The sequence below is a fragment of the Piliocolobus tephrosceles genome, chromosome 3 (genome assembly GCF_002776525.5).
Source record: "Piliocolobus tephrosceles isolate RC106 chromosome 3, ASM277652v3, whole genome shotgun sequence".
NCBI classification, from domain to species: Eukaryota; Metazoa; Chordata; class Mammalia; order Primates; family Cercopithecidae; genus Piliocolobus; species Piliocolobus tephrosceles.
Window position 1 is genome coordinate 34405059 of NC_045436.1, and position 72089 is coordinate 34477147.

A 72089-nucleotide genomic window follows, 5' to 3' on the forward strand; every position below is an offset into this window, starting at 1 on the left:
CGAGACGCGCGGATCACGAGGTCAGGAGATCCAGACCATCCTGGCTAACACGGTGAAACCCCGTCTCTACTAAAAAATACAAAAAACTAGCTGGGCGAGGTGGCGGGCGCCTGTAGTCCCAGCTACTCAGAGGCTGAGGCAGGAGAATGGCGTAAACCCGAGAGGCGGAGCTTGCAGTGAGCTGGGTCCTGCCACAGCACTCCAGCCCGGGCGACAGAGCGAGACTCCCTCTCAAAAAAAAAAAAAAAAAAAAAAAAGACCTCCAGTATGGAGCCCCACAATTAGGGGTATGGACAAGTGAAAGTCTTGGAGTATAGAGCAAAGAAGTCTGTTGAATGGAACATGGCCACACCATACCTTGGTGTGATCTCAGGTATTGGATAGGTTGGCTGTAGATACTCAGTGAATGTGGGAAAAGGGCCTAGAGAGAGATCTGTTGATGACAGAAACTGAGAAATAGAACGTAGAATATTGGCTTGTGAGAAGGAAGGGTTTGGAGTAATAGGAGAGCAGTCACTGAGTATGTGAGGACCTAGGACAACTTAGAAATCTTCCTTCTCCTACAGCAGTCTCTATTTGAAAAGCCCTCAGGGAGGTAGTTTATTCAGAAAACAGTTTTGCTTAGCTAAGATAAGGATGTGATTATAGAAGAAAAAGTGAGAGAATGTTTTACAGTGGAAAGGAGGTTCCAGGAGCATAAGAGGGACCTGGAAAAGTTCAACAGTAGTTCCATGGGTTAATAGAAAATAGGGAGCATTTTCTATTTTGGGTATGTATGTGTAGAGGTGGTGTACATTTTCAGCATCATAAATGGATAGAGATGAGTGGATATATATATATATCCTATTATATATTCCTATTAGTTCTGTCCCTCTAGAGAACCCTGACTAATGCAGCATTGTATTTTACTGAATTTCGTATTTCTTGTTATGTACATTTAGTTTTTCAATACATTGATTTATTAAATTTATATCTCAATGTGGTTTGTTTATACAAAATTGAATTAGTTAAATATTAACATATTTTACAGATGTGGAAAAAATACCAGGTATGAGTTTAATTACTAGTCAATTAATTCACTCAGACAATTCAACCAGGATTAAGCTTTTTACAAATTAAAAACAGTAAAAATTCATGTTATTTTAAAGACATCCAATAAATGTTTTTGGTTTTTATTTGCTTTAAGAATTTCCTATGCTAATTAAATGATGTTGATTTTGTTTGCTTTAGTAGCACATGGTCTTTTAGCCTAGTGGATCATTTTGCTTGTCTGGTTTGATTCGAATAAGATTACTCACTAAGTATACAAAGTGGGGGAATTTTATGTTAAAGTAAGATGTCAAATGGGCTTTCATTTGTGTCCACAAGAGTTGACTTCTCTCCAGGCCCTTTGCAGCTTAGTTGCATGAAGAGCAGCATATTTAATACCGAATACAATTTCAGGCACTCTTCCAAGTGTTCCGCTTGCATTATTTCATTCAATATTACAGCAGCCTTCAGTTGTCTATTATTAGTACACTTTTGTTTTTCCCCAGAAGAAGAAACCGGGTCATAAAGACTTTAACTTGGGACAATCACGTGTGTAGGAAAGGGTCACCAGGATTCAAACATGCAGTCAGAAGCAGTGTTCTGCAAATGTCACTACCGTACTATTCTGTCCCACCCACTGACACTGTACTTGGATTCAGAGAACTTCACGTCTTAACTGGCAAAACGACAAATGTGCTTTATCTGCAACATGTGCAGATAAGGGCTCTTACTCTATTGGCAAGAGTAAGGCTATCTGGGTGGGAGTTGGGTGGGTCCTGTCTCCAAGGCAACAACACATGCACACAAGCGGCCAATAACGAACCCCTCTCCCAAGACCCAGGAATGTGATGTCACTTCCTTCTTCTAGGTGGTTGCCCCAGCGACACGTTAGGCCGAAGAGAGGTGTTGGGTACCCGAGAGACCCGGCGTTAGGGAAGTCACTTCCTCCCGGAGACGCTGTTTCCTAGCAACCGCCCTCCGTCTCTGTTATTAGCCCCTCCTCCTCGCTCGGTCCAGGACCGGCTCTGCTGGCGCAGCCAGGCCCAGGCTAAGGTGAGGAGGTCCTACCCGAGGTTGGCTTTTGGTTCTCAGGGTCGCGGGGAACTGGCCACGGGCGTCCGGGGCTGGGAACAGAAAGCGGGACCTGGGGGCCATGGGGGATCTGAACAGAGACCGTGCTTGGGCGTGCACGGGCCTGGTATTCGCTGGTGCTCAGCGTACGGCGCGGTGAGGAGCGGCAAGCACCCGGACGTCACCTGGCTTGTTAGGGAACGGAACCCGGGGCGCGCACCGCTATGGGCGGCCTTGCCAGGCCTCTGCTCCGAGCCCGGAAACCGCGATTTTAATGCGACTCATTGCGAAAGCTTCGTCGTTGTGTTTACCTGGCTGTCTTTAACACTTTTGTGAGAGGAAAAAGTGGCTTGCAATCCATATCACTGGCTGTTTGCGGGTTAGCATTAAGATCTTTTTCTTTGAATAGCGCCATATGCAAATATATAGATACTTTTTTTTATGGTGGTGCTCATAATTTTTACGCCGACGATCCTTTTGATGGCCTTTTAAATAACACATGAGTTATTTTGAAGGCAATATTATACTTTAGAAGAGAGGTGAAAAAGAAGGTGTTCTATTTTAATTGGCATCATTTTGTCTTATTGTAATCATTTATTTGCAGTTTTTAAGTAGTTGCAAAACTATTTTGGGATATCTTCCATTTGAATTTTTATTTTAGGATATCTTCCATTTGAATTTTTTAAAATAAGCTTGTGATAATTTGCTATTTCTTTACAAGAACTCCTTTTACATTTTTAAGTGAAGATGTAGCCCAATGTTCATATGAGATACTTTTCTTTGACCTTTGCGGGGAGAATAGAATCAAATGTAGTAAAATAAATTCTCAAATATGCAAAGTCTGATTTGTTTTTTGTATATTTCAGCCACCATCAGAAGTTGAATTATTTTAATAATTAGCTATTTTATAAAGGTAACGAGAAAAAAATTCGCTATGTCTGATGAAGTTTTTAGCACCACTTTGGCATATACAAAGAGTCCAAAAGTTACCAAAAGAACTACTTTCCAGGTAAAGTATTTTTATTTGGAATAATTTCACAGTGTAAGCACTATATTAGATGGGTTGAAATTGGTGATTCTAGGAACAGTCCTATATAAAGCAGGGGTAAATCTTATATTTCTTTTAAGGTTTTGCACATGATCATGTTTGGACTCCATTCAGTATTACAAACTCCCCTATATGGTTTTAAGACTGCCGAAGTAGCCTCAATACTAGTTTCCTACTAAGTTAAAAGTGGAATTGCAACCTTAAATTGCCATTTTTATATAAAACCTTTTTTGTCTGTTGTAACATAATGTTTACGTTTTTTTCTGTTTAGTCACTACAATCTTGAACTCAGCCTCTAAGTTTGCAATATTGATTGCATCCATCTCTGAAATATGCCGAGACAAGAGCTCTTAAAAATACCAACTTCTTTCAAAATACCAGTTTTTAATAAATTATAATCTAAATTGAGCCCCTTCTTGTTTGTTAATCTCCAGCTCTAATTATAACCCGCAATTAATTTATTTGATAATGTGTGTCTCCTCTAGTTTAACTGCAAGCTGCATGAGGAAGGGCTCTTGTCTGTGATGCTCTGCATTGAGTATGAGGCATAAAGTGGGTACCTCACATAAAGTGAGCTTGCAGGAAATATTTGTTAGATGAATGAAACCTAAGTCTGAAAGCAGTTGTTAATCAAGCATTGTTTGTTTAAAGAATTGCTTGTAAATATGATACCTCCATGTTTGGATGGAAATTGATTTCAGTATCTCATTTCAGGATGAGCTAATAAGAGCAATTACAGCTCGCTCAGCCCGACAAAGGAGTTCTGAATACTCAGATGACTTTGACAGTGATGAGATTGGTATGTGACAGTATGGAAAAGTGAACCACTTTTCTTCTTTTTGCTTCCTTAGTTTTGTATTTAGCCAGCCCCCCAACCACCCATCCCCTAAATCACGTATGTTAAAATAATACCTATGCATTCACTAGTTTTAGACTTTCAACTTTTTAATTGGTAGAAAGCCACTGTTAATTTTCAAGAAGTTGTATGAGTTTTGTTTTTTTGTTGTTGTTGTTGCTTTATTTGTTTTGTTTTCTGAATGTGTATATGAAAATATAAATTAATTGATGGCAGATTTGCAGTAAAAGGATGGCTGCCAGTGGTAAACCACATTGGAGAAAACAGGTTCATCTTTAAGATCAATCCTAGGAGATGCTACAGCTAGGTAGTAACTAGGTCCCACAGAACTAAACTTTGGTGCACATTAGAAGTACTTTTATAATGCTTGCTATAAATCAGATTTTGGGGGGGCTGTGATAAGGAGTAAATTTAAAAACTACAGACTCTTCATGTTTCATATATCAGTACTATTATAATTTGGTTTCTCTTAGCTATGCAAAAATATTAATATTTTAGTTTCAGGTGTAAGCATTAAGCATACAGAATTCTAAACTTGGTGTTTTATTCTTTTTTTTTTTTTTTTTTTTTGAGATGGAGTCTCACTCAGTCGCCCAAGCTGGAGTGCAGTGGCACAATCTCGGCTCACTGCAACCTCCACCTCCCAGGTTCAAGCAATTCTCCTCCCTCAGCCTCCTGAGTAGCTGGGACTCCAGGCGCCCGCTACCACACCTAGCTCATTTTTGTATTTTTATATTTTTAGTAGAGATGGGGTTTCACCACATTGGCCAGGCTGGTCTTGAACTCCTGACCTTGTGATCCGCCCGCCTAGACCTCCCAAAGTGCTGGGATTATAGGCATGAGCCACTGCGCCCAGCCTGGTGTTTTATTCTTTAAAATTTGGTGAATAGTTGTTAATGATTTCTGTAAAACCAATAATAACCACAGTTAAATCACTGCTGTATAGTTAACTTAGCATTCCCTATGATTCTTAGTAAATCCAGTATTCTGGTGTGGATGGAATTGTAGTTCCAAAATTTTTATGGAAAAAAAATATAATTAGTAATTACTAATTAAATTCTTCCATGCTTAATTTTATATGAGGAGGTAATTTTCAAATAAAAGTTTTATAGTCCATAACCTAATTTAAATGTTACATGGCTGATTGTTAGGGACCTTTGGATGGCTTTTTCCAGAGCAAACAGTATTTGGTTGTTTGGTACCCTAAAGACACACACAAAATACGTTTTGAATAAATTAATGTAATTGGAATTTTTATTCCATAAATGTTAATGAAACATGACTGAGTTAGCTGTCTTTTTAGAGCTGTAAGTCTATTCATAAAATACATTTGTGCATATTCATTGTTAGAATTTTGTTTGTAGCTTTTAAGGTAAACTTTTTGATTAAGTTAACGTAACCTTGACAATTTTTAAAAATACTGTGGAAAACATTTTTTCTCTTCCATTTTTCAGTTTCCTTAGGTGATTTTTCTGACACTTCAGCAGATGAAAATTCAGTTAATAAAAAAATGAATGACTTTCATATATCAGATGATGAAGAAAAGAATCCTTCAAAACTATCTTTTTTGAAAACCAAGAAATCAAATGGTAACATAACCAAAGATGAGCCAGTGTGTGCCATCAAAAATGATGACGAAATGGCACCTGATGGGTGTGAAGACGTCGTTGTAAAATCCTTCTCTGAATCTCAAAATAAGGACAAGGAATTTGAAAAAGACAAAATAAAAATGAAACCTAAACCCAGAATTCTTTCAATTAAAAGCACATCTTCAGGTAATTTGTTAGGATTATTGTAATTGCATTTCTTGGAAGTTTATTTTAAGATAATCAGTCCCAAATTTTTTTATATAGTAGCTAGTATATATTTAAGAAAAACAGACTTTACAGACCTGTCGTATTTTGTCTTGCATCTAGGCTGTTGCCTGATAAAAGGCCAAAGCACCTTTAGTCATCCATAGCATCCATAGCTGTGGATCTCCAGACACCTAGACCTGTGAGCTTCAGTTTTGTTTGTAGGCATGGAACTGGAATGGAATGCTGTCTAATCCCTCTCACACTCCAAAGATTAGAGTTACAACAATAGTGGGACTAATCCTTAAAACAATCTTTGCCATACCAACATTGTGCCAGAAAATTTTCTTGACATTTGTGTATTTGAAGGATGAGTTATGTTATTGCTGCTGTTGTTTTTTGAAGCTTCTAGGCGCTCATTAAGAGAATCTCCATTTGGTCCCTGTATTGCCTATGAAAATCTACTAAGATTCAGTTTTCCAAAGGAAAGTTCCCAGTGTGATGTGGGGTTACAGTAGTTCTCCCCACAATTATACTGAGCTTTAAGCATAAAGGAACAAAGATAGAATGAAACAAGCCCTCTCACATACTCTGGTACGTTAAAATGAATAAGGAGATACTGTATTTTAACCACAAGGTGGCATCCTAAATGCTCTACTTACATATGCAATGTTACATTCAGTATGTGTAATATAAAAATTACCTAAATAGGCAATTGTATACATTGATTACCAAAAAAAGCACTTTTCTTAAAGTATAGGCATTTTTTTTCTTTTTGGGAACTGGACAGTACTTCTGGAAGTGATATTTTTGTAGAAAATATATTAATTAAAGTTGTCATTCTCAGGTTCTTGTAAAAATTGAGGCTAGTGTTCCTAAAATAATATCTGGCATATAGAATATATTAAGTATTTAAATGAATAAATTAATATATGAATGATTTATCTTTGAAAGAGGGAATGTGGTTCATGAGTTTATGCTCTAAATTCTTTGACTTTTTTTTTTTTAATACAGGTGTGGAACTCAATATTTTTAATGTGGTGAGATATTGCTGAGGAGCAAGTATGCTTTATGAAACTATTAGAGCTTGAAGGCTTTCTCTGTCCTTGCTTGTCTTTTGTAAAAAGTATAATAACCAGTCTTCATAATCACTACGGAAGTGACAGTTGCTCTATAAAATGAAAGTATTTTTTGCAGGATATGTTTTTAACACTAACATGACTGAAATCATGAACTTTGGAGTCAGGATGCTTCTCCTTTAATCTGAGACCTAAAGCCTGCCAGAGTTTGTGACTTTGGGCATGAGACCTCTTTGTTCTCATTTTATTCATCTTTAAAAATGGGACAATAGTTGCCTACCTCTAGGAGTTTGAGGCAATTAAATGAGTTCACATATTTGAAGTGCTTAGAACAGTATTGGCATAAATTTAGCACTCTATAAATGTTCTGATTATTCACTTTATTATTTAGCATTTGTTTATAAACATACTCAGCAGGTATAAAGTATCAGTCACGTGGGATGCGTAAGTCCTAGAGATCTGCTGTACAACATTGTGCCTATAGTTAACAGTACTGTCTTTTGCACTTAATATATTAAGAAAGTAGACCTCATGTTGTGTTCTTACCACAATAATACAAAAAATTGGCTCATTACCTTCTTTTGGGCATTTTATAATACTCTGCTTAAACTGAGGTTCAAAAGACATGGAAGCATTTGTCAGGAGAAGCAAGAAGTGGATATTCTAGGCAGGGGCATCAGCTTAGGTAAAGGTATGGTAGTAGGAGGGATTGTGGCATGTGTTCATGACAACTGTTAGCCCGGCATTTCAGAAACACAGATGACAAAATGGCTGTAGATTAGGCAGTGAAGGACAAAACCATAAAATCCCTTTCATGTTGTTCAAAGGCAGTTAAGCTTTTATTGTGTAGGATTGGATCATGGGGAGCCATTGAAGAATTTTGTAGAGAGGAGTGATGTGATCTGATTTGCATTTTGTAAATATCATGGAAGCAGTAATCTAGGAAAGAGTGGATAAGGACCCTACAGTAGGGATGTAGAAAGTGGAATAAATGAGATATTTGGCAAGTAGAATTGATAGGGTATATTGATACTTTGGATTTAGGGGATAATAGAAGGAGAAATCTAGGACCCTTGGATTTGGGGTTGAACATTTGGCTGGAGTTTAGGATGTAGCTAAAATTGTCAAGGAAATATTTATAATAATACCAACTTGGTATGGTTGTGGAATCTTCTGGCAGCATTCATAAGCCCGTTTGTAGGTAAATGGGAGGAAGATGTTAATTAGACCAGTTTTGAAGTTTAGAGAAATGCATTTGTAGAACAATAGAAACATAAATATGTATAGCAGGTAAAATTCAGGCAAAAAATATATACATGGAAAGTCTTCCCATTATATTTCAAATGCTAGAGGCATATCAGCATTAGATTCTTGTTTTAAACTTAGAAGTAATGGAAATAGTGAAATTTTAATAACTGCTAAAGAAGTTTTATGGACTCAGAACAATTAACTCATAAAAGATTCCTTCCTCTAGTGAGAGTTAGTGCTCCTATCCCTTCCTTGGGTGCCAACATCATTATCTTGATCCTTATAATAGCACTTACCTTTGTCTTGTAATTTTGTTTAGAAAAATCAACCTGTAAAGTCCCTGGACAGGTCCATTGCTGCTTTGTTGATTATGAGGTTTAGTAATGTGCACAGGGCTTGGTACTTAAAGGTTTGATGGATGAACCTCTTCATTTTATAGTGGTAGAAACTGGGGCAAGATTTTGTTTTGTTTTTTATTTTTAACATTTTTTTTTTGAATACTATAGGAGTTCATAATGTTGAAGAGTTAACTTCTTGTGAAACTAAAGTATAGTGGTTACTTTCAGGATGACAACTATTTTTTTTACTTTGTTTTTTTTTTGTTTGTTTTTGTTTTTTGTTTTTGAGATGGAGTTTTGCTGTTGTTGCCTAGACTGGAGTGCAATGGTGTGATCTAGATCTCGGCTCACTGCAACCTCAGACTCCTGGGTTCAAGCAATTCTCCTGCCTCAGCCTCCTGAGTATCTGGGATTACAGGCATGAGTTACCATGCCCAGCTAATTTTTTGTATTTTTAGTAGAGACAGGGTTTCACCATATTAGCCAGGCTGGTCTCAAACTCCCGACCTCGTGATCCACCCACCTCGGCCTCCCAAAGTGCTGGGATTACAGGCGTGGGCCACTGCATTCAGCCCGATTATTCACTATTATTTATTTGTGCCTTATTAGAGCTCTGTATAGAGAAGAGTTGTGGGCTTCATCTGGACTCTTCAGGACAGAGAGCGAAGGGGCATGGGCATAGGAGGGAAGTATGGTAGCACCCAGAGAGATAGATAAAGCCATGGTCATTTTTTTGTACACACACTTTAAGCATTTTATTTTTCAGCAGAAAACAACAGCGTTGACACAGATGATCACTTTAAACCATCACCTCGGCCAAGGAGTATATTAAAAAAGAATAGTCACAGAGAAGAGAAAAATGGACTAGAAGATAAAGAAACTGCCCTCAGTGAAGAATTGGAGTTACATTCTGCACCTTCTTCCCCTCCAATACCGAATGGCACACAAGTAGAAGCTGAGAAAAAAGCATTCTGTGAAAACCTTGATCCTGAGGTTAGCACTACCACTAAACTGTTGCATTGTGTTCTTGAATGTATGCTTTTTTATCTGATTATGAAAAAGAGAAGGAGGGAATGAATTTGTGTGTATGTGTGTGTGTTTTACATATTTTCTTCTGCAACTGATAAGGAAATAATTTTTAAAAATATACTGTATTCCACCGAATCAAAACTGCACCAATTGTAAAATGTAGCATTATTTTACACACCCCTAAGGAAGAAGGAAATGCATACAATTAAACTATAACACACCACTGATTGTAGAGTTTATCCAGTTTTAGAGAAAGTAAAATGTCAAAAAATGTTGCTTTTCTGAATCTATATAATAGTGTTTATCTTTAATAATTTTTTAAATTTATGTATCTTTGAATTATGGAATTTATGGCTAAGAACAATATAGTCAGTGTCATTTTATTTATTTGATTTTATTCACTCAACAAATGTGTGTTGAATGTTCATGGCACTGTTCCGCGTTCTTTTGGTCATGTTCCAATAGCATTAAATGTGCTTTCAGGTTTCTATCAGGAAGTTTGCTATGCATTGTTATTGAGGGAGAACACTTCGTTTTTCTCTTTGTATTTCATTATGAGAAGCAAATTTTCCCTTCTGAGCATTTCAGAAGGGAAAAGTACAGGAAGAACATTTCTTCCCCATAATTTGCTTGGGCAGATTAGGGAACTGCATGCCACCTGGCCAAGCTTCTTTCTTTTTCTCATCGCTCGTCTGCAGTGTTGGTGTGTAAGGATCTGCTCCCTGGGAGGTGAGGCAGAAGGCGCGTAGAGGAGCTCCTTTGTGCTATGACTAAATGGGGGACCCCCCAATTCAGACTGAAAGTATTAGGAAGCACAATAGGCTATCGATTCAAATCTTGTTCTGCAGTTGAACTTTACCAGTAAAACTGACAATTTGATATATGCCTAACTGACACCACCATGCTGTTTCTTAATTTGTTCTGAAAACCAGAAGAAGAAACCCAAGCAATTACTTTATATTTAAGAAAATTATCTGGTCAGTTGAATATTGTGCTAGTTTCTTGTAGCTGCTGTAACAAATTGCCACAGACTTAAAACAACAGAAATGTATTCTCTCAGTTCTGGAGGCCAGAAGTCCGAAATCAAGGTGTTTGCAGGGCCATATTCCTCTGAAGGCATCATGGAAGAATCCTTCCTTGCCTCTTCCAGCTTCTTTCTGGTGGTTGGCAGCAGTCCATTAGCATTCCTTGGCTTGTAGCTGCATCATTCCCATCCCTGCCTTCATCCCACGTGGCCTTCTTCCCTGTGTTTTCTCTGCGTGTCTGTGACTCTTCTTTCTCTTAAAAAAAGTATACCAGGCATTGGATTTAGGGCCCACCCTAATTGAGTGTGTCCTCATCTTAACTATTTAAAACCTGTAAACACCTTATTTCCTAAGAAAGTCGTATTTTGAGGTTCTAGATGAACATGAATTTTGTTGCATTAATGTTCATATGTTAAACCTAGCATTCCTGGGATAAACTCTGGTTAGTCATGGTGGAATATTTTATTGTGGAATTTGATTTGTTAAAATTGTGTTAAGATGTTTGCATGTATATTTATGAAGGCTATTGGTCGGTAATTTTTTTCTTATAATGTTACCATCAGGCTTGGGTATCAAATGAGTTGGGGAGTGTCTTTTCTTCCTTTATTTTATAAAGGTTTGGTATTTTTTTTTTTTTCTTAATTGTACTGATGAGAGGATTCACCAGTACAATTATCTGGGCCTGGAATTTTCTGTGTGGAGACATCTTTGTCATTACATTTGATTTTTTAAATAGATATTTCAGTACTCAGTTTTCTGTTTTACTAGTTTGTAATTGTGTCTATCAAGAAGTTTGTCCATTTCATCTGATATGTTGAGTTTATAAACATAGTTGTTCATGATAGTCCCTCATTCTTTTGTTGACTATAGGATTATCATGACATTTCATTTTTTATTTCTAACATATATAATTTGTGTTTTCTGTCTTTCCTGCTAAATCTTGATAGGCATTGCTTAGTTTCATTAAACTTTTTTAAGAACCACTTTGGCCTTGTTATATGTTGGTGCAAAAGTAATTGCAGTTTTGGCCATTACTTTCAATGACAAAAACCGCAATCATTTTGCACCAACCTAATAATTTTCTCTATTGTTTGTTTCCAGTTTCATTAATTTTTAGTATTATTTCTTTTGGTTTAATTTGCTTATCTTTAGATTTGAAAATTTTCTCACTCATTTTTAAGATTTTCATGTTTTCTGCTAAACCTGTTGAAAGATGTAAACTTTCTTCTTTGTACTGCTTTAGTGGCCCCGATTTTTTGATGCCTTTTATTTTTATTATCATTTCTTTAAATATATATTCTAACTTCCCTTGTGATATCCTGTTTTAGAAATTCATTTTTTTACTTGAAAAATAATAATTGTACATGGGGTACATAGTGATTTTTCGATACATATAATATATAGTGATCATTGTGATCTCTTTTTTGACCAGTTGGTTGTTTTGTGGTGATTTATTTTATTTTCAAATACTTGGTTCTTCTCTACATATACTTTTGCTGTTAATTATAAGTTAATTTTGTTATGGTCCAGATAATGTATCTTACATGATTTCAAATTTTTAATAATTATTATTATTATTTCTAAATGGCCCAACCTTAGTGTATCTTGTGAAAGTCTCATTTGCATTTGCAAAGTAGATGTGTTCCCCAGGTGCTGAATATAATGTTGTATAATTGAAGTTTGGTCAATATGGTTGGTAGTATCATTCAGATCTTCTTTAGCCTTACTGATTTTTCATCTAATTTGTTTACCAGTTACCAACTTAGGGGTATTAAAATATCCAGTTATGTTTGTGGGTTTGTTTATACTTCTCTTTAGTTCTGTTAGTATTTTATAACTTTGTTATCAGGCGCATACATATTTATTATTATTATGTTTTGAGCATTATGAAATGTCTCTACCTCTGTTAATATTCCTTTCCTTAGCTTGTAGATTGTTTTGTCTAATACTTCAACTTTCTTATGACAAGTGTTTCCATGGTATATTTTTTCTATCTTTTTTCTTTCAAACTAATTCTTTCATTTAAGTGAATCTCTTACAATAAGGGTTTCGTGTCACTTTTTTTTTTATTATTATATTTTAAGTTCTAGGGTACATGTGCACAAGGTGCAGGTTTGTTACTAAACTATCGCAAGAACAGAAAACCAAATACCACATATTCTTACTCATAGGTGGGAACTGAACAATGAGAACACTTGGACACAGGAAGGGGAACATCACACACCTGGTGTCACTTTTTTATTAAGTCTGGCAATCTGTACCTTTTAATGTAGTGTTTAGTCCATTTATGAATGTTTTGTCAATTTACTTTTCATGTAAATACTGATATGGTTGGATTTAGGAGCAATTTGTTTCTCTTTATTTTCTATTTATCTTTTTTAAAAATTATTATTTTTATTGTTGTTTCTCTGTTACTCTTTTCTTACCTTTTTTTGAGGAGATAATCATGAGTTTTTTAGTTTTTTAGTTTTATTATTATTGACCTTTTATCTATATCTGTTTGCATTATATTTTTCAGAGTTGATCAGTGGATTAAAGAATACATCTAAACATTATCACAGTCTATTTAGAATTGATACGGTATTGTTTCACATTTGATATAAAAATATAGTTCCATATACTCCTGCATCCATTGTGCTATTGTCATATATATCTACATATCATATAATCCCCACAATAAAGTTATAACTTTTCTTTAAAGAGCCTTTTAAGTTTTTTCTATTAGACTTTTAAATAAAGAAGGCTAGAATATATATTATGTATCTATGGTATTATATATTGTATATATTATAGATAACATTCTATTGCTAAATATATTATAGATAATACATATTTGTAGATAATATCTATATATAGGTAATATATTCTCATATATTATGTAGATATATATCTACATAATATATTTATAGATAACATATATCTATAAATATAGATAATGTATATCTATAAATATATACAATTTCTAGGGATCTTCATTTCTTCCTGTAGATTCAGATTACCGTTTTGTGCCCTGTTAGTCTTACAAACTTATTTTACATTTCTTGTAATACAGGTTTACTAGTGATGGATTTTTCTCAGTCTTTGCTTTTCTAAAAGTATTTGTCTCATCTTCGTTTTCGAAGGGTGGGTGATGTGATTATATCCTTCTTGTCTAATAGTTGCCTCCTTCTACCTCCAGCTCTTTATAGGTTTCCATTTTTATTGGCCTCTCTTGTGAGCATTTATTTCATTGTCCTCTCTATATAATGTGTTGATTTCATCTGAATTCTTTCAGAAATTTTACTCAAGATCGTGGTTTTCATCTTTTAATTACAGCAATTTGATTATATGGTGCCTAGGTCTAGCTTTCTTTATGTTTATTCTGCCTGACGTTTGTTGAGCTTTCCAAACCTATAAGTTGATACTGTCTGTGAAATGGGAAGATTATTTTTTCCCACCCTATTTTTCTCCCTCTCCTTTTGGTACTGTAGTTACACATGCATTGAAATTTTTACTACATCTCACTGATCTCTGAGATTCTGTTTATATTTCTTAATTTTTTTTCCTCTTTGTTTTTCAGATTTAATAACTTGTATTACTCAGTCTTCAGGTTTACTGATTGCGGTCCAGAGAATGTATCTTTTATGATTTCAAATTGTATTAAATTGTTTTGTTTTGTTTTAATGGCCCAGCATGAGTGTATGTTGTGAAAGTTCCATTTGTAGTTGCAAAGTATAAGTGTTCTCCAGATGAATGTTTTGTTTCACTTACTGTGGTGGTCAACTTTAGATTTTCCATTGGTATTTTTTCTATTTTTTATATCTCTGAAAAAATCCCCCATCTTTTCAGCCATCATGCACATATTTTCCCCGAAGTGCTTGAACATATTTATAATAGCTATTTTAAAGTCCTGTCCGCTAACTGTAAAATGTGAGTCATCTCTGGGTTGCTTCCTATTGACCATTCTCTTTTTTTTTGTTTGTTTGTTGTTTTAAATAAGTGCCACCCTTTTCTGTTTCTTTATCTAGTGACTTTTGATTGAATACTGGGTGTTGTGAATGATATTTTGTAGAGATTCTTGATTCTTTTATGTCCCTCCAAACACATTTTCTAACAAGCAGATATCATGACTGGACACAAATTCCCAATCCTGTTTCTCCTGCAATGGATATCAGCTGAAATTTCTGCTTAATTCTTTTCAGTTTCTAGCTTCTATGCTTTTACAGGATCCTCTGAGGTCTCCCTTATGCCACAAATAGAGGTGGTAAAGGTTTTTGGTGAATTTCATATGCAGATTTTGTGGTCACTGTCCTCTACTATTTTCCACATTCTTATTGGCTGATCTCGTGGTCCTAGACTCTATCCTCTGTCCCCTCAAGTCATTCCACCAAGGCTGTAGCCTTCTATTACTTGAGCTGCATAGATTAGAGAATGCCTTCTGGCAAAAAGCTACTAATTTGCAGATCTCCTCAGGTGAAACTTTGTCTTTCAGGGTAGACTCCAGTGTCTCGGCACTTCTTTCTCAAATGTTTTCTCTTCATTGCTTTTGACATATAATTTCCTTTGTACCCATAAAATATTGCTGGGAAAGAAAATTAAAGGATTTGTACAACAAAGTGGAACTTCTTACATTATAGTATCATCACCGTTAGGCTAGATGATTCTATGAAGAAATGTTTACCTTAGATACACAAATAGAATCATTGCATTTCAAATATAATTTTCAGAATTTTGAGGAAAACTCAAGTGCATGCAGTCTATGTGCTTTTCCTATCTAAAATATTTGGAAGTAGCTGCTTACTTGATTTTATTAAATGTTTTCATTTGGATAACTAGTAATATTTGCTTGGAACTAAAGTATTTACCTGTCTTTATGCTTTCCTTCAAAGGATAATTATAGGAAGAGCTATCAAAATCAAATCTTGGCCTTAAATATTTATAAGAAATGTGATTTTAAAGTAATAGGAGTTTTGAAAATTGGTAAAAACAAATAGAGAGGTGGTGGTAGTTAGATAAAGAACTTGAATAACTCTTTCAGTGACCCCTTTTATTGACCAAGACATCAAGGCTTGAAAGTAAAGCATACTCACCTCCACTGGCTTGTCACACTTTGTGTTTCAGCACAAATGACTAATCAGATGTCAGAGTTACGCACTATTTTAATTTGTAGTTTTAATAATGCTATTGTTCCCAAAAATGTTAATTACTAAACTTACATGGGAAATGTATTTTTTGCAGAAACAGGATTCATGCTTAACAAGTCTATCATCATCACCACTTAAACAAATTCTTGGAGATTGTTTTTCACCAGAATCTGAGGGAAACACATCAGTAAAAGGTGGTTATATATTAATAATTATATCTTATTTGTGAACTCTGTACTACTTAGACTCCTGTTTGTAAGAGAAATAATACTTCCTATAATTACAAGAGAAATGCATGTTTTTATGAGTTTGAGTTTTAATCTTGATCATGTAGTTAACTAACTGTGATTTTGGATGCAGAATTTAATCTCTCAGTGCCTCAATTTCCCTAGGTTATATTATCTGTCTCATAAGGGTCATTGTGAAAATTAAGTGATATAGTGCATTTTAGCCATTAGCCTAGTTCACAGCCCAAGTGGAGTGAGCACCTGAGATAAGCTATCGTTATGTATGTGTTGCTTTGATATTCCGCAGGACAACATAATAGCTAGGTGGAATTTTAAAGTGAGACTAAGCTAGATTTGAATACAGGCACAATTACATAAACAAAGTAGCTAACCTTTCTGACCTTGTACGTTGATCTTTAAAATGGGTAAAATAAGGGTAATCTGCCTTATAGGGTGGTGTAAGAATTAAACATGTAAAGCATTTACAGCAATACCATAGTAAGCACTTACTGTGATATGTGAGTTGTGAACATAATTTCTTTTCTTAGTGATATGTAGCTTAATGAAAGCTAAAACACCTAGCTATTTCTAGGTCTGAGATGTGTAACGAACATTTATTAAGTGCTTACTATGTAGCATCATTTTTGTTATTTTACATATGAGAAAAGCTGAAGTGCAGTGACTTGGGGAAACACACCCAAGGTCAGTGATGGAGCCATAGTTAAATCTTGAGCTCCAAAGTTCTTGTTCTTTTCACTGAATAGATTAGCAGCTCCAAAGAATCCAATAGGGAATTGAGTGATTTTAAGCCCATCTTACCTCAAAAGAAATTCCAAAAAATGGTCATAGTGAAACCAATAGAATTAAGACTTTTGATAGTGAAGATTCAGGTTTAGCTAGGAGGTGGATCTTGGTAGAACTGAAAGTTGGTGATCCCATTCCAAAATGTGGTAGAATCAGAATAGTAGAAGCAATTCTGTAAGCGCAAAACTAAATCTTCTTATGCCAGAGCTTGAGCCTGTTTCTTGGAGCACAGAGAGGATAAGCAATAGTCTTTATTGCCGCTTATGGCATCAGAGGCAGTACTGCATCTTGGTGAGATGAAACTCATTAGAGTCTGTGTAAAATTGCATTAATTCCTGGTTCTTTCTGCATCTATGCAATTCAACAGTTGTACTACTAGTAACTGTAGTAGCCTAGAGAGGTGTGACACCTTCTTATGCAGCCTGTTGTTCCAGCTAAGAAACTCAGGCTTTAGAGCTGAACAAATACTGTCATCTCACTTGCTTGGTTTGTATGTCAACAAACTCTTTTGACGTGTCTTTGTTTTAGGGTAGTTATTCCATTCTGTTTATTAATATGCTATTTTTCTAAGTACTAGATTTGTTAAGTGCTTCATTAGTTAAGCGTAGACAATGTTTTTTTGTGAATCACTTTTGAAAAAAGTTTATGCAAGTTTAATATGATAGTTTTCTTCATATTTTGCAGGAAAAAAAGTTTATAAATAGTCCTCCTTTAAAAGAAAGCAAATGAATCTGGTATTTACCTTATTAATTCAGAAGGGGGTTTTAATGCTATTACTCTGTCTCAAAATAGATCCAAATGAAGAAATCACTGAAAACCATAATTCCTTGAAATCAGATGAAAATAAAGAGAATTCATTTTCAGCAGACCATGTGACTACTGCATTTGAGAAATCCAAGGAAAGTCAAGTGACTGCTGATGACCTTGAAGAAGAAAAGGCAAAAGCAGAACTGATTATGGATGTTGACAGAACAGTAGATCCACTACTATCTAAATCTCAGAGTATCTTAACATCTACCAGTGCAACAGCGTCTTCAAAGGTATTTGTAAAAATTCATACCTTTCATACTACAGCTTAAAACTTGAAACAGAACTTCAAGAAATTTTATCTTCTGTGTTACATACTTCTGAATTTCCAGTGGAAAATTTATCTTTTGATAGTGGTATTATATTGTCACGTGGTTCTTACTTAATCCAATAAAATTTAACTTTAAGGAGTTTGTAGTGAATTTAATGAAACCCAGTGTTTAAAATTTATCTGAGGTATTATAATATACTTTTAAATATCTCAGAAATGCATACTCGTAGTGTATATATTTCCATAGGTCTTCACATTTTAAAAATATAACTATCTGGAATAACTTCTGAGATTTTAAATTAGAGTTATGTTTTTGGATATCACTTTAAAACATGAAACATGTTAATAATTTTAACGAAAATCTTAAATGTTTATCAACATCCGTGCTTCTTTAAAATAGATGGTATCATCAGGAACATTATTATTATTATTCATATTTGATCCTTCGCCTTTATTTCCTAATTTTCAAAATAATGAGTTGGTGCCCTGGCAACCTCCAGAGGTGACGAAGTTGCTTTTTTTTTTTTTTAAATTCATATACATTTAACGGGTTCAAGTGCTTTTTTGTTACATGGATATATTGTGTAGTAGTAAAGTCAGACTTCTAGTGTAAACTAAAATATACATTGTATCCATTAAGTAATTTATCATCCCTCACCTCCCTCTCACCTTTCCTAGTCTCCATTATCTATTATTCCATACTCTATATACATGTGTACACATTATTTAGCTCCCACTTATAAGTGAGAACATGTACCATTTGACTTTCTGTTGATGATTTATTTCACTTAAGGTAATAACCTCCAGTTCCACCCATGTTGTTATGAAAGACATTTTTTCTGTATGGCTGAATAGTATTCCAGTGTGTATGTGTGTGTGTGTGCACATTTTCTTTATCCAATCCTATGTTGATGTACACTTAGGCTGATTCCATATCTTTGCTATTGTGACTAGTACTGTGATAAACATATGAGTGCAGGTATCTTTTTTATATAATGATTTCTTTTCCTTTTGGCAGATACTCACAGTGGGGTTGCTGGATTGAATGGTAGTTCTATTTTTAGTTCCTTAAGAAATCCCCATACTATTTTCCATAAAGATTGTACTAATTTATATTCTTACCAAGAGTATAGAAGCATTCCCTTTTCTCTGTGTTCTCACTGACATCTGTTACTTTTTTAACTTTTTAATAATAGATAAATATTCTGACTAGTTTAATATATCTCACTGTGGTTTTGATTTGTGTTTGATGATAAGTGATGGTGAGCATTTTTTTTTTTTTTCATATGTTTCTTGGCCACTTGTATATCTTCTTTTCAAAAAGTCTATTCACGTTTTTTGCCCTCTTTTTAATGGGGTTATTTGTTTTTTGTTGTTGTTGAGGAGAACATTATTATTCTAACCTTAAGAAACAGATATGTGATTATGTAGGATTACTTGTTCCTAAACTAAATAGTGTCTGAGTGCTATACTTTAAAAATTTATGGTGTAGCATTTTCAGTCTTTGTTTCTCCTGAATTTGTTATTATCTCTTATAGCTGCAATTAACTAGCAGTTCTGTGTACTTAGTATCAGGGGAAGAAAACAGCGCTAGCTGAAAATCTGTGTTTGAACAATACTTTTATAATATAAAATACAAGTTTTCTTAACATTTATGGAGAAGGTTCATTAAGCCATGTGCCAGGTATATCATCCTTAGCTAAGTTCCTTAGGAAAAGGCTGGGCGCGGTGGCTCAAGCCTGTAATCCCAGCACTTTGGGAGGCCGAGACGGGCGGATCACGAGGTCAGGAGATCGAGACCATCCTGGCTAACACTGTGAAACCCCGTCTCTACTAAAAAATACAAAAAAAAAACTAGCCGGGCGAGGTGGCGGGCGCCTGTAGTCCCAGCTACTCGGGAGGCTGAGGCAGGAGAATGGCGTGAACCCGGGAGGCGGAGCTTGCAGTGAGCTGAGATCCGGCCACTGCACTCCAGCCCGGGCGACAGAGTGAGACTCCGTCTCAAAAAAAAAAAAAAAAACAAAAGGAAAAAAAACACTACTGACGAGTTAGGGATGTATTTATATCTGTGCTCTCACTTTACCACTAGCACCCATCAGTCTGTGTAAAGTAGAAAAGTTATTCCTTAAAAGGAGAAAGGATATTCTGGAGTTTATAGACAGGATTGTAGAATGTCTAATAGAGGCAATTCTAAATTAGAACAGGCAATTTATATGTAAGAAGTAAGGTTGTAACGTATTTCTTTTGACTGGACCCTTGGCTTCATTCGTATTCTCTACTGAGTGGCCTTTTCTAAACAGGAATATAATCATTCTCCACTAAAGTCTTTTTGTTGGTTTATCACAAGAATTCCGTCCAGACTCCTCATCGCCACCTAGTGATCTCACATGGTTCTTCGCTGACCACGTCTTCCACTTTTCTCTGCCATTCACTATGCTTCAGCTCCATTCACCTCTCTGTTTTTCAAAGATACCAAGCTCTGTCCCTTCTCAGGCTTTTACCACTTGCTGTTTCTTTCTTTCATAGACCTTCAAGTGGGCCCTTTGCACTCATTATCTGTCTTAGCTCTGAGGTCAGCCCCTCAGGACAGCCTTCCCTGATCAACTTCTTCAGCCCCACTCTGGTCATTCTCTGTCACTGTACACTATTTTATCTCCTTCATGAGTCATGTTTGCTTATATATTTATTTTTGGTCAACCATCTCTAGAATTTAATATTCTTAAGGGCATTTTATTCACTGATTTGTTCCCAGTGTCTACTGTGTTTGACACATAGTAGATGCTTAAAGAATAGTGATTTACTGGCAGTTTGGCTTCTAAGCCTAACAAGGATAATTGTTATGAATAAATCATCTTTGGCATTTTCTGTTTAATAGAAAACAATTGAAGATAGAAATATAAAGAATAAAAAGTCAACAAATAATAGAGCATCCAGTGCATCTGCCAGGTAAGAAAGTGATCAATATTTGTCATTTATGGGCTTGCATTCTAGCAAAGCTAGTTTTAATTTAACTTTCATAAAGTAAATTTCATTTGGTGTTACTATGTTTTCTCTTTATTTGCATTTCATAAAATGAAAAGAGTAGTTACTTCATGATAAAACCCCTTGGTTGATGATATTATTTGAAATAAAGTAATCATAGAAAGTAAGCCTATTACTGGTTGTTTTAGTGCCTGGAATGTTTATGCAATACCTTCGCTCTCCAGGATCGTCCTAGGAATATTTTTCTTCTTTCTTAATGTCAGTGATTAGGGATTCTCTGTGCTCCACACTGCTTCTGGAATAGAGGTTCTTTCTCCTACTTTTCCTGAGATAAGCAATATAAAATGGTAATAAAGCTGAAATCTAACAATAATACTTATTCATTATCAAGTATCGTTGTCTAACATGATAAATTGTACTGAAAGCCTTCAGAATCTATGAACTAAGTAGGTTTATTAAAATGATTATCTATATAGCTTCATTCACACCAGTGATAATGAATGCCTAACTCATAAGTGCTAATCAAAACCTTCTGAATCTTTTAAATTATCGTTAGTCAAATTATCATTAATCAAGTAAAACAGAGCTAGCAAGCTTTTTCTGTAAATGGCCAGTTCGTGCACATTTTAGGCACAGTCTGTATTGGAACTACTCATTTCTGCTATTTTAACAGGAAAGCAGCCACAGGCAAAACTTAAGTGAATGATTACAGCTATGGTGCAATAAACTTTGTATACTAAAACCGATGGCTGGCCAGATTTTCCCACCAGTCCCTGAAATAGATGGTACTATTCTTTCTAATTTTGTATTTGGAATGTTTCATGTAACAAAATGATGAAAGAAAATAAATATTAAAAGAGTGATTATAACCTACTTTATTGGTTTTTTCCTTGTAACTTGAGAAGTGGTCCATATTTCTTAAAAAGTTTCTAATTACAAATATTTAAATAGAGCAATCATTTTAAAGCCATATAAAGTTATACAATTTAAATTATGTTGAAGGGGACATAATTTAAATATGTCCCCTTCAACATAATTTAATACTCTTCGTATACTAAGGCTGTACATTTAACCTACATCATTTTCAAAGTAAATACAATTTGTTAAATTATAATGTAGTTTTCCATTTTTTTTTGAGATGGAGTCTCACTCTGTTGCTCAGGCTGGAGTGTAGTGGCATGATCTCTGCTCACTGCAACCTCTGCCTCCTGGGCTCAAGCTATCCTCCCACCTCGGCCTCCAGGGTAGCTGCAACTACTGGTGTGCACGACCATGCCGGCTAGTTTTTTGTATTTTTGGTAGAGACAGGGTTTCACCATGTTGCCCAGGCTGGTCTGTAACTCCTGAGCTCAAGTCATCCATCCATTTTGGCCTTCCAAAGTGCTGATATTACAGGTGTGAGCCATCGTGCCTGGCCAGTTTTCAAATATTATATGTGCATATGCTAACAGATCTCTCTTGTACCAAATGCAATTGTAATATTTTATCTTGATTCATTTGGATCTTTTCAGATTAATGACCTCTGAGTTTTTGAAGAAATCTAGTTCTAAAAGGAGAACTCCATCAACAACTACCTCTTCTCACTATTTAGGGACTTTAAAAGTCTTGGACCAAAAACCTTCACAGAAACAGAGCATAGAACCTGATAGAGCAGATAACATAAGGGCAGCTGTTTATCAGGTAAAAAAGAAAAATATTTTTAAGAGGAGAAGGATGATCACTTTCATAAGCCAACACTGTTTATAAAGAATAAAGTAATCCTGATAGGAAATTATGGTTTAATACTTAATTTATTGAGAAAGATTTTCCTTATAATACATGAGTAATCCATAGATACTTTACTAAATTATTTGCTTCCATACTTTGCATAACCAATCATAGTTGTTTTTAAAGAAAGAATATGCCATTACAATTTATAGAAATACAACACAAGTCAAACATTGTAAAGTCTATATGTTTTCATTTTTTTTATTCTTGAAGTTTATATGAACAAAAGGAGTTATTATGAACAAAAAGTTAGTAAATTTTTTCTTTCCTAAGATGATGTTAGGCATACATAGAAAAAAGATTTTATTAATTTATTCACAATTCTAAAAAAGATCTTTTTTTGTCTTTTTTAAAGTAGAATAGTATACTTTAGAAAATTGTACATGTGAATTTCAGGGAAAATGTTAATATAAAGAATTCTAATTCATTTAAGAAATTTTAAATATTATATAACCTTTTTCTTGTTCTCATAGGAGTGGTTAGAAAAGAAAAATGTATATTTACATGAAATGCACAGAATAAAAAGAATTGAAAGTGAAAACTTAAGGATCCAAAATGAACAGGTATTCTGACATATAGAAGTAAAAATGTTTTGGATTTTTATTTCAGTAAAATATCCCTGAATATATAACTTTTCTAAATCAGCTTTTTAAATGGTAAAATAACTTGTATATTAAAGAATTGATTTCTGGTTTTATTTCTGTTTTACTTTATATATTTTAGTTTGATATAACTGTTTTACATGAAAACAGATTTTAATTTTGTATATGTATAGGATAGCTTTGTTCCTGCTGATTATGAAGTTATTATTGTTTGTGAGCACCTAATTCACTCTTAAAAGTTGACTTCATTTAGAACTTAGCCAAGAAGGCCAGGCACTGTGGCTCACGCCTGTAATCCCAGCACTTTGAGAGACCGAGGCGGATGGGATCCCTTGAGGTCTGGAGTTCAACACCAGCCTGGGCAATGTGGTGAAACCCCATCTCTCCTAAAAATACAAAAATTAGCCAGTCATGGTGGTGGGCACCTGTAATCCCAGCTACTCGGGAGGCTGGGGTGGGAGGATCACTTGAACCCAGGAGGTGGAGGTTGCAGTTAGCTGAGATGGTGCCACGGTACTCCAGCCTAGGTGACAGAGACTGTCTCAAAAAAAAAAAAAAAAAAAAGGCATAAGAAGATCTAAAGGATCATTAGACACTAGTTAACCTTCAGTTTTCCTCTTTTCTCTCTTGAATTTTACTGTACCACTTAGCCTATTACAATTTATTTTAATGTAATTTGTTTAGTACAGATTATCAAGTCCAACCCCTCCCTGAGCTCTTGATTTTTGTATCCTTTCCCATCAACTGGAGGTGAACTTTTGTTCCTTTCTCTTCTGTACTGAGTCACTTCCTCTAACTCCTGCTTAGAAAACGCTCAGTTATTTCCTATATTCTAAAGTCAAACTTCTGAAAAAAAAAACTCCAGTGTGCTGTTCAATACTAAAATAGATTTAGAAGAAAAATATTTTCCAAAGTGAACAGCACAATAATGCATCAGTAGCGAAGGGAGCCGCCCTCCAGGGGGCGTGCCTGTCTATCTGTTAACCAAGTTCATAGCAGTATGCTGCTGTGGTCAGTGCCATACCCCTTCTCATATGATCTTCACAGCTCTGTGAGGTAGACAGTACTTTGACTTATAAATTATGTTACCCCAGTATTAAGGTTTTATGTCATTTAATATTGAATATTGAACAATAAAGCAAACATAGAATATTACGGGATTAGATTGAAGGAAGTAAAATAATAACATAACTTGCTATACAGTCTCCAACCTGTTTTTCAGTTGAGCACATACTTTCAACATTTGGAATACATTTATATAGTAAGAACTTTATATTTTGATACTATTCAAAATTAAGATTTAAACCAAAAATCTGCATCTTACTGTATGACTTAGCCAATTTGCCTTACTCTAACTTAGTTTATAAGCCCATAACTTCACTGATTTTTTTCAAATACTTTGTTATGAAAATTTTACTATACCACTTAGCTTATTACAGTTTATTTTGACATAATTTGTTTAGTACACTTTCAAAAATAATAGTTGGCATCTTTCTCATTAATAGGTCAATATGTGATAAATGTTTTTAGAAAAGGACATTTTAAAATCAGTGAATAATTCAGATGACATTCTTTGTAAATTAACTTATCTAAGCCATTCTAAATAAATTACTTTGAAAGTGAATTTCTAAGTACAATGAATATCAGATGATTAAAGATAAATGTATATGTGTATATTTATATCTAGCCATATTTGTCTAATATTTATATCTAGCCATATTTGTCTCTCTCTCTATATATATGTATGTATGTATATCAGTATATCACTCTATTATTTTTTTCCAATGTAGAAAAGAGCTGCTAAAAGAGAAGAAGCATTAGCATCATTTGAGGCCTGGAAGGCTATGAAAGAAAAGGAAGCAAAGAAAATAGCTGCCAAAAAGAGGCTTGAAGAAAAAAACAAGAAGAAAACTGAAGAAGAAAATGCTGCGAGAAAAGGAGAAGCACTACAGGTATTTGGGAGCTTTGCACATCTTAATTATTTTAAAACATTTGAAATTCAAATTAATGAGTAACGTATTTTTCTTTATTTTCAAATATTCACAGTAAGAAAATTATTCTGAACTTTTTCAGGCTTTTGAAAAATGGAAAGAGAAAAAGATGGAATATCTTAAAGAGAAAAATAGAAAGGAGAGAGAATATGAAAGAGCAAAGAAACAGAAAGAGGAGGAAACTGTTGCTGAGAAAAAGAAAGATAATTTAACTGCTGTTGAGAAATGGTAATCCCAAATCATACATATTTTGACATATTTTAAATTAATAACACTTCAGAATTTTATAAAATTTATTTACTTGAAATTTACTAATGCATTTCAATTTTGTTACTGTCAAAGACGTACTAGGGAATCTTTATTATGTATTTTCCTTTAACTCTCCAGTGTTGTATACTATCCTCTATAGGAATGAGAAAAAGGAAGCTTTTTTCAAGCAAAAGGAAAAAGAAAAAATAAATGAGAAAAGAAAGGAAGAACTGAAAAGAGCTGAGAAAAAAGATAAAGATAAACAAGCTATTGATGAATATGAAAAATGGCTGGTAGGTATTATTTGTCAATGCGCTTGAGTCTTTTTCATCTACCTTTTGTGTCTTTTCTGTCCCTAATTCTAATTCTATTTGCTCCAGACCTACTGATCATTTTTACCTGGAATCTGCTTTGTTGAATTCAAGCTCTCCTCCTGCATATAGCATATTTTCTTTGATTTAGTCATTTCTATTAATGTTTCTGCTATTCGCTCAAACACCCAGGCTTAAAACTTGTTAAAGTCTTCTTCCTCACCTGCATCCCCACATTTACCATTTACTATTGATGCCCATTCTTCCTTTGCTGTGATTCTCACATCTAACATCATAGAAAGAAGATAAGTATACTATCGGGGGTGCTACTTGGTGGAACTTGGTCATGTCAAAAAGGAACACTGAATTTAATAGTGAGAAAATTATTCCATTTTTTATTCTCTTTTGATATTTCTGATGACCTCAAGGAGAATCTCTTATTTAGGTGGTTTTAATGAGAGAGCAGGTTTGAGATTTAGGAGGAGCAATAGCTAGCTGAACCAGATGTATGTATATATTTGATTTCACTTTACTTGTCTTTATAAAAGTTACTTTTTGTTGATGTCAAGCAAAATGTTATTTTCCATTTTAGAATGTCAATATAAATATGCATTTTTGTCAATTTTTATATAAGTAATACATTATGAATAAATACATAAGTAGGTAACACATTCATATGAATAGCTAACATATTCATGTGATTCAGCAACCAAAAAGTATAACATTTTTGCACTGGAAGTCTGTCCAATCAGGTTTCTTATCAAACTTTAAAACAATTCATACCAATCAACTAGTTAAAATAAATCATCCAGGTTATTTTTGATTTGCATTTCTCTGGCTAGGATTGAGCTCGAATATCTTTTCATTTGTATACAAGCCATTTATCTATTATTTTCTCTGTAAATTGTCATTTCATAGACTTTGTACACTTTTCTGTTAGATTGTTGGGTTTTTTTCTTACTGATTTCTAGAATCTTTTGTTTTGTACTAAGGAAATTAGCCTATCATTTTTTTATATGAGTTTCAAATATTTTTCCCCACCATACTGTTGGTTTCCCAACTTTCCTTATAGTATTTTATGCCATGAAGAATTTAAATTTTAGGTGTCAAATTTATCAGTCTTTTTTTTTTTTTTTTTTTTTGGCTATTGATTTTCAAGCATAGTTGAAAAGACCTCCACAATTTGAGGTTAAACAAAATTCTCTTATTTTTCTTCCAACAACTTTGTGACTTTAATACTTCAATGTTTTAAAATTTGTTCTACTTAGAATTTACCCTGATAATGGTGGGAAATATGATTTTAACTTTAGTTTTTCCAAATGTATCCTTTATAAAGTAGCCCATTTTTACCCATTGATTTTAGGTGCTGCTTTTATTATATGATACCTTCTCATATTTTCGGGTCTGTTTCTTAACTTTCTGTTCCATTGATCAGTCTTGTGATTCCAGTGCCACACTTCATTATTAGGCTTGACGTTTCTAAATATCTGCTTGGATTCATCTCCCTTTATAGTTCCTCTTTCACAGTCTTTTTGACCAGTCTTGTTTATTTTTTTTCCATAAACTTAAGAATCTGCAGCAGTTAGAAAGGCACATCAGACATCATTTAAAAACGAGCTATTTAAAGATAGGATAAAAAGATAAAACAATAATAAACTTAAGAAACATGCCAGACCAACATAAAGAAAATTGTAGAACTCTCCTGAACAACACAAATGAAGACTTGAGAAAATGGATCAGAATTGCCCGTGCATAGAAACACATTTATAGTGATGTTATAAAGATGTCAGCTCTCCCTGAAGTAATTTAATGCACTCGTAACAAAAGCCAACAGGATTTACTCTGTGTGTTGACTTTAGTACTGCTATATGCTAATTCTGGGCAGAGAAATAATAATAAGGTAATCAAAATTGTTTCAATTTTGAATGAAAAAGGTAATGTTTCTTGATGATTTCCTTAAGTTAAACTTTTAAATAAAGCTATGTTCCAAAAAACATTTTAAAGTCCACTTATATTAAGAAGATATATACTGACCGCTGGAATCAATTAGGGAAATTAAATGTAAATGTTTCAGTTTTCCATTGTAATTCTGTATTTTCATGAAAATGAAATAGAATTTCCTTAATAAGTCACACTTAGGTACACTATTTTTAATTATAGTACCTAATTACATTGTTCATTCTCATCAGTCCTCTGAAGAACAAGAATTCCTTAAAGACCAAAGACAAAATAATATGATAGCTAGTAAAATGTCTGCAAATATAGTACACCTATAAACACATAAATATACATGTTACAGATCCATTCTGCTTCTTACCAAATTCTTACTGAAATTTGTTTGCAGATAGAATAGAAAAATTGTCCCTATATCGAAGTCTAATGACTTCAATTTTCATGTAAAATAACATCTCAAGCTTTTTATATACAAACTAGTTTGCACAGTAAGCGTTTGGTGCATAGTTGTTTTAGGGGAAATATTATAGCCAAAGATCAGGTAAGACTAAAATATTTTTCTTGCCAATTCCCAGCTAAATTCATCATTACCTTTAGTAAGAAAATGAGCAAAAAGCTCAGTTTTCCACAGGTGAATGTCAGAAGGACTTTTTAACAAGGTTCTTTTAATTACTATCAAGGTAGTAACTATTGATTCTTGTGAATTGATATTACAGTTAATATAATTGTCTATTTGCTACCCTGACTTTACAGCTCCCTGCTAGTAAGGTGAAGCATATTTCAAGTTACTGTGCCCCCATGTTAAGTGGAATTAGAAAAAGAGATTTATAGTCAATCTCTGTGGACACAGTCTGGTCACTGCTTTTCTTCTGCCTAGCTAGATGGTCTGCCTCTCTCTAAAATATTAAAATGATTGAAGATGATCTAATTACAGCTTTGGTTTTCACAATTAAAATTCTGAAAGGAAGTTCGCTCTTTGCCTTAATAGAAATAGCAAGCAAACAAACATGCAAACATTCTTATGACATGGAACGAGGATATGGATGTTAAGACTGAGAAGAAAACAAACCTCCCACTTAACTTTGTTATATGTGAATGGAAACCTTGTACTGTATTGCCATATTATTCTTGTGGCACTTATATATATACTGATGAAAAGATGCATACATACCTAATCATTTTCCATAATGCCTCTCCTCCCAAGCCATCAACCTGCAGAGGCAGGTTTCACTGAGGGTTTTCCTGCTCCTTGAGGAATATGAGAAAAATACCATGATGAAGAAACCACCAAACCTTATAGTGTTAGCAGAGACATAAAGAAATAGACAATCCAATTGGTAAGATGGAAAGATCAGATTCTACTAATATTTCAAGTATACCTAGATAAATATTTAGATTTCATACTAATATGCAGATACTCAGTTACTTCTTTGACGGGAGGACGTGCAGGGAAATGAAATGATTCTCAAATTCATCTGTAGAATAAAAATATGGGAGATAATATTTTGAGAATAATGTGAAGTAGGACTATCCCTATCAAGCAATAAAATATAAATTTACCATTCCACTTCTGTGAATCATCATTCTTTCTACTGTTCTGAATTATTCCCGTCATGTTCCAGGATATATAATCTTCAAGAAAAATACACTTTTTGAACTCTGCATTTCCCTCTGTCTATGGCCCCACTTTTGTCTGCTTTTCTTTATAGTGAAACATCTAGAAAGTTTTGCTTATACTTCCTTAGTTCCTCATATCCTTTTCATTCACTTCCCACTTCAGTTTTGTCTTTGTCCTCATCACTACACCAAAATCACACTTTGAAAGTTACAGGTTTGCATCTATACGGTCTGTTGTGTGTTTCTGTCCTGTTTCAGAATATCTCATTATTCTACACTGTTGATTTCTTCCTCCTACAGCTATCACCTCCTTTGGCTGTCATGCTCCCCTGATGTTCTCCTCACTTCTCTGCCTGGCTTCTGTGTCATTCGTTGAATTGTTTTACCTAAGTTCTGCATGTTACCACGGCCTGCCAAGGCCCATATGATCTTAGTCCTCATCCGTCTCTTTCTCACCTTGTGCCCCATTTCCATTTCTTGTCTCCTGCCTCCTGGCAAGCCTCAGTCGCAGTAGATCTTTTTTGTTTCCTCCCACATCACATTTTTTTCCCACTGTCAGAGCCCTCACTACTACTGTTTGCTTTGCTTGCAAAGCTCTTCCCTAATATTTATCACGAATGGCTCCTCTTATCCACCATTTCACACTTCAAAGGGACTTTCCCTGAGTCCATTTTTTGTTAAAAGTAAATACTCTTTTCTGTTCCTTCTCATAGTTTTAAAACACGTTTCCCAGAAATTGACACAACTTGGAATTATCAGTTGTTTATTTTCTTGTTTGTTTCTGTCCATTTTGAAAGTTGCCTGGGGGACAGAGACAATATCTGTGTGTTGGGATTTTAAAAAAATCTTTTATTTGCAATTGACACATAAAAGGTGTACATATTTATGGGATATAGTGTGATGTTTCCATCTATGTATACATTGTATAACAATCAAAAATGACTCACAAAGGTAGGCAAAATGTTTGATGCAAAGATAACATTAATATTTTTTATATGAAAGTACACAAATTGCTAAAAATTAAAGGCACTGATACCATACATTTAAATGGGCCAAATAATTGAGCAGAAAATTTACAAAAGGGCTAAAGAAATGTTTGAAAATGTGCTCAAGTTCAATAATAAAGAAACATGAGGCAGATTTTTTAACTATTTGTAAAAAATTTGAAGTATCTCATACTGTCATGACATATTAAAACTTTGCACCCAGTAAATTTACTTCTGAGAATTTGTTCTCACAAAGTCATCACCAACTTATAATAGTTATTATCTTTGAGTTATAATAGTAGGTCTTTTTTTCTGTTTTATACAATTCTTTTTTAATGTTCTCACTTTTATAGTTTAAAAAATTAAGTGATATTAATACCTGTTGATGTACTTACAAATTGGCATGTTTCCTAGCTATTTTTTTTCTTGTTTCCATTTTTTGTTTGTTTTTTTGAGACAGGGTCTCACTCTGTTGCCCAGGCTGGAGTGCAGTGGTGCAATCTTGGCTCACTGCAACCTCCACCTCCCTGGCTCAAGCAATCTTCCCACCTTAGCCTCCTAAGTAGCTGAGACTATAGGTGTGTGCCACCACACCTGGCTAATTTTTGTATTGTTTTGTAGAGATGATGTTTCAGTATGTTTCCCAGGCTGGTCTCAAACTCCCAGGCTCAAACGATCCACCCACCTCAGTCTCCTAAAGTGCTGGGATTACTGGTGTGAGCCACCATGCCCGGCCCTGCCTGTTACTTCTTTATGATCTGTTAAACTAGGAAGTGATATATAAATATCCTATAATGGATTATTTTCTTCAGCAAGCAACCTGATTTGAAAATAATATTCATATATGTATATAAATTTATAGTGTTCTATTTTCTCTTTAGGAAAATAAGGAAAGGCAAGAAAGAATTGAACGAAAACAGAAGAAACGTCATTCCTTTCTTGAAAGTGAGACACTTCCTCCGTGGAGCCCTCCAAGCAGAACTGTGTTCGCAAAAGTGTTTTGATAATTCTAGTTCTTACATTATTTAGTTGTTTATCAGTTTGCCAATATTTGCCATAGATTTAAAAACATTCAATTATTTATAGTTAGAGGAATATATTTTAACTAAATGCCAGACACTCCTGCTGACAATGAGAGAGATACTTTGGAGTGTAATCAGTGAAAGCATTTTTTTGAACTGTAGATAAACTGCCTCAAATGAAAATCTAATAATCAGATTGTTTTTACCATTAAGATACATAAAGTTTTATCATGTCCTGATAATTCTTATAGTGGAGTGATTCATGATCTTTTTCATTAAGCTCTGTGTGTTAAGTATATTTAATTCCAGTAATAGAAATTATTCCATTTGTGGATGATTGTGAATCTAGATTCAGGTTTTTAAATGAATGGTTGCTGGGAAGTGCACATATATTATTTCTTCTGAAACTGATGTTTAGCTCAAAGCAGTTGCATTTATACTGTGCAAGTTAGAATTTTGATAGGTTGAGGCAGTAGTTCAATAGAACTCTAATCATCAAGGCTTTTTATTTAAGAACTGCCTTATTTTTAATATGAGTGTACTTTATCTGTTCCAGGCTTATGTGACAATCATAAGCACTTTATAATGAGTCCACCTCTGAAATTTTTCTTTTTGAATTCTATCTCACTGTATTATTTCAGTGATACCAAAAGACATCAATGTCACAGTAGTAATATACTTATGTATTAGTTATGGAAATTCCACAGGAGTTCAAGGTCATTATCACTATAATTATTTTCCAGACTAAAGCCATAAAAGTGATTTAGGCAATTATTGTCATCTTAGCTAGTCCAGTTTTATAGCTTATATTCCGAAGACAGCTGTATGGGAAGGTAAATATGTTGACAATGTCCACAAAGCCTTTATTTATTTATTCTTCATGTCCTTGTAGTAATTGGTCTCATACTTGACCTGGTCATCTGGTTTAAGACAGACCAAGTGTATGCTCTCGGAGTTGAAATGCAGCATTAGTCGATAATGCAATGCAGAGATGATAGATGAGAATACACAGTTCCTATTTATTGAGCATCTAATATATAATCTCTACTGTATCTTTACAAATGTATTTAACATCTTTACAACAACTTTTCAGGGTAGGTGTTATTAGCTTCATCTTACAGATAAAAATACTGATGCTCAGATAAACCAAGTAATTTGCCATCCATCTGGAGTGTGCCTGAATTGGGATCAAATGGGATTTGGTCTGTCTGACTGAATCTGCCTCCTTCTGAAATCTCTGTGCTCTTTTTCACACTTCTCTATAGCCTCAGAGACAGCTAAGTTCTGTCAAGACCTCTGCATAGTATCAACGTTACAAACACGTTTTAACTTTTAGAGCCTAAAATCATGTATTGTTATCTAAACATGATCTTTCTCTATAGAAATAGCTGCCTGTTGTTAAGAGATGGTGGACGTCATTAAATCTATCAAGTGAAATAAAAATCCGTAAGATTTCATGAGTTACTCAGGCATCTTATAACTACTATCAGAATATCAGAAACCTCAGCACGTTATGTGACAAAGGCTTTGAGATGGTCACTCCAGATGTTTCACACACTGAGCATCAGCCTTCTTGCTGCATTGCATGTGCAAGATAAGTTGTCATAGGCGGCTTTGTAAGATTGTATCAGTGCTATAGACAATGAAATAGATAAAACTAGAACCCTTTCTATATGGTCCGAACTATAATACTTTATGAAATTGATCTGATTATCAGCAATATGTAGTATCAGCATGGAACTTAGGACCTCTCTTACTCATTCCTCTGTCCCCCATAGTTCCAAACACAGTGCCTGCCAAAATAGATTTAGTGTTTATTGTATTATCTATTTAGAGCTAAAAAGATTTACAAATTCCAAGGAAGTAAAAGGGAAAAAATTGAAAAAGGTACAGCTACTTTTGGGGATGTGAGATCATGAATGTGTATCTTACAGATTTCACATTAATTAATTACTTTCCAATTATTTTCTTCTATATTATCATATTTAGTGGCTAACCGTTACTACCTCTTAGGTTGTTGTGAGAACTGAATTAATTAATGTAAAGTATTTGACACATAATAAGGACTTCAAAGTTCATTGTTGTCATTATTGATTTACTGCCATGAGCCCTACATTTCCCCATTTCATGAGTGTAAGAACATTAACATAGATAGGGTTAATAATGGTTATTTGACATTACACATTTTTAGCAAGAAGAAATTTCTGTCTTGTTGGCCAGTCCAGGCTGTATCACTCAAAAAAAATACAGAGATTACATTTATTGATTTGTGTATGTTGAACCAGCCTCATCCCAGGGATGAAGCCCACTTGATCATGGTGGATAAGCTTTTTCATGTGCTGCTGGATTCCGTGTGCCAGTATTTTATTGAGAACTTTTGCATCGATGTTCATCAGGGATATTGGTCTAAAATTCTCTTTTTTTGTTGTGTCTCTGCCAGGCTTTGGTATCAGGATGATGCTGGCCTCATAAAATGAGTTAGGGAGGATTCCCTCTTTTTCTATTCATTGGGGTAGTTTCAGAAGGAATAGTACCAGCTCCTCCTTGTACCTCTGATAGAATTCGACTGTGAATCCATCTGGTCCTGGACTTTTTTTGGTTGGTAGGCTATTAATTATTGCCTCAATTTCAGAGCCTGTTATTGGTCTATTCGGGGATTCAACTTCTTCCTGGTTTAGTCTTGGGAGGGTGTATGTGTCCAGGAATTTATACATTTCTTCTAGATTTTCTAGTTTATTTGCGTAGAGGTGTTTATAGTATTCTCTGATGGTAGTTTGTATTTCTGTGGGGTCGGTGGTGATATCCCCTTTATCATTTTTTATTGCATCTATTTGATTCTTCTCTCTTTTCTTTATCAGTCTTGCTAGCGGTCTATCGATTTTGTTGATCTTTTCAAAAAAACCATCTCCTGGATTCATTAATTTTTTGAAGGGTTTTTTTGTGTCTCTGTCTCCTTCAGTTCTGCTCTGATCTTAGTTATTTCTTGCCTTCTGCTAGCTCTGGAATGTGTTTGCTCTTGCTTCTCTAGTTCTTTCAATTGTGATGTTAGAGTGTCAATTTTAGATCTTTCCTGCTTTCTCTTGTGGGCATTTAGTGCTATAAATTTCCCTCTACACACTGCTTTAAATGTGTCCCAGAGCTTCTGGTATGTTGTGTCTTTGTTCTCACTGGTTTCAGAGAACATCTTTATTTCTGCCTTCATTTCGTTATGTACGCAGTAGTAATTCAGGAGCAGGTTGTTCAGTTTCCATGTAGTTGAGCAGTTTTGACTGAGTTTCTTAATCCTGAGTTCTAGTTTGATTGCACTGTGGTCCGAGAGACAGTTTGTTATGATTTCTGTTCTTGTACATTTGCTAAGGAGTGCTTTACTTCCAACTATGTGGTCAATTTTGGAACAAGTGTGATGTGGTGCTGAGAAGAATGTATATTCTATTGATTTGGGGTGGAGAGTTCTGTAGATGTCTATTAGGTCCACTTGGTGCAGAGCTGAGTTCAATTCCTGGATATCCTTGTTAACTTTCTGTCTCGTTGATCTGTCTGATGTTGACAGTGGGGTGTTAAAAGTCTCCCATTATTATTGTTTGGGAGTCTAAGTCTCTTTGTAGGTCTCTAAGGACTTGCTTTATGAATCTGGGTGCTCCTGTGTTGGGTGCATATATATTTAGGATAGTTAGCTCCTCTTGTTGAATTGATCCCTTTACCATTATGTAATGGCCTTCTTTGTCTCTTTTGATCTTTGTTGGTCTAAAGTCTGTTTTATCAGAGACTAGGATTGCAACCCCTGCCTTTTTTTGTTCTCTGTTTGCTTGTTAGATCTTTCTCCATTCCTTTATTTTGAGCCTATGTGTGTCTCTGCACATGAGAGGGGTCTCCTGAATATAGCACACTGATGGGTCTTGACTCTTTATCCAATTTGCCAGTCTGTGTCTTTTAATTGGAGAATTTAGCCCATTTACATTTAAGGTTAATATTGTTATGTGTGAATTTGATCCTGTCATTATGATGTTAGCTGGTTATTTTGCTCATTAGTTGATGCAGTTTCTTCCTAGCATCAATGGTCTTTACAATTTGGCATGTTTTTGCGGTGGCTAGTACCAGTTGTTCCTTTCCATGTTTAGTGCTTCCTTCAGGAGCTTTTGTAGGGCAGGCCTGGTGGTGACAAAATCTCTCTTGGGAAAAAATTTTTGCAATCTACTCATCTGACAAAGGGCTAATATCTAGAATCTACAAAGAACTCAAATTTACAAGAAAAAAACCCATCAAAAAGTGGGCAAAGGATATGAACAGATACTTCTCAAAAGAAGACATTTATACAGCCAACAGACACATGAAAAAATGCTCATCATCACTGGCCATCAGAGAAATGCAAATCAAAACCACAGTGAGATACCATCTCACACCAGTCAGAATGGCGATCATTAAAAAGTCAGGACAAAACAGGTGCTGGAGAGGATGTGGAGAAATAGGAGCACTTTTACACTGTTGGTGGGACTGCAAACTGGTTCAACCATTGTGGAAGACAGTGTGGCGATTCCTTAAGGATCTAGAACTAGAAATACCACTGGACCCAGCCATCCCATTACTGGGTATATACCCAAAGGATTATAAATCAAGCTACTATTAAGACACATGCACACGTATGTTTATTGCGGCACTATTCACAATAGCAAAGACTTGGAACCAACCCAAATGTCCATCAATGATAGAGTGGATTAAGAAAATGTGGCACATATATACCATGGAATACTATGCAGCCATAAAAAAGGATGAGTTCATGTCCTTTGTAGGGACATGGATGCAGCTGGAAACCATCATTCTCAGCAAACTATTTCAGGGACCAAAAACCAAACACCGCATATTCTCATTCATAGGTGGGAACTGAACAATGAGAACACTTGGACACAGGAAGGGGAACATCACACACCAGGGCCATCGTGGGGTGGGGGGAGGGGGAAGGAATAGCATTAGGAGATATACCTAATGTAAATGACAAGTTAATGGGTGCAGCACACCAACATGGCACATGTATACATATGTAACAAGCCTGCACGTTGTACACATGTACCCTAGAACTTAATGTATAATAAAAGTTATATATATATATAGAGAGAGAGAGAGAGAGAGAGAAAGAGAAAGAGATGCCTTGTATTAGGGCCTTCCTAAAAAGAAAGCTAAGTAAGTATTAATTTCTTAGGATTGCTTCTGAGGTAGGATGAGGTATTTGCATAGACCTAACAAGTCATTCCCTTCAAATTTCTTTTGTCTTACTATGATAAATAACATATTATTTCCTGTTTACAGCAACCTGTGATGAAATTAACTAGTTGAATACAATCACCTCTTCTAGCACAAATAAAGCTATGTTTGGGGAGGTGGGTGAAAATGCAGTACTGTTGTTTACTTCCTAAGATCCAAGGGAGAGAATCAAGCTTGATAATAGTCTCTTGAATATATTTACCTATTTAAAAGGTATGATTTTCTCATATTTCCTTAGGAAGTATGTCATCTCAATATTGATATTTACTCATTAGGTTTACATTAATTTGTATTATAAGGAAATGATTAATTCAAATTGAGGACATTAAAGGTATATAGACTTTCATATAAAAGTTCTGGTTTTATAAATCGCATTGATCACTTAAAGAATGCAGAGATCTCAAAGTAAAGAAAACACACTTTATGAATATTTTAAAACATTGCTTAAAACAAGTTTCCTTCAAAAGCACATTTGTGGATAAATTTAAATATTAATACTAAAAAATAAAGTAGTAAACAGAATTTAAGTTTCATAATAATGAAGAAAGTGGTAATGCTATGTAACTTAAAAGATGCAATATGGCATTTTAGATCAAGAGGTTAAAGTTTTCTTAATGAAAGAAAGTAACTATTTATGGGATAAAAACATTCCATGGTTTATATTTGCCTCATACTTCAAAAATGTTAATCCATTTATTGTTTAAAGTTATATTGAAACTGATATTTTCACTGTTGCCAAAGCAGTACCTGACAGTAGATAGGTATCCATAGTCTTATGTTCCTTAGAATTACAGAACTATGCCTCTGAAAGGGGTTTTAATACTTTAATAAACCTGGCCTAAACTCTTTTATTTCTAAGTTGAAGAAATTGATTGTCAAGTACTTTTGACTCGTCCAATCTCCTACAACTAACTATGGTACATTTAGAGTTAGATCTCAGTATCAGGTGTCCCAATTGTATTCTGCTCACCATTCCACAATTTCAATATTGATAAAACTTTCACACTAACTTTTGAACTGTGGTTATTATTAACTTCATTGATTTATGTCCTCTTATTTATTTCCTTATTTCTCCACTGCCTTCTTCATAGCTGTCCACCAGATCAAAACTATTTGGGTACCTACACTATCATTTAAAGTGAGGGGAAATAATGAAGTTCCTTAAATTCTGTGTCATGGACTAAGATACAATAAAGAAAAGGAATTTCACGAAGTAGGGGAAATTACATGTTAGTCTTAATCATTCCTAAGAATAAACTAGTAAACAAAACTTAGATTTCCCTAATTTAATCTTGACTCCAATTTCAATAGTGCTATATAAAAAGGTATTTAAACCCATATGCTTCCTTTTACATAAAACAAAGGTATCAGCTTTCCTAGTTTGCATTTACACTGGCTAATAGGATAATAAAATGCTGTGTAAATGTTAAACTAGAGCCTTCTGTGAGTTATTTTTACTTTAAAATTTCATGTGATTATGCCATTTTGTATATGTATATTACATGTAATTGTATAATGTTAATTTGGGTAGGCAAAATTCTTGGTATTGAATTTAGGGTGTCTTAAAAATTATTAAGAATATATTAATGTCCGCTTTTTGGTAGTATGTTTTCATGTAATGTTTAATGTATTAAAATCAACCATTCAAGATTATTTTATTGGGTGACACTGTTGACTGTGTTCCAGAATGCCCACAGTGTTAGGAAATGTGGTGTGAGTTTTATTTGTGGGCTAAGGATGAAACAATCGTATTATGCTAATATGCCTTTTATTATAAATGACTAAAAATTTGGATATAAAACTGATGTTTTACTACACAGATTAGAGATAGATAATTATATAATTATTAAATAATTAGAAAATGCAAATAAGCAAAAGTCGCCCATGTTCCCAGTTCTCATCTCCCAAAGATAATTATAACTAACATACTATTGTGTACTCTTCCCATTAATTAGTTTCTAGTATACGTTCTCCTGTAGCTGAAATTAAGCTGAGAAAAAAGAGGTTGCTCCTCCCTCCTGTTTCTCTCTCCCACTCTGTCTCTCTCCTGTGCTATCTGTGTGTATATACAAATATGTATGCATATATATATAATGTACATAATATATATAAAATACAAATACTAATGTGCATACGTGCATATTTTCAAACATACACATATTTTTTATTATTTGAAATAAGAATGAGATCAGACTACGTATTTGGTAGCCAGATTTTTTTCACTCAGTGATATATCATGAACATATTTCCATGCTAATATAATTTTCTAATAATTTTAGATGCTGTAACTACAATTTAATTGTTATTGGGCAATTTGTTGCTTAACAAATGGTAAAGCTTTACAAATGATAAATAATATGATCATTATTCTTGTAGCCAATATCATTATTAGAAATGATGGACCTCATTAAAGCTATAAAATTAAATAAGAATTTATAAATGTAAGGAGTTATTCAGACATCTTGTATCTAGTATTACAGTGTCAGAAAACTCAGCAGGTTATATGACAGGCTTTGGGATAGTCACTCAGAAGTTTTCACATACAGGATTAACCTTGCTGCAGTTCATGTGCAAGATTTAAAAAGGATCACTTTGTAATGTCATATCATTGCTGTTGATAAATAAAGGAAATGTTATAAATAAAACTAGATGCCTTTTTATATTTCCAGAACTACAAGACATAGAATGTGAGTTGTTTAATTGGCATAGAATTTCAGTTTTTGGAGGATGAAGAGAGTTCTGGAGATCACTTGCACGTCAGTGAGAATGTATGTAACACTACTGAACCCTACACTTAAAAATGGTTAAGATAGTAAATTTTACATATATTTGGCCACAGTTTCAAAACCACAAAGCAATAATAATAATGCTTACTTGCTCATATAAGAGGGATATAGAGAAGACTTCTCCCCTGATTATAGAATATCTTTTGTTTGGTCTAACTGGACCAACTTACTCATCTCAGATGAGTCATCATTGATTCAATTACAGTTGCTAGGAAAATGTCAGATGCTGAAAGACTTAAACCAGGATTGAATACTAAGTAAGAAAGCAACAGTTCAAGTAAACCTAGTAATTTTTCATTTCAGATTTTGTTCTTGAACCCACTTTATTTTTGATATAAGCTTTAGGGTTCTTGTTATGCTTTTAAAACCAAATCATATTATGATTTCTGGGAGACTTGTAGTAACCATACACAATAATGGAATCCATTCACTTGAAGTAGATATGATGAAACAAATCCCCATCTAGAGATTAATTGAATTCAGTTACATTTCTGTATGCATGGCCATATAACTTTGAAAAATAACTCCATGGTGCTCATGGATCCCCTTTGAGGAGAGTCTACTGTGATTCCTACCCATCCCACACACAGTGTAACTTACTCTCTTCTCTATACTGTTTCCCTACCCTAAATGACTGTTATTGAAGGCTGCACCTTTTAATGTGCATACCTCTATTTTCCATAAATGAGCGCTTTATGAGGACAGGAACTATATTTTCATAATATGAAATAATATTCATATTTCATGTATTTCATAATATTTTCATAAATGAGCACTTTATGAGGATAGGAACTATATTTTCCACATTTTGACATTTCTAGTTTATCAGTTGGTTCTGGATAATCTTTGGCTAATAGAATAGTAAGTTAAAAGTAAAATACAAAAATAGTGCATGAATATGACCGGGTGCGGTGGCTTATGCCTGTAATCCCAGCATTTTGGGAGGCCAAGGCAGGCTGATCACCTGAGTTCGGGAGTTCGAGATCAGCCTGACCAACATGGAGAAACTCCATCTCTACTAAAAATACAAAATTAGCCGGGTGTGGTGGCACATGCCTGTAATCCCAGCTACTAGGGAGGCTAAGGCAGGAGAATCTCTTGAACCTGGGAGGCAGAGGTTGCGGTGAGCTGAGATCACGCCATTGCACTCCAGCCTGGGGCAATAAGAGCAAAATTCTGTCTCAAAAAAAAAAAAAAAAAAAAAAATATATATATATATATATATAGTGCATGAATGTTTGTAATGCATGTATATTATATATATGAACAAGGACTTTATAGATAACATTTTAGAAATTGTATGAGTATTAAAATGGAATTATAAATTATGACTTATAACTTACAAATAGTTTGAAATTTTACTTACATATTACATTATTTTTTCAGTTTCAACAAAATAATCTTTTAAATGAAAAACTGCATATGTGTGTATCATTGCATTAAGTTGGGAAAGAAAATAAGCTCACGTATATTCTAATATTTACAACTAAGTAAGCACTATCCAGAGCACTATTTTTTTTCTATCTTGGTGTCCTTCCTGTGTCAATATTAAATAAATTTAAAAAAAAAGAAATAAGCCCAGGGTTTACTGGTTCATTCAGTCTAAAAAATGAATCCCAGATAGAACTATCGTTTGAATAGAGCTGTAATTCAGATATGCCCAAGCGTGGATGCTGAAGTCAAGGTCTACAGTGATGCTTCTATCCTAGTGAGTAGATTGCATGGTTGCTTGTGGCTAGTTTTTTCTAATTTTTACTTCAGGGGCTTTTTCCCACACCCTGAGCTATTTTTCTTGAAACATGAATTTGTTTCTATCACTAGATTTTTCATTTTAACAGACACAAATAAAAAAAAAATTGACTTTTTTCTGGTTCTACCACCAGAAAAATAATTGTAAGTGTGTTGATAAATGTGTGAGGACAAATGACCTCAGTATTGAACAGGCAAAATGGAGGGGCAAGGGTGATGATGAACTGGGGATACAGAGCCTACCTCTTCCTCAATAACAGCCAATGGTTGTTGCCTTGACAGAATTTGTATTTTAAAATATCAGTGTTCATGTCAACTAAACAAACAAAACTCTTAAAGTGAACACTGCAAGGTCCAAATGAAACAGCTCCACAAGCCTTCCTGGTTATGTTTTCTTCCCCAGAAATTTCCAACTGGTGTGCTGAAGCACATACATGAGCTAAAGTGCACTGATACACTATAAATGCTGTGGGGGGGTTCCTGTCAGGGAGTTACAGAAGCTTAGGACAGAGCTCCAGTTGAGTGTGTCCCCTCTGGCTCAAACTGCTTCAGATAGGCTTCTAGAAGGGTGCCACGTGGAGACTCGGGCTTACTGGTGTGCCACTTTGTACTTGCAGGTTACTACAAAGTGAGGGACATGGGCAGTCATTGCTCTACCTTGACCATGAATATCCTCAATCATACGAAATCCTTTTCAGTAGCCAGCTGTGGAGTATGCTACTTCCCATGGATAGGGGCCTGTGGGCTGCTGGAGGGGTTCATTTCTCAGATGCCCAAAACACATCACTGTAGGGGATTGATCAGTGTGGTTGGAAAAATTATAGTTATAGGAAATAGACACAAACCTTCTTGGAAGGCCGGGGGGGTTGCATAGCTTCAGTAGAAGATTTGGCTGAAGGCAGGCAGATTCTCTTTTCAGGAACCAGAGAGCTTAGGGCGTAGATACAAAGAATATAAGGGAGTTTATCTAAATAGCTTGTTTACTCATGTGGTCCTAAGACTAACCTTTGATCATTCCCAGGCAGGATGGCTCTCTCCTGGGGAGGGCGACCAGGTTAATTATCCACAGGTGTGTTGACTAAAAGCCTTTGTCATTAATTTGTGCTGAATAAATGCCCACAGGGCCAGCTAGTCAAGGTGTGCAACTGCCACAACTCTTTCTGTGCGTGGCCCGGCACCCTAACTGCTCTTTTACTGAATATTCAGTGTCTGAGTACATTATTCATCATGGTGGCCAGCCTAATGGCCAGACTAATAGAAGCTGGGTGGTGCCTGGAGGCCACATGGAGTCTCCTGGAGGGTACAATTCTCTGTCTTCAAGTATATACTGCCTTTCATAGTTCGTGTGAACTTTTAGAGGCATCCAAACTAGCTGCAGGGTGAATGCACTATCCATTCCAACCATGGAAGTGCCATTCATCAAACCAGAACTCCATGATTACCTTGATACATTGTATTTCACAAAATATTCAACATGATTTGAAGTTTGCTTTGTCACATGAAAGCTTAGCATTTTAATTGTTAAAGAAAAGAACACTGCTTGGTTACTTAAATATGATTCCAATGCAAAGGATTTGATGATGCAGTATATGTTTTCAAAAATTGTATTATCTATTTATGCTTACAAAACGTTTGGTCTCTAAGGGTTTGATGAGATAATCTTTAAATGTCTTGATCAGGACTGCATGTGGACATCTCAAATATAAAGCCTGATATTTAAAAGTCACACAGGCAAAGTTAGTCCATTTTCACACTGCCATAAAGATAGTACCTGAGACTAAGTAATTTATAAAGGAAAGAGGTTTAATTGACTCACAGTTCCACATGGCTGGGGAGGCCTCAGGAAACTTGCAGTCATGAAGGAAGTTGAAGGGCAAGCAAGGCACATCTTACATAGTGGAGGAGAGAAAGAGAGAGAGCAGGGGAAATGCGAGACATATCAAACAAACATCTCATGAGAACTCTGTCACTGTCATAATAACAGCATGGGGGAATCTGCCCCCATGATCCAATCACCTCCCACCAGGTCCCTCCCTCAACACGGGATTAGAATTTGAGATGAAATTTGGGTGGGGACAGAGTCAAACCATATAATTTCTGCCTCTGGCCCCTCCCAAATCTCATGTCCTTTTCACATTTCAAAACCAATCATGCCTTCCCAACAGTCTCTTCCACCTATGAGCCTGTAAAATCAAAAGCAAGTTAGTTATTTCCAAGATACAATGGGATACAGGCACTGGGTAAATGTTGCTATTCCAAATAGGAGAAGTTGGCCAAAACAAAGGGGCCCCATGCCCCATGCCCCATGCAAGTCCAAAACCCAGAAGGGCAGTCATTAAATCTTAAAGCTCTGAAATGATCTGCTTTGACTCCATGTCTCACATCCAGGGTACTCTGATGTAAGGTGTGAGCTCCCACAGCCTTGGGCAACTCTGCCCTTGTGGCTTTTGAGGATACAGCTCCTGCAGCTACTTTCACAAGCTGGTATTGTCTGTGGCTTCTCCAGGCACATGGTGCAAGCTGTCAGGGGATCTACCATTCTGGGGTCTGGAGAATGGTGACCCTCTTTTCTCACAGCTCCGCTAGGGAGAGTCCCAGCAGGGACTCTTTGGGGGCTCCAGCCCCACATATCCCCTCTGCACTGCCCTAGCAGAGGGTCTCCGTGAGGGTTCCACCACAGCAGCAGACTTCTGCCTGGACATCCAGGTGTTTCCATATATCCTCTGAAATCTAGGCAGAAGCTCCCAACCCTCAACTCTTGTATTCTGAGACTATGTAATTTATAAACAGCAGAGGTTTAATTGACCCACAGTTCTGCATGTCTGGGGAGACCTCAGGAAACTTACAATCATGGCAGAAGGTGAAGGAGAAGCAAGCACCTTCTTCACAGGTGGCAGAAGAGAGAGAGAGTGTGTCGGGGAAACTGCCATTTTTAAAACCATCAGATATCACGAGAAATCCCTCACTATCACGAGAACAACAGAGGGGAACCACCCCCTTGATTCAGTCAGCTCCCATCAGGTCTCTCCCTCAACATGTGGGGATTAGAATTTGAGATGAGATTTGGGTGGGGAATCAAAGGCAAATCATATCACCCATTATACATTTTCAAACACCTTATTTTGACATTTGATACAGGTTCATTATTTTCTAATAATTTTTTATTTTACTTTTATATGAAGAAAAGGCAATTGTGTTAACCAAGCTTGATATAGGCACTCTTAAAACATTCAGAGTAATCAAAAATAACAATGATTTTTTTCTGATACCATATGACAAATTTTGGGAACCAGCTCTACCATTCCCCAATCAGATACCTCATATCTCAGAGTACATAATCAAAGTTGTAACTCTTTCCAGAACAAAGAAGATCTGTCCAGGTCAACTTATCTTCTCTATGCTAGTTATAAAGGTAGATGGCAACATTTTCAATGATATCTTCTTTTGTTAAAAGAAGAGAAAATGTTTAATCTCACTGGGTAGTAGGCAAGTTTAATAAAATTTCCAAAGACAGTCCAGGCGTGGTGGCTCATGCCTGTAATCCCAGCACTTTGGGAGGCTGAGGCAGGTGGATCACCTGAGGTCAGGAGTTCAAGACCAGCCTGGTCAACATGGTGCAACCCTGTCTCTACTAAAATACAAAAATTAGCTGGGCGTGGTGGGACACGCCTGTAATCCCAGTTACTTGGGAGGCTGAGGCAGGAGAATTGCTTGAACCCTGGAGGTAGAGGCTGCAGTGAGTGGAGATCGTGTCACTGTACTACAGCCTGGGCAACAGAGCAAGACTCCATCTTGAAAAAAAAAATTCCAAGGACAGAAAAAATGCATAGTTTTTTGTGAGATATAGGAATGATTTTGGTCAGAGTGATGATTATCTATTATATGGAAGTAAATGGATTGGATATGCCAAGTGCTCATCTCAGTACTGAGTATACCTAAATGGATAAAGCCAAGTTCCTGTGGTCATGTAATTTATTTTCATAGGGAAGAGAAATACTGAACAGATAAACAAGTACATATGTAATGTAACGTTTACTGATTATAAGTGCAAAAACCTCTAAGCAGGCTATGAGATTAGAGTGATAGAAGCTGTTTCATAGGATTGTCAGAGGTTTATCTAAAGAAGACTGAGATAAACCTAAAAAGAGTGAATGAGCAAACCACGTGAATAACTACAGAATACCCATGTGAATTTGATCTGTGGGGCCTCATAGGGCACAGACTTGGATTTCATTTTAAGTCTCATGTGTAAAATTGAAGAGTTAATAGCAGTGACTGCACAAGATCATATAACATAGATATTTTCCTAAGTGGACAACAGACTTTAGGGAACAAAGGTGAAGAGTTTAAGAGCTGTTGCAGTTGTTCAGAAAAAAAGATGATAGTAGTTGCGCAGGATGCCAAGTCATCAAATTTCAGTTGTGTTTTGAGGGAGAAGCTACAAGATGTGTTGGATGAGGCTGTGGGAAAAAATAGAATCAGGGATGGCATAGAGCAACAGAATGAATGGTGGTACCATTTATTGAAATGGAGAACACTGGGAAATCAAGACTGGGAAGGAAAACAAAGAATTCTGGAAATGTTAATTTCAAAAGGAAGTATCATGTAGCTAGTTTGGATATTCAAATCAAGGAACAAAATCTCTAGAAACTTAAATTTGGGAGTTATCAGCATACAGATGGGATTAGATGGGATCATCTAGATAGTAGGTATAGATTAAGAAGAAAAGGGGGTCCCTGGCCAGGCGTGGTGGTTCACACCTGTAATCCCAACACTTGGGAGGTCAAGGCAGGTGGATTGCTTGAGTTCAGGAGCTATAGACCAGTCTGGGCAACCTCAGGAGACCCTGTCTCTACAAAAAAAGTACAAAAAGTTAGCTGGGCGTGGTGGTGCACACCTGTAGTCCCAGCTACTTGGGAGGTTGAGGTGGGAGAATCACTTGAGCTGGAGGAGGTTGAGGCTGCAGTGAGCGGTGATTGCATCACTGCATGCCAGTCTGGTCAACAGAGTGATACCCTGTGTCAAAAAAAAAAAAAAAAAAAAAAGGCTGGGCACAGTGCCTCATGCCTGTAATCTCAGCACTTTGGGAGGCCGAGGTAGACAGATCACTTGAGGTCAGGAGTTCGACAACAGCCTAGCTAGTATGGTGAAACCCCTTCTCTACTAAAAATACAAAAAATCATCTGGGCATGGTGGCATGCACCTGTTGTCCCAGTCACTCGGGAGGCTGGGGCAGGAGAATCACTTGAACCTGGGAGGCGGAGGTTGCAGTGAGCTGAGATTGTGCCACTGCACTCCAGCCCGGGTCTTGCAGTGAAACTCTGTCTCAAAAAAAAAATAAATAAATAAACAAAAAGAAAGAGAAAGAAAAAAGAAAAGGGGTCCCAGACTAAACCCTAGGATAACCCAACATTTAGAGATCAGAAAGATGAAGGGACTCAACATCTGGAACTGAGAAAGAAAAGCCAGTGTGGTTAGACAAAATCCAGAAGAGGTGCATTCCCTGGAAAGCAATGGAATAAAGCACTTGAAGAAAGAATGGCCAAGTAATCAGAAGATGATGATTGACTTATTTCATAACATGGAAGTCAGTGGTGACCTAAGAAATTAAGATTTCAACAGAGTGATGGGGATGAAGACCTGGTTAATGTTTTCAAGAACAAGAAGGGAGAGGGGCAATCAGAATCAAAGTATAGGCCACTTTTCGATAAGCTTTGCTAACAAGGAACGAAGAAAATTGGAGAGGGGATCATAGATGAAGGGGATATAGGGTCAAGATGGATTTATGTTTTTAAGATGGAAGAATTTATAACTTATTTGCAACAATCATTTAATAAAAATGAAACGGAATTATGCCTCCTGTGCTTTTACAGGCAGCACATATAGTAGCATTGCAGAAATCAACTAATTTAGGTGAAAATTATCTGTGCCATACTGACAATAATGTTAGTATCTTCCCCTTTAGCAAGCACAATATAATAAGGAAAACATAATCTTGAGTAATAAAATCGAAATGCAATGCCTGTATATCATGGAGACTACTTGATATCTGTCAAGGTCCTTTCAGGTCAACTGCATAAATTTCTGCTCTTGCTAAAAAAATATTGACCAGCTGTAAAAGTTGGCAATAATGAATGTTTGTTTGGAATATTTACAAACAAAAAATTCAAGTGCTTTGATAAATTTCCCTAAGTAACGAATATGTTTATATGAAAATTCATTAAATTGTAATTTACTATAAATTAACAAGTAATCACAGAAAATATATTATGCAAATATACTCACACATAATAATTTTTAAATTGAAGAAAATACTTGCAAGGAAAATAAACAGAATATACAAATACTCCAGTGTGGGGAAAAGAAAGAGAGATTAGCCTGTTACTGTGTCTATATAGAAGGAAGCAGACATAAGAGACTCCATTTTGTTCTGTATTTGAGATGCTGTTAATCTGTGACCCTACCCCCAACCTTGTCCTTGCAAGAGACATGTGCTGTGGTGACTCAAGGTTTAAGGGATTTGGGGCTGTGCAGGATGTGCTTTGTTAAACAAGTACCTGAAGGCAGCTTGCTGGTTAAAAGTCATCACCATTCTGGCCGGGCGCAGTGGCTCAAGCCTGTAATCCCAGCACTTTGGGAGGCCGAGATGGGCAGATCACGAGGTCAGGAGTTCGAGACCATCCTGGCTAACACAGTGAAACCCCGTCTCTACTAAAAAATACAAAAAGCTAGCCGGGCGAGGTGGCTGGCGCCTGTAGTCCCAGCTACTCGGGAGGCTGAGGCAGGAGAATGGTATAAACCCGGGAGGCGGAGCTTGCAGTGAGCTGAGATCCGGCCACTGCACTCCAGCCCCAGTGACAGAGGGAGACTCCGTCTCAAGAAAAAAAAAAAAGAGAAAAGCATTTGTCTCTTGCCCAGGGATCGGTGTAAAACCCGATTGTATGCTCTGTTTACTGAGATAGGAGAAAACCGCCTTAGGGCAAAAGGTGGGACTTGCTGGAGCAATGCTGCTAAAAGGTTTATGGAGATGTTTGCATATGCGTATCAAGGCACAGCATTTTTCTTTAAACTTATTCATGTCACAGGGATCTTTGTTCATATGTCTTACTGCTGATTTTCTCCCTACAATGATCCTATTATCCTGCCACTCCATTATCTGTAAGATGGTAAAGATAATTATCAATAAATACTAAGGGAACTCAGAGCCCGGTGCCCGCGTGGGTCCTCTGTATGCTGAGTGCCGGTCCCCTGGGCCCACTTTTTCTTTCTCTATACTTTGTCTCTGTGTCTCATTTCTTTTCTCAAGTCTCTCGTTCCACCTAACGAGAAACGTCCACAGGTGTGGAGGGGCAGGCCACCCCTTCACTCCAGATATATATATAGTACACTAAAATTTTTAGCTTAGACTGAATGTCTCAGCTAAAACTACCCCCATACTAAGAAAAGAAAACAGGGGAACATCACACACCCAGGCCTATTATGGGGAGGGGGAAGAGGGGAGGGATTGCATTGGGAGCTATACCTGATGTAAATGACGAGTTGATGGGTGCTGATGAGTTGATGGGTGCAGCACACCAACATGGCACAAGTATACATATGTAACAAACCTGCACATTGTGCACATGTACCCTAGAATTTAAAGTATAATAATAGTAAAAAAATAAAATAAAATAAAAAATTAAAAAATAAATAAATAAATAGATAAATAAAAATGAAAAGAAAACAATGACCTTCAAATAAATTATAATTATTACCATCCATGAGTCATGACAGCAAGTGAAATCTGTCATAAATATATAAAAGCAGCTTCAAGGTGTTTTTTCAAAGGGCAAAAGTCTATGTTTTATTAATGAGTCATGCAGCAGAGTTGCTTATTTACAAACTCCCAATAAGATAAATGAGAAAACAAGTCGATGTGTTCTTCATTGTACTTAAACACTCAAACTAAACAAGACCATTACCTGACTAATTAAAAATTAAAATTAGTTAGGCCCTGTTTGTCCATCTTTCTTGGTGTTACAACTGCTTTTGGCAACTTTGTCATAAGTTCTTTGCCAAAGATGATGTCCAAAACGGTGTTTCTAGGTTTTCTTCTATAAAACTTTTATAGTTTTAGGTCTTACATCTTTAATCCATCTTGAGTTGCTTTTTTAATATGGTGAAAGAAAGGGGTCCAGTTTCAATCGTCTGCATATAGCTATCCAGTTATACCAGCACCATTCACTGAATAGGGAGTCCCCTCCCCATTGCTTGTTATTGTCGACTTTGTCAAAGATCAGATGGTTGTAGGTGTGTGGCTTTATTTCTGGATTCCCTATTCTGTTCCATTGATCTGTGTGTCTGTTTTTGCACCAGTATCATGCTGTTTTGGTTACTGTTGCCTTTTAGTGTAGGTTGAAGTTAGTAGTGTGATGCCTCTGGCTTTGTTCTTTTTGCTTAGGATTGCTTTGGCTATTCAGACTCTTTTTTGATTCTGTATGAATTTTATAATTTTTTTCTAATTCTCTGAAAAATAACATTGGTAGTTAGATAAAAATAGCACCGAGTTTATAAATTGCTTTGGGCAGTATGGCCATTTTAACAATATTGATTCTTTCTATCCATGAGCATGACCTAATTAAACTAAAGAGCGTCTACACAGCAAAAGTAATTATCAATAAACATGCTTACAGAATGGGAGAAAATATTTGCAAAAAAATGCATCCAACAAAGGTCTAATATCCAGAATCTCTAAGGCACTTAAACAATTAAACAAGCAAACAACAAACAACCCCATCCAAAAATGGGCAAAGACATGAACAGATCCTTCTCAAAAGAAGACATACATGCAACCAACAAATACATGAGAAAATGCTTTACATCACCAATCATTAGAGAAATGCAAATGAAAATGACAATGAGCTACCATCCCGCATCAGTCAGAATGGCTATTATTAAAAAGTAAAAAAATAACAGATGTTGGTGAGGTTGTGGAAAAAAGGGAACACATACTATGCCTGTGGAGTGCAAATTAGTTTAGCCACTGTGGAAAGCAGTGTGGAGATTTCCTAAAGAACTTAAAACAGAACTATCATTTGACCCAGCAATCCAATTACTGGGTATTTAACCAGAGGAAAATAAATCATTCTACCGAAAAGATACCTGCATTTGCGTATTCATTGCAGCACTATTCACAATAGCAAAGACATGAAATCAACCTAGATCCCCATGAATGGTGGTTAAAGAAAATATGGTACACATACACTACGAAATACTATGCGGCCATAAAAAGAAATAAAATTATGTACTTTAGGGCTGGGCATAGTGGCTCACACCTGTAATCCCAGCACTTTGGGAGGCCGAGGCAGGTAGATCACGAGGTCAGATCGAGAGCATCCTGGCTAACACAGTGAAACCCTGTCTCTACTAAAAATACAAAAAATTAGCCGGGCGTGGTGGCATGTGCCTATAGTCCCAGCTACTCAGGAGGCTGAGGCAGAAGAATCACTTGAACCCGGAGGCAGACGTTGCAGTGAGCCAAGATCACACTACTGCACTCTAGCCTGGGCGACAGAGTGAGACTCTGTCTCCAACAACAACAACAAAAATTAAGCCATTTACAGCAACACAGATGCAACTGAAGGTCATTATCCTAAATGAATTAACACAGGAACAGAAAGCCAAATATTGCATATTCTCACTTATAAGGAGGAGCTAAACATTGGCTAAACATGGACATAAAGATGGCAACAATAGACACCAGGGACTTCTAGAGGAGAATGGAGAGAAGATGTGGGTTTGAAAACTACCTATCAGGTACTAAGCTCATGACTTGAGTGATGGGATAATTCATACACCAAACTCTATGTGCAGGTTTGTTGCAATTTACCCACGCAACAAACCTGCACATGTACCCACTGTACCTAAAAGAAAAGTTGAAAAAGAAAAAATTAAAACATTAAAATGTGATTAAATATATAGCATATTAGAGACTTTAAGGATTTAACCCAAATAATTTTAAATATACTTTCTCTTTTCTTTCCAAATTATTTTAAAAGTTATACAGATAAAACATTTTTATCTCCCTGTCTCATCATGTGGTGAAAAAGAACAAAGAAAGCCCATGAACAGAGAGCTGCGTTTTCAGATGTCAAGTGGCTTTCCATGTGGAAGCAGAAGTTACAAGCATGTGACGACATTTAGCCTTTTCAGAGCTATAATTATTTCTGTCAACTTTTGGAATTTAGTAAAAACACAGTCCCTTCTGACCTTTTCTGGGTTTTTTGATATCACCTGTATAGACAAATAGCCTGAACCAAAAATCAGTCAGGTTAGAGTTCATTGTTACCACTATAAGTTACAGACTTTGTCAGTTACTTAGCCAAGAGCCATTCCTCAATTATTCTTTAATAATAGAACCATAGTTATGTCTAGGGCAATAAGGTGCCCAGTCAAATATTGACTTTGCATCTTTTCTGTGGCTGGTGGTGACCAGATGACACAATTCTGCCAGTGCAACTTGAGTTGTCTTCTAAGTTTAAGTAAGTTTTGAATTTCCTAATAAAAGGAGACAGATACAGTAAGTTTTTCTACCTTATTTTTGCCTTGTATGTAGACATGATGGCAGGAGCCACAGCAGTCATATGGTAACAATGAGGGAAAAGCAAGGGAATTCCAGATATATTGGCTACTGCAAAAAAGCAACAACTGCTATTTCTGGACCTACATCCTTATAAGAAAAATAAATAACTAAGTGTTAAAGCTGCTGGTAACTGGTTTTCTATTATGAGGAACCAAACAAAATTCTGAATGACACACTCTTATTTTATTCCTACATGCAGAAAAACATGAACTGATGTTTCATAATACACACACCATTTGAATTCAGTAGTATATTAGTCAAGGTAACTCTAGTTACTACAATAGGCAACATTCCAAATTTCAATGGCCTTAATGCAATAGAAGTATATTTTTCATGCACTTAAAACTCTAGGAAACAAAACCAAGGGTGGAGATGGTGGTGGCGGTACCACTCAGTTCCTGCAGTCAGATTTGAGCCCTGCATTTCTTTTTTTTAAGAGATTTAGCGGGTACAGATGCAATTGGGTTACATGAACATACTGCATGCAGTAAAGGCTGGGCTTTTCGTGGAACCTCCACCTGAATAATGTACATTATGCCATCCCTCACCCTCTGCCATCCCTCCACCTTTCTGAGGCTCCAGTGATCAGAGCCTTGCCATTCTATGGCAAATGACTGCCAACATTGAGCTGGCAGGGTGGAAACAGAACAGATAGAAGAATTCATGGAAGGTTTTCACCTGTCAGATCTAGAAGCAGCACACATTCGTGCTACTCGTGCCAGTGGCAGGAACTCAGTACCTGCAATACCTTACTTTAAGGCACATAAGATAGCTGTGGACCCAGAAGGAAAGGGAAACAGATATGGTAAATAGTCAGTCTCTTCCATAAGTAACAAGCAGAGTTTTTATGCATATTTGTCAAATTTGTCTAATATTTATATTATGTGTATATGCATATATATATACACACACGTGCAAATATGTGTAAATATGTGTGTATATATGTGTGTGTATGTATGTCAGATTTTAACATCTGTTGGGTGCTTACTTTATTCTATGTACTACATGCTAAATGTCTTTGCAAGCATTTTATCATTAGCGCTCCCAAACATCCTATGAAGTAGGAGGCACTATTATTATCTATATTTTACTGACGGATACTGAGGTTTAGTGAGTTGAAGTAATTTGCCCAAGAAAATAGAGGCAATAAGTGTTAGAGCTAGGAATCTTTATTCTGAGATATAACTCTATTTTTAAAGAGAACTTCTGCAACTAGGTTGTATTAATGATTAATTATGTCATATCCATTGTCAGGCTTGACCATATGTATTGATGTCACTTACATAAATAGATTAAATGTCAGGCCCTCTCTCATAAATATCCCTTTCTTTGTATACCTGCCCACTACCTTTGGCCTTTTAGAAACCAGAGTGATTTTTAGGATTGTTCTAGATGAAAATATCTTTATTTCTAAATATTTGGTTGTATAAGCAATTAGCTTTTAGGTATTCCTGCTTTGTCTGCTGGTAATTCCTAGTTAATTGGGCAATGCCTAATTTGCTGTACAGCTTACTTCAACTATGATCCTCTTGACCTTTCTACTCTCTTCTACTGCCTAAAATTTCTCCATAGTCTTCTTTGTTCTCATAAGCATTATTGCCCTTGAGGACAGCAGTCTCCTTTAGTCCTATATAAAATGGGACTCAGCCAAAATTGCCTTGATTCCAGAGCTTACAATTGATGCCAGTCTTCTGCCTTTTCGGTGAAATACTTTTTGCCTTCCTTCCTTCTTTCCTTGCTTCCTAGCTATCCAATTCAACAAATTGGTCTCCGGGTTACGATGACAAAAACACTATAGCACTTACACAAATTGACTAAAAAGGTTCTCCGCTCACCAAAAATAAAGTATGCAAAATAACAATGACCTGACCCCCATTTTACATATATTTTACATAGTTTTACCTCTATAAATGTAATGTATAGCATAAATGAAAATAACTACTGTGGAAAAGAGTGATGACTTTTCATTTTGCACATCAAGTTTAACTATGTAGGATACAAAGAATGATTTGCTTCTATTGCTACATGTTTTAGAGATATTCAATTAATTTATTCTTCAGACAGCCCAATAAGTTTGGTTAATGTTAGTATCTCAGCTTTATACATGTCTGACAGGAGTGAAATGGATACTGAATAACTTGTATTCAAATTCTTAGGAGTCTCAGATTTGAACTCCTAGTGTTCAAACAGTTTTTTCAATTCAAGATACCATCCCTGCTTGTATTCTCAAAACTCACTGATAAAGTAAATCTAGTGGAATTTACAGGGGTAATTTTTAGTGAGTTTTTAAAGAATTATTTACTATTGATGTATAACTTACATAGAACAAAATGCTCAGATTAGGAATTTCATACGGTCTGTTTGAGAAATACGTACCCTCCTGACACCACACAGAATAGTTCCATCATCCCAGAGTGTTCTCTTGTGTCCCTTTCCAGTCAATAGCCTCCCCACACCCTATACTCATGTATCCACCAATTTAAAATATTTTTCCCTAACTTATCAGCTTGTGTTTCCATATATGAATCTTATACCTGACGTTTTTCTTGTCAGAGTCCTGATAAATCATATTTCATATTCAGAGTTTGCCTCAGAATAAGTAGAAATGAGCTTAGATTCTGACGTAAATAATATTTAAACTAATTAGCTAACTCTGGGACTATTAATCTATCATTCCATGGATACCATCGCCTGTAGCTGTTGTGAATAGAGTATTTCTAACTGTTAATAACATTGCCCACACACAGGTCAAGAAGCAATCAAGGTTAACACAGAAGACAATGTAGCATCATTATATGTTCAGATTTTTCCCTCTTTGCCTAGTGGTAGACCATTTTAAATTGAGTTTTTAGCTACAGTAGGGACAGCCGCTATTTCAATGAATAGCATTATTTAATAATTTTCCCCAGTATCACTAATGGATAGGCCAAAGAGGATCATAGTTTTGCAAGAAAACATAGACTGGTATATGTATGTATGTATACATATATATGATGCAGTGAATTTTGCAAATTTCCTCTCCAGTGTTGTTTATCAAGGAAAACTTCTTGTGAAATTATTTCACAAATTCCATCAAAATATATAACTAAGAGCATCCCATCCAAAATGGGTGTGCAGTCATTTATGAATTTTGTCAGTAAATAGCAGACAAATACCAATATATACCAGTAAATGCCAGACAAAATTTGACCAAAATTACAATTACTATAAAACAAAATAAACACTATTTTTTAAGAAAATAATCTTGAAAGTAATTCAAAATTAGGATAATCTTTAACCAAATTCCATGGTGGGAGAAGAGTTGGAGTGTTAATAAGGGCAAAGTAGAAAACATGATAAATTTGAGATAAATGTAGACATTTGAATGTTTTTATTCATTTATATTGGTCCAGAAATAATTTAAATGGGCTAAGGGCCAGAGGTTCATCCAGCTCCTTACAACTTAAAACATTTTTTAGAACATCAGCCTGAAATATGACCCTCTATTTGTGTAAGATTAAAATTGCTTAAATATTTCAGTTTTGTTACTCCATGTGTCAGTGATGAGGTTGTAAATATGTGATCCACTCAGTATTTTGTGTAATTTTATTGGCAGTGACTTTCTTCATCCATTATGAAAAGAACAGAGTCTTCATCACTGCATTCTACCTTATCTCTCACTTCCCCTCCCAATTTGCATTATTTATACTAGAACTACACTATCATTATTTTAAACATTTACATTCCCCTCTATAACCATAATAGGCACAGCTTAAGTATTAGGTCTTAGTGACTTAAATGAACTCAGAGCTGACCACTAGTCCCTTTCTTTATTCATGTCTTGGTTTTCTCAAGGCTACCGTGTGGTATTTTCTACAAAAACAATCTTGTTGACAATTATATTTTCTGAGTTCTTTTATGTTTAAAAAGATGTAGGGTTATGGTTCTTTTATCTTGTGACAGTTTTGCTAAATATAAAGTTTTTGGGTGTTTCTTTTCTTTCTTTAGTATAGTCCGTTGTCTTTTAGTGTCGTGAGTGTATCTATGAAGAGGTATAAGACTGGAACCAATTTTTATCCTGTATAGGTGACTGTTAGGGACTGAATGCATGTGTTTCTCCAGATTTGTATGTTGAAACTCTACTAACCCCTAACGAGATGGGATTAGGAGGTAGGGCCTTTGGGAAATAATAAGGTTTAGATGAGGCCATGAGAGTGGAATCCCCAAGACGATGTTAGCATCCTTTTAAGAAGAGGAACAGACCAGAGCTTGTTTATTCTCTGCCATTTTAGGACACAGTGAGATGGTGGCCATCTGCAAGCCAGGAAGCTGCTCCGCACCAGAACCAGACCATGCTGATATCCTGATCACCGTCTTCCAGCCTCTAGAGCTGTGACAAAAGGACTTTCTGTTGTTGAAGCCACCCAATCTATGGGGATTTATTATGGCAGCCCATGCTGATTAGGACAGTGATTTTTTCCTTTGGTAAAAATGATCAAGGGATTCTTTTCCTAGTGTTTGAACCTAGTAATATGTACTTGGATATGTCACAGCTTGATCATTCTATATCAGTTTTTCCTGTGGCAGAGAACACTGTTAAAAATCTATGGATCCTAACTAGATTTCATTCTGGACAGTTTTTATGATTATATATTTGGATATTTTTGTCTTTAATTTGTCAGATTGCTTATTGAGGGACCCAATGATGTATACATCACATTTTCTTTGTCTGCCATCTATATCTAACATATTTTCTCTAATCCTTTTCATCCTTGCTTACTATATATTACTATCCTCACTTTTCTCAATCCTACCTTCTGTGTCATTTACTAGGATTTAATTGGCATCTATTCTGTTCTCCTGTTGGTTTCAATGTAACCGTCATTTATGTAATGATTTTGCACCACTTTTATCCTGAACTCTACTAGTTTATTATCCTCCTATATTTTTTCTGTGTCTCTCTTAACCTCTTAGATCTCTGGTTTGTGTTTTTTGTTAATTTCATGAAAGCTTACAATTCAGATTGTTATGGATTGTGATTTCCTCAATGGAGATACTTGCATTTATCATTTCTTCTCACTTCTATTTCTTTCCTCTAATGGTAGTAGTAATGTATATAGACCTGTGGTAATTATTTTTATTTATTATTATTCACTTAGAATTACCTAAGTCAGTCCTGGTTCAGTTATTTTTAAGGAAATTTATGTATAAAGTGACCAGAGAAGGCAAAGTGAGCAGGATTTTAGTCTTATTCTCAGTGAAACTTGTGATGTTACAAAGTTGTATGTATAAGCATTTTTCTTAGCATATTTTTCTGAGCACTCACAACAGATTGGCATCTCTAAACAGCTCATAATTCAGTTTCTCTCTACTTTTGTGTCATCTACACACAGTCATGACATTTTCAATTTTCTCTCATAGATCTAACTCTCCCATTACTCTACAGAGACACTCAGTCTTCAACGATAATCTCAGTAAGATATGCACCTTGTTTAATTTAATCCCTTTAAGCCAAAAGGCAAAGAGGTTTTTTTCCCTCACTATGCATTTCCATTAGAAAATGATGGTGTTTTGCTAGTTTGAGGTCTGCAGTAGCATGCACCCCCCAGTGGCATGGAGAGAGCCCTATGTCTTTCTAGACCCCAGTGTGATCTTTCCTTGGCAGCCTTTCCTTATATATCATTGTTTAGGGCTAAGATGACACCTTGTTTCATCATAGACGGATTTTGTATTTTCTATTTTTTAGATTTTTCTGTTATTGTGAGTTGATTTCTGTAGGAAGAAAATGACAGAGATGTCTTTATAATGCCATCTTAAAATTTTAAGGACATAAATGTGCTTTTGATTTTACAAACTTTTTTCTTTTTCCATCTCTATGGGTGTATAAGGCAGTATGGCAGTGGAGCTCAACATGTATCGTGTGTAGCAAATTTTAAGAGGTCCTAAAATCCTACCAGCTGACCATGCTATCACCTTTATTGGCCCCACTTCTATCTCTAAACTCAAAAAAATTATTAGAGAATTTTGGAGACTATGTTTAGGTTTCAAGGAATGAAGGTTAACATCACAGTATTGAAACAGACTGAAACTCCCTCACAAAGCCCAGGGGAAAGTGCTTCAGCAAGGTGGAAAACAGGACTTTCTCTGAGAGGGAAAATGAAAGGAAATCAGCTTACTCAAGACTCAGGACCAGACTTTTTAGGACAGGGGATAAGAATAAGGCACATATTAGAACCACACAAGTAAATCTCTTGTGATTCCTGGAGGCCATTCTTTATAGAAGGATGAAGACTGAATTCAATGTCTGCAAAAACTATGGTGTTATTTCTATGCAGCAAGGCAGTGTATAGAGCTGTGGGTATACACTGTTCCCCTAGGGGGGCAGTTCATATGACCTATATTGTAACCTTGAAATTGGGGCCATCCCAGGTCTGATAGAACATTCACATTTTTCAGTAGAAAGCCTTTGTATTAGTTTTATATTGCTGCTGTAAGAAATTCTCATAATTTTAGCAGCCTCACACAATACACATTTATTATCTTGCAGTTCTGTAGGTCAGAAGGCCAGTGTGTGTCTCTTTGGACTAAAATCACAATGTTGGCAGGCCGTGTTCTTCTCTAGAACCTTGAGGAGAGAATTAGCTTCCTGCTCATTCAGGTTGAGGATTGTAGGACCAAGGTTCATATTTTGTTGCTGTTATGTTCCTGAGGGCCATTCCTGGCTTCTATGGGACACCAATTTTTTTTGCTGGTTTCTCCATGTTCAGAGCCAACACTGGAGTATGGAATCCTTCTAGTGTCTCGACCATCTGGCCCACGCCTCCACCTCCCTCTTCTTTTCAAAGCTCATGTGATTTGATTGGTTCCACCTGGAGAATCCAGGTACTTTTCTTTATTGAAGTCAATTGATTAATTTCCTTAATTCTGTAAACAACCTTACTACCTCTTTGGCATGTCCTTGCATATTCACAGTTTCTGGGAATTATGGCATGGACATCTTTGGGGGAGTCATTCATTACTCTACCTAATACAGTCTCTCTTGGTTGCAAATAAAGGAGCAGAGGAAGGTCGAAGAGGTAAATTGCATCAGGGAACAGAGTGGGGGCAAGAAAGGGCAGCAGCCAGAGGCCCATGAATAGGTCTGGAAGGGGAAGAGGGTGCACACAGATGTGGAGGTTTGTGGCAGCATCACATCAGCGACTCTAACATAAGCAACAGCTGATCTCACAAGGCTTCCCAGTCCAGGCCTCCCCACGGTGCTGATCCCTTCTGCCTGGGAACTTCTCTCCATCTCATCCCCATTTACCTACCTAACTGCTCCTCATCCTTTATTGATTAGCTTAGCGTTTTGTTTTTGTTTTTGTTTTTTTCCTCCAAGCAACCTTCTTTGAAAAGGCCACTCTGCCTGGATTAGCTGTTTATCTTTTTTTTTTTTTTCCAGAAAGAGTCTTGCTGTTACCAGGCTGGAATGCAATGGAATGATCTCAGCTCACTGCAACCTCCGCCTCCCAGGTTCAAGCAATTTTCCTGCCTCAGCCTCCTGAGTAGCTGGTACTACAGGCACTACCACCATGCCTGGCTAATTTTTGTATTCTTGGTAGAGATGGAGTTTCACCACATTGACCAGGCTGGTCTCGAACTCCTGACCTTGTGATCCACCTGCCTCAGCCTCCCAAAGTGCTAGGATTACAGGTGTGAGCCACTGCATCCAGCCAGCTGTTTATCTTTATACATCCATCTCATTCAGAAATATCCCTCTATGCCCATACGCTGTGCATATGTCTACCTCTTCTAAATCTACTGTAAGTTCAAAGAAGACATGCAAGTTTTCCCCTGCCCCCCACTGATTATGTTCCCTGTTCTCAGCACAGTACCCAGGTCCTAGCACATGCCGAATACACAAGTATTTGTTTAATGAAGGACTTGCTAAAATAAATATATTATATTATGACTCTGGGTTTTAGTGCTAGTCAAAAAAGTTTCCCTAGAACTCTAATTAGATAAAGGAAACAGTGGAGTGTTTTTCAGAAGGAGCCAAGCCCTGATAAGAGTTAGGAGTGACTTTAAAGTCTCAGCAAATCTGGGTGTGGATTTGAGCCAAATAACACTCTTATTGGAACCAGAGCTCTGATTTCCTCTATAACTATAGGAACTGGAAAAATTGTATTACATGCACCCTCATGTCCTTTAGAGGGAAACTAGACTCAAAGTCTCTAAGCTTGCATTTGAGTCTCAATTCTGACCCTTTCTGGGTTGTCGGACCATGAAACAAGTCATACAACCTTCCTCACATATATCCAGCTTCCTGACAGTATTTATGAAAGTGTGTTAAATGCTAAAATTTGCTCTAACATGTAAGACATTGTTAGCCCAAATAATGAATGAGAGCTTCAAGTCACTGTTAACATTGGGTGGATCAAGGGGTAACTAGATTATCTGAATAACATGATCTCTCTCAAGCTATCTGCACATATGCCTGGCGCCTAGTGCTGCAGTACTTGGATGCTAGAACAGACACATTAGACTAAATTAATTACTCAGGAGTCGGGGAAAGGCCAGTTTTTTTTCATTTCATCTGTGCTGTAGTCATGAGGGAAACAATTATTTTACTTTTCAGATGCACTCTGTCAAGAATTTGAAGGGTGAGAGGATAGTGAGGCTAATAGCAGAGCTTTCCTTGCCTCCTAAAGACTGTGATATCTGCATCCAGTCAGAGGAGCGAAGGTACCCTTCACCACAACAGAATCTGTTCTCTAGAATGACCATCTTTTCACATCCTCCCACGAGGGACACAGCCACAGAACGTCTGTGCAAGGAAAAATCAAATCACGTAGCAATCCATCCATTCGGGAGAAGACAGAATAAGTTTTTAATCTGTAGAAGTTAACATCTGTTTAGGTTTTAGCAGACTATTATGAATAAAATTATTCAGGAATTATTTGTTGTCATTTTCAAATTTTTAGAGGTACAATGCATCATTTCCCCATTTAGTCAAATACTTTTTGAGTTTCAGAGCCAACTAAGAAATACTTAAGAAGTTTATGACCAGACAGACTCTGGAGACACCCAGGGAAACTTATTGTTATCAGAATATGATATAGGAATTTGAATGTTTAACTATCACCCCTGAGTGACTGTTTTAGTAGTTTCGGAGTTTGACAATGATTGTACTGTGTAGCCTTTTATGGTCCATTTCCTTGTGAAATTGTATGATTCGATCATGCCAACCGACCATTCCTGAAAGAACCCAGAGGCCACCCTCTCAAACATACAGCCCTGATATTGATCTTTAAATATCTCTTGAGTTAGAGGGTTTCATACTTTGCCTCTAACTGGTGCCATAATGGAGAATCTTGTGTAGCAGTGCTACAGTGAGGTGCCCTAAGGATCTCACATCTTTCTCCTCCCATTTGAGCAGGGATAAGCCAATGACAAGTAAGGCTCACGGCCTCAGTAGGCTCACAGCTGCAGCAGGACAGAGCATATGAAATATAGCAGCCACAGCACTATCTCCATGAGTACATCTTGGATGTTCCTATGTCTATACAGGTGCCTGAGTTTTCATCTTTCAAACCCCATTCTTCCGTAGAAGATGTAGTCTGAATTTTCTGAAATAATCAGAATAAATTATAGGGTAAAAAGGTGGGAGACAGAAGTGCAATGATGCATGACCAGTTTTTCAAAGGGCTACACCATTATTCCCCAAGAAAAGAATTAGAATCAGCCGGCCGGGCAAGGTAGCTCATGCCTATAATCCCAACACTTTGGAAAGCCTAGGCGGGTGGATCACTTGAGCTCAGGAGTTCAAGACCAGCCTGGTCAACATGGTGAAACCCCATCTCTACTAAAAATACAAAAATTAGCCAGATGTGGTGGCGGGCACCTGTTATCCCAGTTACTTAGGAGGCTGAGGCAGGAGAATTGCTTGAACCTTGGAGGTGGAGGTTGCAGTCAGCCGAGATGGTGCCATTGCATTCCAGCCTGGGTGTCAAGAGAGAAACTCTGTCTTAAAAAAAAAAAAAAAAAATGGAATTAGCATCAGCCTTGTGGGTATAAGTCAGCCAGAGAGAAGAGAGATGAACTATGAAGTAATATGAAAGGAAAAGTTACTTCTGCCTTTTAAGTTATAATTATTCAATCAGAAAAAAACCTCTTAAGCAAACAAGATAAAATAGCTAATATTCCACAGAGTAATTGAAATTTACCCTGTGGTACTCTCCATTTTCTGCAATATTCTTATCTCTAAAGAGAACAAGACGGATGGAGCCTACAAAGCCACAAAGGAAAAGTATAAGCTAGTAAAATAGTTCCTCCTAATGTTGAAATAAAAATGACTAATTGATATCATTTAGCCTTTTCCCAAATGATCTATTATGAAAAGAACATTTGAATAGAGAACTCAGTAATAATTACTGAACCCCATGAGAAACCCTACATTAGACCACAATAATATTTCTTATGTTTCATTGAGATATCATTAAACATGACTATGTTTTCCATGAACAAATAAAAGTCATAATATTTAGGTTTTATTCCCCTATCCCCAGGAATAAAACTTGATTGGTAGTAGCATGTAATAATGGAAACAAAAATTTCAAAGAACACATCTTTGGAATTAAAATAATCTGGGTTTACATCTCAGTTCTCCTGCTTAATAGTTATGTGGCTTGAATAAGAATATTTAAGCCTTAGTCTTCGTATGTATGAAACGCAGTGGCTTTGTAAAATTTTTTTGACAACAAAAGGATAATAAGAATAGTATAATGGCATAGAGGTGCCCTGCTGGAGATTACATTTGCTGTTAGGCAGTTGCTCTTCTGGATTTAGCTGGCGAGAGGGCTGCTAAAAGTCTCCTTAATTACTCAAGTGGGGACATTACTTTTCAAAGTGCTGAAGTGTCTTCCCTGTCTTTTAGAGATTGCATAAATAATGCTATTATCCAGAAAATGGAATACATGAACACTGTACATTTAGGCTTATTAGGTAAATATGCCAGATTCGGAAGGGGTAGGAGGGAGCTGAAGTGACCTGGGATGTTTTCCTTAAGGAGAATGAGAAGATGGTCAAGTTATCTAAGAGGTCTTGGGTTAGACAGTATAGAAACTTGCAGTGGGCCGGGCGCGGTGGCTCAAGCCTGTAATCCCAGCACTTTGGGAGGCCGAGACGGGTGGATCACGAGGACAGGAGATCGAGACCATCCTGGCTAACACGGTGAAACCCCGTGTCTACTAAAAAATACAAAAAGCTAGCCGGGCGAGGTGGCTGGCGCCTGTAGTCCCAGCTACCAGGGAGGCTGAGGCAGGAGAATGGCGTAAACCCGGGAGGCGGAGCTTGCAGTGAGCTGAGATCCGGCGACTGCACTCCAGCCTGGGCGACAGAGCGAGACTCCCTCTCAAAAAAAAAAAAAAAAAAAAAAGAAACTTGCAGTGGGAGAAGATGGTCAGGGTGGTCAATAGTAGCCTATTTGCTTATGCCAATGGTCCAAAAATAATGTGCATTGAACATAATGGCTGAAAAGCCCTCAGATCAGGGGATAAATCAGGAGAACCAATCTGGCAATGTGTATTCTAGTAAAGACCAAGTCAGTAGTAATGTTTCTATCTTCAGGAAATATTTTCCCTTAATATCAACTAGTTTCTCCATAAATCAGGAACGGGGGAGCTTAAAACCTCTATTCTAGTTATAAACCAGGACAAAGTCACATAAACCACATAAAATAGAAACTCCCCCACCCAGCATCTGTATCCTGCTTGCTAGGACATTCACTACATATTTTTGTCTCTCTCCTGACCAAGATGATCTTAATGATTTCTTTAGCTTGACTAAACTTTAGACAGATTTCTTTCTGACTGTTGATGTCTGATCTTCTTTTTCTTCAATCATTTACTGTAGAAAACTTGCTGTTATAAATTCTTTCTCTGCTCTTTTGAAATGTAAATTTTCTCCCAGCCTTTTATCAGTTTGACAATCCAGGAATGTCTTTCTCAAGTACCTGGGATTCATTCCTTTGTAGTGCAATCATCAACAAAAATTACATCCCTATCTTCTGGTCTCTGAGATAAGGTAGAAACTTAACTTCCATAAGTGCCAAATTAGCAACACAAATGATCTGACCACATTGACACCTTAAGATCCTCCAATACTTTTCCACTTGTTCATCCTCATAAGAAAAACTCTCCAGGGTTCTTTGTTAGGAGAGTTGAGTTCAGTTTCTCTCTCTCTCTCTCTCTCTCTCTCTCTGGCAATAGTTTTGAATACAGTCTTCCTTGCCTGTTTAATATGTCTGGTGCACTGTTTCTTTGACATGCCAGAGGAACGTAAGCTCTGTGAGGTGAGTGATCACCCTGTTTTGTCATCGTTGTGTCTATCACCAATGCACTCACTCATTATTTATTGGATCCATAAATAATGTCTTCTAAGACCATCCTGGCTAACACTGTGAAACCCCGTCTCTACTAAAAAATACAAAAAACTAGCCGGGCGAGGTGGCGGGCGCCTGTAGTCCCAGCTACTCGGGAGGCTGAGGCAGGAGAATGGCGTAAACCCGGGAGGCAGAGCTTGCAGTGAGCTGAGATCCGGCCACTGCACTCCAGCCCGGGCGACAGAGCGAGACTCCGTCTCAAAAAAAAAAAAAAAAAAAAAAAAAAATAATAATGTCTTCTAGAGTCAATTGGACCAAGCTTTGAATCCTGCCTTTTATTAGCTATGTGACTTTGAACAACTTGTTAATTCTCCAATTTTTCAGTTTACCTCAGTAAAATGGGGAAAAATAAAAGCAATCTAATATCATAAATTTGCTACAAAGTTTATACAGTGTATTAATATACATAAAGCATTAGCAGTAAGTGAAACCTTTTGTAATTATTGTCACAGTTTTATCTGGTGAACTTAGAGTGTTATATGTGGGCATTTTAAAAGGCCATGCTTTCATAAAAGCAAAAACAAGGAATAGAGAAAGTCCAGGAAAAATGAAAAGGACAGAGAAGCTGATAAAAAAAAAAAGCCAAAAATTGAGAGGGAGAAGGTAGGTAGGCTTCAGGAAAAAACTAAATAGTATGTGATACAACAGGCTAAGTGGAATTCTATAGTTTTATTTTGCTCTTTTCTCAGGTAGAGTAAGACAGTGTACCTCCACGCCAATTGTTACCATGGGTTAGCTCTGGAGCTCATTGAGAGGTGTGGTGACATTCCCAGAAGGTTGGCCTTCTTAAGTTGTGCCTTCTGGGTGGTCCAATAATGCTTTTTACAGGGTTGTCTGCTTGGAACCCATCACAAGACTGAGCAACACTCAGTCTAACCCACCCCTATATTCCTCTGAGACTTAGTTCCTGAACTATCATGGAAATAATAATATCTCCTATAATAAAGAAAGAAGGCATATTTAATGCGTGTTCAAACAGTAAAATACTGTGTTGCAGCCAAGGGAAATATTTAATGGCATTATAAAGAAGAACACTTTCATCAGGAAAGAATGCAACTAAGAGGCCAGTTTTAGTTCAGCCTTATTCTGGAAATCTGTCCTTCCCACTGTGGAAGCATGGCAGAGAGACGTACAAGTTACTGACCAGAGAGATTTAGGCATTTAAAAAAAATAGACAGGAGCACATGGGTCACTTTGAACAGAAGTAAATTATCCCCAAGGCTATAATAGCAGGGGACTATTGAAAAAGAGGGAAACCCCTAAAGGACCAAATTATATCAATCTGTGTAGGCAGGACAAGCAGTGAAAAGGGTTCTAGAAAGGTATGAAGAGATAAATTTAACATATGAGCTGTGAATGGAAATACGGAACATTTCTGCCACTGATTCTGTGCTAGGGATATAAAATTTTATATTTTGAGACTCCATAGAATGGAATTTATGAACAAACTGGTGAAAGCCCAATAAGATACAAAGTTGACCATGACAGAAACATTCTGTAGATAAATTCAGCTGAGGATGTATCACTCATTTCTAGTGATTCTCTATATGTGTGTGTTTGGAGAGAGAGGGACAAGGAGTGAAGAGGGAAAGTTGGACATTAATACCAAAAAGATACTGTATGGTAGTCATGAATTTTGTACATATTTTACTCTTCAATCTATAGTATAGTAAATTACATGTGGTTTCATTCATTTGTGTAGTTTCACTCATTTTTAGTTTTTAATTTTATTTCCTTTACCCAAGAAAATGAAGCTCCCCAGAGGTTTACATATGTTAATATCCAGACCAAGTAGATGCCAGATGCCGATTTCAGCCAAGATGATGATGGCCAGAGAATTACCCTTTAGAGCCCCCCACACACCCCTTGTACAAAGCTTATTTCTCATTTATCCTAAGTTTTCAGACTCTCCTTAAGCTTTACTATAGAGGAAAGTAACAGCCATGGAATTGTAGCCACAGCTGTTCCCCAGGGTTAAATCTTCAGTTCTTTATCCACTTCATGCAGTCCATTACTTTTTGAGATCTAACTTAAACCAAAGAATTCATCGCTTATGACACGGTGATGCCTTTACACAAAAATACACATCTGCCTTTTGATCTCAAGGCCCACACGACCTTCCGTGCCTTACGTATCAACACTCCCTCTTCGCTATTAACCCTTTGCATTATCATTTATGTGACACATTTGCAGTTTTTGAGCTGTCAATTAGTTTTCAGAAAACTCAGAAAAATATGCCATAAAATTTCAGAAATTATTTTGTTACCATTAATAACACAAAACTTTGTAACATTCTATTTATGGAGATATAGAAACACAGTTATATAAAAGCCCATTTCATAGTTTCACATGACATTTTTTCAATTTATGCATGATGACACTTCAATCACTAGTTAGAAGATAATATTTGCTTTTTGCTCATTTGCTTATTCAACAACTAATTGCTGAATGCTACCATATGCCAGGTACTTGTTCTAGTTGCTTCAGATACATCAATGGCAAAACAGACAAAAATTCCTGTTCACATACAACTTACATTCTAGCATCACTGAAAAACAAAAACAAAACAAAACAAAAACCAGAAAGCAGCTATGAGGTTAGTCACCAGGAAATAACCCTTCCTAAAGAACCAATTTACTGATGTGAAGATCCAAATGTGTACTCCCAGTTTTGTCTTGGTTCAGGTTAACATAATCTTACTCCAAGAATTTAATAGATTAACATAATGAAATAATTGACCTTGTTCATGCAAGTGCTTAATGATACACAGTTGCTAACATAATACAACAGCACCTCTTATTCATGCAGGTGCTCAATAGAGGCATCTGTGTTAGCAGTGACTTTATTCCACAAGGTGCTTCAGCAACCCAGGTCCTTCCACCCTGTTTTTCCACTCTTTCTTAGCATCTCAGAGTCTTCTCCATTCAGTGGATGGAAAAAATGTATGGAGAAAGATAACCTTCTCCTTTACAGGATTAGCCTGTGTATTAGTCTGTTCTCACACTGCTAATAAAGACATACCCAAGACTAGGTAATTTATAAAGGAAAGAGGTTTAAAGGACTCACAGTTCCACATGGCTGGGGAAACCTCATAATCATGGTGGAAGATTAAGAAAGAGAAAAGGGATGTATTTCATGGCAGGAGTAAAGAGAGCATGTGCAGGGGAACTGCCCTTTATAAAATCATCAGATCTGTGAGACTTATTCACTATCACAAAAATGGCAGGGAAAAATCTACCCCCCTGATTCAATTACTTCCCACCAGGTTCCTCCCATGACACATGGGGATTATTACAATTCAAGGTGAGATCTGGGTGGGAACACAGAACCAAACCATATCGTTCCACCCCGACCCCTCCCAAATCTCACGTCCTCACTTTTCAAAACCAATCATACCTTCCAACAGTCCCCCAAAATCTTAACTCATTCAGCATCAACCCAAAGGTCCACAGTCCAAAGTCTCATCTGAGACACGGCAAGTGCCTTCTGCCTATGAGCCTGTAAAATCCAATGCAAGTTAGTTACTTCCTAGATACAATGGGGTACAGGCATTGGGTAAATACAGCCATTCAAAATGGGACAAATTGGCCAAAACAAAGGGGCTAACAGGACCTATGCAGGTCTAAAATCCAAAGAGGCAGTGAAATTTTAAATCTCCAAAATGATCTTAGTTGACTCCATGTCTCATATCTAGGTCACACTGACGCAAGAGGTGGGCTCCCACGTCCTTGGGCAGCTCCACCCCTGTGACTTTGCAGGGTACTGCGCCCCTCCTGGATGCTTTCCTGTGCTGGCATTGAGCGTCTGCAACTTTTCCAGGTGCACAGTGCAAGATATTGGTGGATCTACCATTCTAGGGTCTGGAAAATGGTGGTCCTCTTCTCACAGCTCCACTAGGCAGTGCCCCAGTAGGGATTCTGTGGGGGCTCCAAGCCCACATTTCCCTCTGCACTGCCTTAGCAGAGGTTCTCCATGAGGTCCCTGCCCTTGCAGCAAGCTTCTGCTTGGACATCTAGGCATATCTATACATCCTCTGAAATCTAGGAGGAAGTTTTCAAACCTCAATTCTCGACTTCTGTACACTTGCAGGATCAACACCACATGGAAGTTGCCAAGGCTTGGGGCTTGTACCCTCTGGAGCCACAGCCTGAGCTGTTCCTCGGCTCCTTTTAGCCACAGCTGGAATAGCTAGGACGCATGGCACCAAGTCCCCATGAAACCATTTTTTCCTCCAAGGTATCCAGGCCTGTGATGGGAGGTGCTGCCACAAAGGCCTCTGACATGCCCTGGAGACATTCTCCCCATGGTCTTGGTGGTTAACATTGGGCTCCTTGTTACTTATGCAAATTTCTACAGCAGGCTTGAATTTCTCACCAGAAAAAGGGCTTTTCTTTTTTAATGCATTGTCAGGCTGTAAATTTTCTAAACTTTTATGCTCTGCTTCCTCTTGAACAGTTTGTCACTTAGAAATTTCTTCCACCAGATACCCTAAATCACCTATCTCAAGTTCAAAGTTCCACATGTCTGTAGGACAGGACAAAATGTCACCAGTCTTTAGGTATAGTAAGAGTGATCTTTACTCCTCCAGTTCCCAACAATTTCCTCATCTCCATCTGAGACCACCTCAGCCTGAACCTTGTTGTTCATATTACTATCAGCATTTTGGTCAAAGCCATTCAACAAGTCTCTAGAAAGTTCCAAACTTTCCCACATCTTCCTGTCATCTGAGCCTTTCAACTCTTTAGGAGATTTCAAACTTTCCCACATTTTCCTATCTCCTTCTGAGCCCTCCAAACTGTTCCAGCTTCTGCCTATTACTCAGTTCTAAAGTCACTTCTACATTTTCGGGTATCTTTACAGCAGTGCCCAACTACCTGATACCAATTTAATGTATCAGTCTGTTCTCACACGACTAATAAAGATATACATGAGAATGGGTAATTTATAAAGGACTCACAGTTTCACATGACTGGGGAGGCCTCACAACCATGGCAGAAGATGAAGGAAGAGCAAAGGGATGTCTTGCCCATGCAAGAGGACATATGCAGGGGAACTGCCCTTTATAAAACCATCAGATCTCATGAGACTTATTTACCATCATGAGACCAACTCATGAGAAAAACCCTCCATGACCTTCCAATGGGTCCCTCCCATGATACATGGGGATTGCTACAATTCAAGGTGAGAGTTGGGTGGGGACACAGAACCAAACCTTATCAACCTGAAACTAACATTTCTTGTGCTCAAATTTTATCTGTGAGAATTAGTCACATGGCCCCACCTGAAGGTAAGGAATAGGGAGCTGGGACAGGTAGTCCCTGGCTAGGCAGCTGCATCCAGTTGACAGCTCTATAACATGAAAGGAGAAGCACAAGTTTTGGTCCACAGAGAGCAGTCTCTACTGTAATTGCTACTGCAAACATAGCCTATGTTTTACTCTGCATGTCAAACATAAAAACTTATTGAGCAAAATACATGAGAGATTACAGTTGCCATGAACAAACATCCTAACATGCAGCAATGCTCAGGAACACTTCTCAACATGTATATAATACTCAGTATTACATTTTCTACAGTAATCTAGGCATTATTTATCATATCACAAGGAATACTGGGGTAGTTAATTTTATGTCACCTTCACTAGGCTATTGCTATAGACTGAATGTGTGTGTCCCTCCAAAATTCATATGTTGAAACCAAATCCCTAATATGATGATATTAGAAGGTGGAGTCTTTAAGAAGTGATTAGACCATGTGGATGAAGTCCTCATGAATGGAATTAGTGCTCTTATGAAAGAGGCACTAGAGAGCTCTCAACTCCTTTCACCATATTTAGGGAGAAAACTGCTGTCTATGAAGCAGAAAGTGGGCCCTCACTAGACATCTAATTTGCCAGAGCTGATACTGGACTGCCAACACTCCAGAACTGAGAGGAAGAAATTCCTAGCATTTTTTAAGCACCTCAGTTTATGGTATTTTGTTTAGCAGTCCCAATGGACTAAGACAGCATGGTGACCAATTGTTTGGTCAAACACCAGCCCAGAGGTTGCTGTAAAAGTATTTTATAGATGTAATTAACATTTACAATCAATTGATTTTAAGTGAAGGAGATTATCCTTGATAACATGGGTGAACGTCAACCAATCAGTTGGAGGCTTTAAGAGTGAAAACTGAGGTTTCCAGAAGGAGGAATTCTGCCTCATGAATGCAACATCTACCCTTGCCTAAGTTTCCAAATTGCCAGATTGCACCACGAATTTCAGATTTCCCAGGCCCCACTAACTCCTGAGCCATTCCTCCCCCACCCTCTGTTTCAAACTCTATTTCTCTCTCTCTCCTATTGGTTGAACCCTAGGAATCTATGAATATGATTTCTTTTGTCAGCTAAAATAGATACCTGAATAATTAGAAATATTACACAGATGACCCTGCTAAACGTTCTGAGAACCAGTTGTTAAGTAGGTTAAGAATTAATGAAGTACAAGCAGGTTTGAATATCAAACAAAAAAATAAGGATTGCTTTGTAAACCACTGGATGTATACTTCTAAATAAATAGAAACCTACGTATAAGCATGAGTGTCCATATTTAACAATTACATGTGTGCACATACACACTAACTTAACACACACCACACACCGCTGCTAACACCATTGCCATGATGAATTCACCTACATTTTATCATTTGAAAGGGTAGGGTTCTTCTCGTACAAACTTCTAGGATAATCTGGTGTTGTAAAGAGTAGTCAATTTGCTTTCAAATTCCAGCTCTGTGACTTAGTCAGTGTAAACATAGACAGGTTATTTAACCTTTTAAAACTTCAATTGCATAAGATAAATAATGGGTGTGTTAGATATGAGTTCTAAATTTATTTTTAAAGAATCAATATGTCAGTGTGTTCAATTCTTTGACTTCTACTTTTAAACTTTACTTCCTCATAAAGCAACCTTTTTTGATTACCTGCTCCACCCTGACTCATTTCAATCATCTGCTCCATCCTGACTCATTCCGATTACCTGCTACCTGCTCCTCCCTAACTTATTCTCCACCCTGCATAACCATTATTCCCGCCAAACCACTCACCCTGTCACTCTTTTTAAATTAGCCAATCAGAATTAGTTTAGCCTGTGCAGTATGACGCTAGCCAATAGGGGAAGGGCACAGCAGCATGGGCTGTGTGCATCAGGGATAAGGACCCCTTCCCTGCTCTTGTCCAAGTGTGGGCTCACCATTGCTCCATCTGTAAGGGTGCACCCTTCTATAGAAATAACTTGCCTTGCTGAGAATTAAAAAGAAAATTTTATATTCGAGCACTGTTTCTTTTGTGGCACTTCATTTATAACAATTGTTACAATAGTTCCTAACTCATAGTTTTTTGTGAGAATTAAAAGATGTAATCTGTGTGAAGTGTAAAACATTTAGCAGTATATAAATAGTTAATTAATGCTGATTATTCTTATTGTTGCTATTATTTTTAATATTAGACATTATATTTCTTCTCTTTCAAGATACAACAATAACATTCGTCAGATAAATTGAAAGGATGTAATGCCTTGGGCTAGATGTTGAATGAATAAAAATCCAAATGTCGGCTATTAAAAATAACCTTCCTGGGGGCGCAGAGCAAGATGGCCAAATAGGAACAGCTCCAGTCTCCAGCTTCCAGCGCAAGCGACACAGAAGACAGGTGATTTCTGCATTTTCAACTGGGGTACTGGGTTCATCTCACTAGGGAGTGCCTGACAATCGGTGCTGATCAGCTGCTGCAGCCCGACCAGTAAGAGCTGAAGCAGGGCGAGGCATCACCTCACCTGGGAAGTGCAAGGGGGAAGGGAATCCCTTTTCCTAGCCAGGGGAACTGAGACAAACAACACCTGGAAAATCGGGTAACTCCCACCCCAATACTGTGCTTTAAGCAAACGGGCACACCAGGAGATTATATCCCACACCTGGCCGGGAGGGTCTCATGCCCACGGAGCCTTCCTCATTGCTAGCACAGCAGTCTGCAATCTAACTGCAAGGCAGCAGCGAGGCTAGGGGAGGGGCGCC

General features: G+C 36.6%; 1 protein-coding gene across 4 annotated transcripts; it reads left to right on the forward strand.

Moving 5' to 3' along the window:
* Nucleotides 1–1882: 1882 nt before the first annotated feature.
* Nucleotides 1883–33097, forward strand: MAP9 (microtubule associated protein 9). Of its 4 annotated transcripts, none has more exons than XM_023227979.2 (14): nucleotides 1883–2082; nucleotides 2967–3109; nucleotides 3863–3947; nucleotides 5459–5779; nucleotides 9229–9455; nucleotides 15734–15833; nucleotides 17463–17710; nucleotides 20624–20694; nucleotides 22242–22410; nucleotides 22971–23060; nucleotides 24890–25051; nucleotides 25173–25318; nucleotides 25500–25632; nucleotides 31088–33097. In XM_023227979.2, exons 2-14 carry the CDS (start codon nucleotides 3035–3037, stop codon nucleotides 31208–31210), a joined length of 1950 nt encoding a protein of 649 aa, XP_023083747.1. In that variant the 5' UTR covers nucleotides 1883–2082; nucleotides 2967–3034; the 3' UTR covers nucleotides 31211–33097. The 4 variants fall into 4 exon arrangements, with proteins under 4 accessions (XP_023083747.1, XP_023083769.1, XP_023083763.1 ...); XM_023228001.2 differs by having other exon boundaries at nucleotides 17538–17710; XM_023227995.2 differs by having other exon boundaries at nucleotides 9232–9455.
* Nucleotides 33098–72089: the final 38992 nt, after the last annotated feature.

Coding starts and splice junctions, on each gene's coding strand:
- MAP9 (XM_023227979.2), top strand. CDS start 3,035: ATGTCTGATGAAGTTTTTAGCACCACTTTGGCATATACAAAGAGTCCA. Junction 22,411..22,970: donor TAAGGGCAGCTGTTTATCAG/GTAAAAAAGAAA, acceptor TTGTTCTCATAG/GAGTGGTTAGAAAAGAAAAA. Junction 25,052..25,172: donor GAAAAGGAGAAGCACTACAG/GTATTTGGGAGC, acceptor GAACTTTTTCAG/GCTTTTGAAAAATGGAAAGA.